The sequence below is a fragment of the Lytechinus variegatus genome, chromosome 1 (genome assembly GCF_018143015.1).
Source record: "Lytechinus variegatus isolate NC3 chromosome 1, Lvar_3.0, whole genome shotgun sequence".
Lineage (NCBI taxonomy): Eukaryota > Metazoa > Echinodermata > Echinoidea > Temnopleuroida > Toxopneustidae > Lytechinus > Lytechinus variegatus.
Genome location: NC_054740.1, coordinates 62145822 through 62217910, shown reverse-complemented (window position 1 = coordinate 62217910; position 72089 = coordinate 62145822). Strand labels below are relative to the sequence as shown.

The 72089-nt window shown below is 36.2% G+C and overlaps 1 protein-coding gene across 3 annotated transcripts; it reads right to left on the bottom strand.

The window, feature by feature from the left end:
- Positions 1-45414: 45414 nt before the first annotated feature.
- Positions 45415-67500, bottom strand: LOC121419076. Of its 3 annotated transcripts, none has more exons than XM_041613374.1 (7): positions 67413-67500; positions 55308-55550; positions 53845-54054; positions 52420-53333; positions 51876-52001; positions 50237-50406; positions 45415-48808 (listed from the first exon to the last, which is right to left on the bottom strand). In XM_041613374.1, the coding sequence occupies exons 2-7, from the start codon at positions 55350-55352 to the stop codon at positions 47415-47417; spliced, it is 2859 nt and encodes a 952-aa protein (XP_041469308.1). In that variant the 5' UTR covers positions 55353-55550; positions 67413-67500; the 3' UTR covers positions 45415-47414. The 3 variants fall into 3 exon arrangements, with proteins under 3 accessions (XP_041469308.1, XP_041469316.1, XP_041469324.1); XM_041613382.1 differs by having other exon boundaries at positions 55320-55550; XM_041613390.1 differs by lacking the exon at positions 55308-55550 and having other exon boundaries at positions 67413-67499.
- Between the last annotated feature and the right edge of the window lie 4589 nt (positions 67501-72089).

Genomic DNA, 72089 nt, shown 5'->3' with positions numbered 1-72089 from the left:
GGTACAGTTACATAAACTGAACTTTGTGAAATCATGAAATGATTGTACAATCACTGAAGATAGCCAACACAGATAGGCACACGTGGGACAGGGCATTATTATTGATGGAATAAAGACCCGGCGGAAGTGACCGAATCCGCGCTTATTTTGCTTATTTCTCAGCAATTACACAATTTCTTCCAGAATCCTTTGGCACATATCTTTTATTCACACAAACAGACACTTGAGTGGTCATTATATTAGATTCTGTAAAAAGTCATTTTGATATCCTTACCAGAACTGGAATTTACCTTTAATACCAAAGGGCACTGGAACTGTTCAATCCGAAACTCCCTCCCTACATGTATATACCTACCAAGTTTTAACACATCCTTTGGTATGACAGCACAGTCAGTAGTGGGAATAAAGCCTTTTTTTGACCCCTTATCGTAGGAACCTACAAAGTAATCACTGCCAATCAGAGCATCAAAGGAACATTTATGATAAATATCTGATTGCCAAGTACACACAGACACTTGTATATAATTACACTACTAGAAATGTTTCATTAATGATTAATGACACTTGATTTTCAATACAATGCACTTATCAAACTAAGAACAATGACTTAATAACACCTTCATATTATCATTAATCTATAAGCTTTTCACACCAATGATAGCATTCTGCAGTATCATCCAAGAGTGAGCACCAACTTCCTTGAGGTACCACAAAATAACTTTTTTCTAAATTAAATAAACATGAAATTGCTTTATCATGCATCAATGAAAAACACACTTAGACAAATTAACAATTTTACAAAAGAAAGCAATAAGACTTATCTCAAATGCTCCTTTTAATAGTCATACAAAGCCTTTGTTTTTACAATCAAATTTATTAACTTTAAAAGATCTGATATCATTAAATTCACTAGTTTTTATGTACAAGCTTAATGCCAGAATCTTACCACCTCTCTTCAGTGACATTTTTGTTTCAAATTCTCAAATCCATTCTCACAATACTCGTCACAGCAAATGCCTACGCCCTCCATATGTTCGAACATCCATTGCTTTTAATTCATTTAAGACTTACTTCCCCAAACTATGGAATGAAATTCCAAATGATATAAAAAATAGTTCTACTTTATCAAGATTTAGATCTTTATGCAGGAAAATGTTATTTTCCGTTTATTGATCGAATGCATATGATCTCACATTAGTGCTGCCCCCCCCCCCCCTTAGCTCATTCCCTTTTTTTTTTTTTTTTGCTGCAGGAGTGTTTCTTTTAATTTTGATCTGGGATTTTTACTCCTTAATTTTGTCATTTGTAATGTATTAATGTATCGCATGGTGACCCCTTTCATAAGCATTGCTTCTCTGGGGTCTCCGAACCATCTATTTATTTGTTTGTTTGTTTTTTCTGATACTTTGTTGATACTGTATATTGTACTGTTTTTATCCTTTTGATGGTTGAATAAATAAATGAATTGAATTGAATTGAAAATTGAAAGTAAAATGCATAAAAAGGGAAACACTCAAAGATATTTTCATAAACCTGCTGCCATATCTCCCAGCTACTTCCTTTCCTTCCTCTATATTCATTGAAATTCACCCACAATCCTCAATTTTTTTTTCAATTCTATTTCACAGAGCAGCATAAAACTCTGATAATTATGGGCCTGCATGACGCCAAAGGATAACATTTCTTCTCGCCTCACATCAAAAGTTCTTTCAATTTGCTTTATACGCTGCAAATATCTCCATTAGCTCAGTGAAACTCAAATTAAAGTTCTGTATGAAAAGCTAAATGTAAGTTTGAGTATAGAAATCTAATTTTAATGGGAGTGGTTGGAATCAATCCTACAGGTTATCACAAACCAGAATGCTTCAATAGGAACAACAAAGTTAGAATAATTTAGGCTTGCTTGAAATTGTATTGATTTAATTTCCAATCTTCCATGCTTTTCCTGATGTAGTAAACACAGGAAACATGTGAGACAGACATCAACACATACATGTATTTCAGTAGTTAACTGATCTTCATTTGTCCATTACATTTTCCATAAAAAAAATAATTTGACATATTATTCCTTTATAGTTTTTGTAATCCTGTGTAAGTTTTGTTTAATTCTGTAAAAACATTTCATTTTCTGTTGTTACCAGTGCCAGAGTTTATTAAAGCATTTTTGCAGTTTTTTTCCTTTAAAAAAAGGCATAAATATTGCAAGTACAGTACTTTGTTTCACATTGGCTCAATGTCTCCTGAATGAGCATGAGTGGAAAGACCACAAAAAGATGGGCTCCAGTTCAATGCATAAAACTGTTAATTTCACTTAAATAAAGCCCAGTTTATTAATCACAAAACTCATTGATTTTTCATCTGATTTTGATAAAATATCATTATGGTATGAAATTATATAATATTATTTTTTCCAGATTTAAGAATAAGGAAACTGTTCATTGAAATCCAATAGGTTCAAGTATGACAATTCCTCATACACAGAGACAAATCACACTTTATTTTACATTACAATGAGGAAAATAAAATCTAATAATTCTTTTTATGAAATATGAAAAAGATTGAATGGATGACATCATCATTTCACTTTGCATTCTGACCGGGATGTGCATCAAGTCTTTAAAGAGAAATGCCAGTAGTTGCAGTAAACACTGATTTCATGAGAAAGTCTGTAAAACCAGGCTTAATTGTCAGAATATCATCGAGGATCTAGATCTGGTACAATTACATATACTGAACTTTGTGAAATCTTGAAATTTACGCTGAAAAACGTTCACACTGAAGATCACCAACACAGATAGGCACACGTGGGACAGTGTATTATTATTGCTGGAATAAAGACCCGACAGAAGTGACCGAACCCTTATAAAAATCGCCAATGGTATTTGAATGGTGCCGAATGGTAGTTGAATGGTGATCTGAATGGTAAATGGTACGCGAATGGTATTTAAGTGGTGTTTCAATGGTAAGTTCTTAATGGTAATTGGTAGTTTATTTAATGGTAAATGGTATACCATATACCCAATGGTGTCTCAGTGGTATGTGTCTAATGGTATGATTAGTATGATGAATGGTATACCACACACCCAATGGTGTCTCAGTGGTATTCAATGGTGTCTCAGTGGTATGTGCTTGTAATGGTATGATTGGTATGATGGATGGTATACCATTTACCCAATGGTGTCTCAGTGGTATTCAATGGTGTCTCAGTGGTATGTGCTTGTAATGGTATGATTGGTATGGTGAATAGTATACCATACACCCAATGGTGTCTCAGTGGTATTCAATGGTGTATCAGTAGTATGTGCCTGTAATGGTATGATGAATGGTATACCATACACCCAATGGTGTCTCAGTGGTATACAGTGGTGTCTCAGTGGTATTCAATAGTGTCTCAGTAGTGTGTGCCTCTAATGGTTTGACTGGTATAATGAATGGTATACCATACGCCCAATGGTGTCTCAGTGGTATACAATGGTGTCTCAGTGGTATTCAATGGTGTCTCAGTAGTATGTGCCTCCATAATGGTACGACTGGTATGATGAATGGTATACCATATACCCAATGGTGTCTCAGTGGTATACAATGGTGTCTCAGTGGTATTCAATGGTGTCTCAGTAGTATGTGCCTGTAATGGTATGATGAATGGTATACCATACACCCAATGGTGTCTCAGTGGTATACAATGGTGTCTCAGTGGTATTCAATGGTGTCTCAGTAGTATGTGCCTGTAATGGTATGATGAATGGTATACCATACACCCAATGGTGTCTCAGTGGTATACAATGGTGTCTCAGTGATATTCAATAGTGTTTCAGTAGTATGTGCCACTATAATGGTATGGTGAATGGTATACCATATACTCAATGGTGTCTCAGTGATATCCATCACCATCCTCTCTTTTCCCCTTTGTTTCCTTTTCGCTTTTTGTTTCTTGGTAGTGAAAATTGAACGGCAGAAATGTAGCTCCTCTATCGTACGGTATACTGTTTGTTTTTATTTTAAACTACGTTCTTCATATTTTTATTTTCAAAGTTTTATTCTATTTAATTTATAATCATTTTGCTTATTTATGGCTGCTTTTTATGAAGAGAACTATATCTGGAGTGTTCCAAAAAGATATTTGCAATTAATCCCAAGATGCAAATTTACAGGTTATATACATTAATTTTATCTAAAACATATCAATTTGGATTTTTTGATGGAAGAAACAATAAATCAGTTGCAAGTTTGCAATGAAAAGTATGACTTTCAATTGATTTTGGAGTGTGAAATTGATTTTCGTTCGATTGCAAGTTTCTTGCAATGCCCCATATTTTGCTCAAAATAAATTCACTGTTGGTTGTCTTGGTCCCCCAACCTCTATCAAATTCCCATCCGCAAACCCTGATATGGTCAGTCTGCAACGTCCAAATTTAGCCCCCTCCGAACCCATTTGTACGCTACTATAGCTGCTTCCAATCATGAATTATTCCTCTCTCTTTTTTTTACAAATGATATTTTCAAAATTCTAATTCTATTTTTAGGCCCTAATTATTCTTTCTCACGGACGGCGTTCATAAAGAGGAGAGCTATTCTATAGGCCGGTCATTACTTGATTGAAATGATTTATCCATATTGTCTTGCTCCCCCACCCCTATCAAAATTCCCTGCCGCCATACAGGGTATAGTACAATGTAACAGAAAAGAAATATACTGAATGAAATCTCAATTTCAATCAAAACAAAAGCAAATTAAAAGGGAAGAGGAATGAGTAAAAAAAATATATATAAAGGGAAAAAACAAGAAAAGAAAAAGGCAAAGAAGAAAAGAAAGAAACAGAAAAGAAAAAAAGACAACGAAAATAAAAAAGAAAGAAGAGAGAGAAAAGGAAAAATATGAAGGGATCGAAAACTTTCTTTCATAGATTCCAAGATCCAAGGAAAACAGTGGCAAAAATTGATCTCACGCCATCATGGTTTCCATCCCAGAACCAATCGAGAGGAAAAAGAAGACACCCCTGATTTGGTTTAATTCACCCCCCCCCCCCCCACCCATATCGGGATGTGTATTTATCTTGGCGAAGAAGTCCCCTCCCCCAGATTTGGTCATAATTTATCCCCCCCCCCATATGCGTTGGCGGCGGGGCTGCTTGGCTGCTTGCCAGGTAGCTCTATTATACATGCTGTTCTCGCACGCACGCGCGCACGTCTAACCGCCAAGTGCAATATTTGAAAAAGAAAACTCGATCTACCGGTACTACCGTTTTGCTGTTGATAAGTCCGTCGATAATTCATCAAAAACTAAAGGATCACGGGTCAGATTCGGACAGCGACTTCAAAGTCATTTGTAGAAGGCTAAACAGTAAGTTCTATAACAATTTTCTTTGATTAATTTATCAAATTGTCTCAAAATGTTCGATGTCGTTGTACTGCCACGACCACTGCACTGCCACCGTCACTGCCCCGTTTGCGCTGGCCGCTGCTCTACGGGCTGGCTGGGACGTGGCTTTGACGATAGGGAGTGCTTATGGTTTATGCTTTGTATTTGCTGAGTTTAGCTCGGCGAGCATTAAATAGTAATTCGCTCATATTGCCTGATGTTTATTGTCAATGTTTTACAAAAACCATCTCTGAATACATTGAATTCATGAATGAATGATTTGTTAATGCTAATGTCAAGACTGTCAAAGTTTTAATTGTGGTAATGTGAAATAGACCGTTACTGCACAACGTTAATTCACTGAAATTGAAAACTTGCCGACAAATATTGCTTTGAAATTAGGCCTATAATTTGTTGTTGTTGTTGATAGATGTTGGTAAATGAGATAAAATGGAGGTGAAACATGGTAAGGGTCCTAAAGTTTAAAAAATGATAAAGGCTACGCAGGCCTATAACTTAGCTACACCGTACACACCACTCATTGCACATACTATTTCAATGGTAAAATGTGCACTTTGTGTGTGGAACTGTGACTGGACGGAGTGACAAACGATTCCTATTCAATTTTTCTACAGAGGAATTATGCAGAGAAAACTGGCGCTAATGCAGTTTTGCACCGGCCGATTACCAGCATACCTCATCACCAAAACTTGTTCCCAAATGTCATGACAGGTCCCTCAGTCACATTTCGATGTTAATATACCCACCGCTTTTCAAAATATTGGGAATGACTGTATTTAGTCTGCGATCTCGACGTCGTTGATCTAATCCGTAGACATCACTTCGCGGATCGCTCGGATTCGCTGTAATATTTATATGGACTGAAGTTAGCAACCAAATCATGCTAACATGTGGCGAACAAACTGCCAGCATGCCGCATGCGAATATTTTGATCGCATAACTTCGGTCCATATCAACATGACGGCGAATCCAAGCGATCCGCAATATTTTGAAAAGTGGTGGGCATATTGTGTATTGATCTCAAAATGTGTGTAGACAATTCTGGTGGGGAGTTTTGCTCGAAGTTGCATGCACAACGAACAATTGTCCATAGACTGTGTACAACGGATAGATCGTCTCCGCATAGCGATTCGAAGACCGCTGATTGGTCAATCACGCAGATCACGTCATGACCACGTGGTCCCAAAAATAATTCCTTTGGACTGCGTGCGGAAGTATCGATAGCGATATCCGGTCACGTTGTGTACGCGGTAAATGGTCTTGGTTTGTGATCGGATCGCTCCGGTATCGATCGAAAAATTATCGAAACTCTGCAATTTCATGCATATTCACGCGACACTCCGAAACCCGGAAGCCAATTGACTTTGTGCACGTTGCGATAGACTCTACAAAAGGGGGACACTTGTGTAAGAAAGCCACATTTTTATCAAACACATCGACTATTGCTCTCAAGGTGGGGGCACAGGTCAAATGTGCCCACTTGGATCTGCTTCTGCGATTGTCAATACCAGAAAAATGGAATTTATGTCATCGATTACCCTCCTTTTGAAAATTGCTGCTCTAGAAATTTGATTTCAGATGACATAGCTATTACTAGAATAAAGCATGCACAGTTATAATACAGCCTTGTGTCTGAACTACGCTGAATACTATCACATTTCCTTATTTTTATCCTGAATTCTGGGCTGGTAATCAGAGATCCATGAAAAATATCTTTGACATTAAAGTTCTAAGATCATTCTTTTTCTATTACTATATTAGTATTCTATTTTTGTTTGTATCTGCACATACATGCAGATTTTACAACACTCAAATTGATTTTATTTCATTTTCAAAGTTTGGACGACGGATACACTGGATGATAAGGTAGATGGTCCAGCCTTATCTGGGAATGACACGACGGGTGTTGAACACAGAAAACGTGCCGTGTACAAGAAACAATTGGAGTTTATGAAAGGTAGGTGTGTAAGAATTTTCTTCAGTAGAAAAAATTGCAAAGCTTCATGAGATAAAACAGATTGTATTCTGCAGTGGCATAAATGAAAAAAACCCTTGTCAGGAATGGTAAAAAATCCTGAGAAAGGACAAATGTCATCCCTATTTAGAGGAGCACACGCCTTTTCTGACACCCCCCCCCCAGAAAAAAAAATCAGTATGTTGGCTGAGGGGGGAAGGGTGGACACTTTGTCCCCAGGTATTCATTTGTTGTGGTATTTGTCATCATTGGGGCAACCTCCCATTATATAATAGGTTATTGTCTACCCATCTATGGTTAAACATAAATTTATCATATTTTACAAAATGTTTTGTTGATATTTGTTAATTGGTATCATTCAATTGAATGGTAGATTATACTGCAAATTCTCGATATATAAAAAATATATGAACTTCTAAAGAAAGCTTACACACACGACAAGCATTCATATTTTGAACCCTTAGCTAATATACTGTCCTTTGCATTGTTTTCATCCAATATTTCTTATTACAGCTTCAAGGAATTAATCCTGCCGGGTACCCATTCACTTCATCTGGGTCTAGTGATGCACAGTGTGGATGAATTTCGGGCTGAAGGAAAACACACCATGGCTAGGACTCAAATTCTGTTTGAAAGGTGAGAGTAAGAACCACTAGACCACGACGTTATTAACCAGCTGATGTCATATCCCCACTTGTTCTTTTGTATTTTATTACAAGAAGTCGCGCTAATTTACATTTTGTCCTCCGAGAACTATAAAAAATGGAGTGAAAATTTATTTCAAAGACATGTCCACCCTAACAAAGAAGTTGATTTGATTAAAAAGAGAAAAATCAAACATAAAAATCGGATGAAAAATAAGAAAGGTATGACATTTTTAAGTTTCGCTCAATTTCACTTAATAGTTACATGCACATCCAAGTCGGTATGCAAATGAGGGAACTGATGACATCACTCATTCACTTTTCTTTGTTTTTTAAATATGAAATATTATAATTTTCTCCTCATTGTCCTATGAAATAAAGTTTTATTTTTATTTTTTTATTGTCAAATCTGTAAAAATTGAAATATTGTACAATTCAAACAATGAAAACCAAAACAAAAAGTGAGGGACATCATCGATTCCCTCATATGCATGTGGGTAAATTGTGTATATAACTATTTTGTGAAAAATAGGCGAAATTTCAAAATGTCATAACTTTCTTATTTTGCATCCGATTTTGATGAAATATTTTGCATGATGCTTGCCTGATTTTCTCTGTTGATTAAAAAAAACCTTTTCTGTGGTGGACTTGACCTTTAATGTGAAGATATGCATTGCTGGAAATAATGATATGATACTTGGGACATATCATACACACATGTATGAAAATATGAAATAATTATTTCATTTTATAAAATAAGCCTAACAAATATTCCTGACGATCATGTGTACATTGGGTTAATTTTTTACCAAAATATTGTTAAATTTCAAATTCAATAACTTTGTTATCAGATTTTAATGAAATTTTCAGCATGATCCTTTTCTGATTCATTCTCTCCCTACCAAAATCTCCCCTTTTCTCATGCTTTCTTTCTATGGTCCCCTTCATTCTCCTTATAACTATGTTATATGTAAAATGTAACCGGTCGTCCAACCAATTTGATTGAAGGGCTAGAGGTACTCGAGACTGAAAGCTATGTGATATAATTCAAAGTGTACATCAGACAAACAAAAAACACTGAAAATTTCATCAAAATTTGTTGAGGATTAACAAAGTTTTGACGAATTAAAGTTGTTATTTTTTGGTAAATCTGTTCTCTGCAAGTCCTCATGAATATACAAGATCACAATTTATATATTTTTTGTATTATATGAATTTAAATTTTGTCCACGCTTGGTTGTAAAAAATTACGATTGACTACTGATTTACTGTGTAAGACAATAATCATATTATTTCTCACACATAGTTGAGTTATTCATTTGATTCAACACAACAAAAATAGACAGAAAAGAAATAAGTGGGTATCTTGTATATATCATTTTCTATATATTTTGCAAAAATGGTCTCTATTTTTCTTCTGTTTTTTAGTGTTCCAAATTGAATAATTTTCTTTCCCTATTTTCATTATATTTTCTTTCTATGTGTGATATATTATTTATTTCTTAATGTATCATTATTGTATTTATGATAAACTTTTGGCGTGTTTCTACAGTAAATCATTAAAAACAGTTTATCTTTTCCGGACTCGAATAACCTTATCATTCTTAAACCAACCTGTTTCTACAGACCTAATAATCTGATTAATTTGCATTTCGCGTCGCAAATACGGCGGAAATCGGAAAATTCAACCTATAACCTCACATTGCATTTTGGTATGTCAAAAATTGCATCTCGTTAGGAAAATTTTCAAAATTCATGGTAGATCTCACTCATTGTAGCAGGTACACATGTTTCGCGATCAGCTGGCGAGATAAAAAACGGCCAGAATATATGTATACTGTGAGATCGCACTTCTTGGTTCAAGCACTTAAGCCAGACACGTATGCTATTTTGCCCCGTGTTTTTACAGAAAAGTTAAACGGATTAACATGGCAATAACCACCTCTCAGAGAGATGGTTATGAGAAACCGTATTTTGCGCGATGCAATTTATCAATAAACCGCATCGCGTCTGTTTCTACAGGAAAGTTATCCGGGATTCTGGATACTTAGGCGGGTAATACCTTTTAACAATTCTATGTAGAAACATGCCATTGATATATCTTTTTAGGTGAAAAGAAAAAAGAGACCAATTTGGGAGTACTATTTTCCCCCCTTTTGGGGATATTTCATTTCTTCTAGGTGTGGTACGCTTTATTCATTTGGCCATGTGAAGGCTATCACACATTTTGAGTTTAATCTTCGAAATTTGGTGTTCATTAGTTTGTTGTCCAAACTCTGTCTTACATGTAAATTTGTTTATAGGAAGATTAACATAATATTTATGTGGAGTGCAATCATTGATCTCTTGTGGAGTCGCACAGTCACATGTATTCATAATATGGTGCTTTTATGCCATACCTGTCAATACTCTTTTGTACTTGAACTTATTAGTAAAAAATGTTTATTAATGTCGTTGAAAGCAATTACACACAACAGATTTAACATCAAGTTTATTGTATTACAAGTATCAGGTTTGTATGCAGAACAGTGGTTTTGCCAAGTACTCAATCCATGTAAAAAGCAATATGAGAGAACAGGTTTATTCTTGGAAATGTTAGTCTTCATTTGTTGTGTTTTTCAATCAAACTCTGTCTTGATGCATGTTTATTTTTAGATAACAAGATTGACAGAGTATAGATATCAACGAGTAGCTAAGTCATATATATTAATAACTTATGTGCTTTAATTATAAAGTCTATACTTGTGAATACTCTGTGCCATTTATGCTGTACTTAAACTTCTTATAGTAAAAACATTTTGACGTTCTTGAAATAAGTAACTGTTTTCATTTTTTTTCTTGTGTATACTTATTCCATTATTAAGCCTACCACTAACCCCAGAGATATGCTGTTCACCAGTGGTCTACCATTCACTGTACTTTATTGGCCTACTATACATTGCACATCGTTGTTCTACTGTCTACCATTCAGTGTAAACCATTGGTCTACCATTGAATTTACACTTGTGGTCTATAGTGTATGACCAATGGTGTTATTTGAATGGTTGACTAATAGTATAGTGTGTATGACAGTGTTGTATGGTAAATGGTAGGTCAATGGTGTACGGTGTATGGTAAGCCAATGGTGTATGGTAAGCCTATGGTGTACGGTGAATAGTAGTTCAATGGTGTATGGTAGGCCAATGGTGTACTGTAAATGGTAGGTCAATGGTATACGGTGTATGGTAGAATGGTGTAAAGTGAATGGTCAATCAATGGTGAACGGTGTGTGGTGTACGACGAATGGTAGTTGAATGGTGTATGGTGAGCGGTGAATGGTACACAAATGGTGTACTTTGAATGGTACGTGAATGGTGTACGGTGAATGGTGTACAGTGAATGGTACGCGAATGGTGTACGACGAATGGTAGTTGAATGGTGTATGGTGAGCACTGAATGGTACACGAATGGTGTACGGCGAATGGTGTACAGTGAATGGTACGCGAATGGTGTACAGTGAATGGTGTACGATGAATGGTACGCGGATGGTGAATGGTACACGAATGGTGAATGGTACACGAATGGTGTATGTTGAATGGTAGGCGAATGGTGTATGGTGAATGGTGTAAGGTAATTGGTAGGCCAATGGTGTCCAGTGAATGGTGGCTGAATGGTAAATGGTAGGCCAGTGAATGGTGGCTGAATGGTGAATGGTGGTCAATGGTAAACCTGTCTATAGTGGCCATATGGTAGATCAATGGTGAATGGTGTTTGATCAATGGTATATGAATGGTAAATGGTGCTCATGAATATGGTAATAGTAACGTCCGAATTATTTAAATTAGTTTGAATGGTATACCATTGAGGCTTGAATGGTATACCATTGGTGTATGGTGGGTGCTGTGCGAATGGTATTCCAATGGTATATCAATGGTGTATGATAAATGGTAGTCAATGGTATACCATTCAATTTTTTTTATAAGGGAATCCGCGCTTATTTTGCTTGTTTCTCAGCAATTACACAATATCTTCCAGAATCTTTTGGCACATATTTTTTATTCATACAGACACTTGGGTGGTCATTATATTGGATTCTGTAAAGTCATTTTGAGATCGTTACCAAACAATGGTTTATCTATAAGTAGTCAGGTCCAGATTTTAAAAAATGTGCTCAGAAAAAGTGCTTTAGGCATTTTGTGTTAATGCTGATTTATCAATTGTTTTAAGGTAATTCAGGGGTGCTGAATCCAAAAATGCTGTTTGCCAAACTTGATTCCGATGTTTTCACCCTCAAATTGGCAAAAAACAAAATGGCGGCATATTTAATGCAGTTTCCCATATTAAACGATCTTTATGGGTGATTATATTTCAGAAATTGGAATATATGCGTTATTTTTTATACCTAGGGTTGCAAACATAATGTGTCCGATTGATTCGTCAGCCATCTTTAATTCCAAGATGGCTGCCATGATTCACAGCTGCTGATTGATTTTAAATAATTTGGCCAAATGTTTGATAATTTGGGGGCTATGATGGCATATTTACATTGTGATATCTTTAACGTGTCCGCCATTTTGCCTTGCCTGCATAGCAGAAGCAAGACACGGACGTTGTTTTTCCGATGGCGGCGATGACCATGGCGGCGGCGAAATCAACATCAAATCTTAACTGAGGTTAAGATTTTGAAATGTCATAACTTTTAGGGTATAGTTGTCTATTTCATGAAACTTAGGCATGTTAGGATTAAACAAAATATATTGAGACAGGTTTTATAGTTACAGAAGGTCGTCAAGTTTACATGGAAATAAAGCATGGCGTCCACAACGGCAGCCGTTGTACCATCAACTCCAAAAATAAAGTAAATCCTCAAAATCGAAATCAAATTCATCAAAAGGCTTTCAAGGCAAATAATGAATCAGGACAGGTTTACAAGATAGGCAGTGATTGTGTCAGAGAATCCAGAGTCAGAGAAAATGACGTCAATAATGGACGTCAGGACGTTGTAACTTTGAAATGGTCCAAATTCATTATATATACACCTGGTAGAAATACATTTGGGGTCTACCGAGAATAAAATAAATCATATGAAAAAATCATGCTTCCAAAGGGAACAAATTATATTGGAAAAATTTCAAGGTTTATCAGTTGTGCAGTTTTGCAAAAAAAAATGATGACCTAAAAATAATAGTTATTTTTAAAAAATCTGGATGCAAAGTGCATACACTATCTACCTAGAAACATTTTTGTGTCTTTCTCACGATTTCAAGGTTCAAATAATATAAGTGAAGACGAATTACATGGATACACCATTGTCCATTTTGTAGAAAATTGAAGAACGCTCCAAAAATTACATTCCAATTGGCCACCATTGATACAAAAGCGACAATACTTCATATCTCATCTAGTGCCACTATTTTGGTGTGTCTGTTTAAGAATCGTGAAAATACGTTTTACAAGAATTTGTGACTTTATCAGATGGTGATGCAACAATAAGTAAATATCCGAAAAACAAATTCTAAAAACTAACGTACACTTTCACCTAAAAAGTTCCATAATTCACTGATAATTTCAAGACATGTCATTTATGTGCTTAGGACTATCCTATGGTTTCAAGATTACGGGACATCAGTCATTTTGGACTTTTACGACTGACCATCCTTTTTGTTTGTCTTCAAACCACAAAGTGTAGATTTTGTTCACCTAATTTTGACTATGTTTAGGTGATGGAAGTCTTTTTAGACTCATTTTGAAAGCGATCTTTAAATAATAGGTAAAATGGGCAGCTTCATACCATTGTAAATAATAAAAAAGTAATATTCAAACCTTGAAACCATAGTGTAGACAACAAAATCATATCTCCCAGATGGATTCTAAATAGATTATGCCAATTTTTAAGTATCAGCAGCCATTTTAGACTCCTTAATTGGAAGCCATCTTGGATTTCTAGACATACGGGACCATTGATTGCCCTTGTAACTTATCCTAATGTATTACTTGACCATTTAAATCAAGGTTTAGACAACATAATCATACACCCCAGGCGGACATTAAACAAACTATGTCAGCTTTTTAGGTAACAATAGCCAGTTTAGACTCCAATTTCGGAAGCCTTTTTGAATTCCTGGACATGCTGGACCTCTGACTGTCCATGTCTTGTCGTAATTTATTACATGACCCTTTAAACCATGGGTTGAACACCAAAATCATATACCCCAGGCTAATATTAAACAAACTATATCATTTTTTTCGGTAAGAAAGGCCTATATAGACTCAATTTTTGGAAGCCATTGTGGATTTTTGGACATAATGGAACCAGTAACTGTCCTTGTAACTTGTCCCAATCTAATACTTGACCCTTTAAACCATGTGTTATACTAAAAAATCATATTCTCCACGCGGTTATCAAACAAACTATGTCGGTTTGTAGTTAATGAGAGACATTTTATTTTCCATTTTTGCACACCATCTTGGATTTTTGGACATAGAGGACCATATCATCTTTGTTACTTGTCCCAACGTATTTCTTGACCCATTAAACAACGGGTTAGACACCAACATCATATCCCCAAATCAGATATTAAACAAACTATTTCGGATTTTAGGGTTTTTAGATAAAAACAGCTATTTCAGACTCCTATTTTGAAAGCCATCTTGGATTTTTGGACATAGTGGAGCGCTGACTGTCCTTGTAATTTGTCCCGGTTTACTTCTTGACCCTTGCATATCACCAATGAATAAAACCCAAATAAAAGACCCTAAAATAGGTAATAGATGAATTGTGAATTTTAAGGATATGGCAACCATTTTTACGCAATCTTTGATTTTCAGGTACCCTGGGGTGCTTATGTTTACTCTTTCCTTTTACCCCCTACACCATTGAATGCATGTATGCACCGAAAAATTTGTCTAGGGTAGAGAAACTGCCGGTTATTTTAATTTTCAGCTGATGGCGGCCATCTTAGACGCCATCTTGAAAATAACCACTTTTCCGGATCCGGATTTTGGTGAATTTTTAGTATGTTATTCCTGAGATCAAATAATACCAAAAATCGTTGACAAACATTTTTGTTCCACGTTTTGGGGGTCAGAATAGAGTAAAAATGGGTTTAGAATGGCGGCCATATTGTTTTTGCCAATTTAAGGATTTTAACATCAAAATCAAGGTTGGCAAACAGCAAATTTGGATTCAGCGCCCTCAAATTATGCTAAAACACTTCTAAAGTCAGCATTAACACGATTTGCCTAAGCCAGTCTACTTTTCTCAAATCTGGACCTGACTAAAGTGAAATTAAGCCAAACTCTAAAATGTCATAACTTCTTATTTTACCTCCAATTTTGATGTTTTCAGCAAAATGCTAGTTTCAACATTTTTATTTGATCTATTTAAAAAATGTTCTCCTTTAATTCAAATAAAGATTTAGTTAGGGTAAACTTCCCTGAACGGTACAAATTATTACAGGGTTATATACTTGAAGAAACCTAGCGACAAAAGAGTTCCAATTTGCACCAGTGTTCAAGGCATCTTTAATTATATCACTGGCCATTCAATAAAGAAAAAATAATTTGCATGCAATTATCAAGTGTATAATTATCCTATAATGAAATAAAATGAATGAAACAGTACTGTATCACCACTGGCAAGATGTTAATACTAATGATACAGGGAATGTCATCATATTTGATGTCTTACTTGGTTCTAAGGATGGTGAAAAGGAGGCGGCTTTGATTCTCAACTGGATCATCCCCAAGGTCCAGATTTGACCGCTTTCCAGACATTGTTTGATTATAATCTGTCTGTACTGACCAAGTCTCATCCTTATGATATGTACATGTATACACTGGGTAGTCTCAATGTGATCAGCAACAGCCTCCTGCCTGACTTCAGATGTCAACTATGAACTGACATAGAGCCATTTCCTCGATTCCAAATGATCCATCGTTTAAATCTTAAATGTGCAATAGCTGATGAAATGTCATGAAATGTAGCAGTAACAGCAGAGCCGTTATATTGTCAATTGTCCAGTAAAAAAGGAGCAATTTCCAACAGATTTTCAATCTCCAGAAACATGACTTGATGGCACAATCTTTCAATCATCTGATTATGAGAAGAAAACAATTCAGAAATTGCACATCTCCTGTAAAGCTACATACTTCTCAGCCGTTGAAGGAAAAAAAATGGGGCAATCTGATAAAACTCTTAAAGGTGTAGGGCTAGCATGTGCTGTTTAACGTACATTCAATAATAACGGAAAGAAAAAGAACCAAACAAACATCATCACAAAGTTTAATTTCAGGAGCCATACACAAATGCATGAAACTACAATAGTTTTTTCTGATGCAACCATAGCAACCAAGCAATACACACTCTGACGATGAGCTCCCTCTTGCCACGAAACAAACCCTTGTCTAATCACCAACTCTTGTTAATCTTTTAATTAGAGTGAACAACCACCAATTGTAGAAATAGATAATAAACATGTAAATATAGGGTTCAATCCAAGTATCACAATTGAGACAACACATATCAGAGATGGGAAGATATCATTTACATTGTAAGCTTTTCCGCAAACACTTGTTGTGTGATACCTTGAGACTTCAAACAAATTTTAACACTTTTTGTTTATCATCTGATATCCTTGACAATGGAAAAATATGTTCATGCACATGACATACATTGTACATGGACATGTTCTTTGCTTATCAATGCTGAAGAATTATCATGGTACTTTAATCCTCATTCAAATGATGCGATTGAATGATGTTTGAAAGCAGAAGCAAGTTCATGCAGTACATGTAATCACAAATTTTGATTTGTCAAGGAGATTGGTGACTTGCATTTCAGTAGTTTGCTGTGAAAACCCTTCACCCTGGGAAAATGGTCTGTACATACATTACAGCCTAAAGTCCCTGGCAGATGGTCCCTAGACTTCTTCTTCTGTCCTGTGGTAATGGCAACCAGTCAAAAAAGTGACTATTTTTGGATGAAAAGCTTCTTTATTTTTAGAGGCATAATGAGCATTTAAACTTGGTTTCCAGAAATCTAACATTAATATGAAGGGAGTATTGTATCTGGTTCATATGCCTAATTATTTATGCATGACTTTCATATTCAGAATTGAGTGATGGTCTACAAAGCAAAAATACTGAAGTGAAGTTTCATTCATGGGTATTAATTGAACACTGCCATATGAAACATAATACAATGGTGTAACTCAAATTAGAGTAAACATCAATCTCATATGAAAGTTTAGTGAGTGTACATGCATGTTCTATAGCATTCAAATATCAAATTAAGAATAGAAGTTTAAATAAGAATCAATGCATCAGTGAGAGTGTAATATGCTGTTTGAAGAAAAAAAAAGAAAGAAAAGGAGTTGTTTTCCCACATTCCCCCCCCCCCACCCCCAAATCCAATAACTGTTCTAGTCAATCAATGTTTATTTTTATTATTTTTTTTCTTTTTTGCTCTGATGCAAAAGTACAAGTCCTTTAATCATGGATCTTCAGCGGTAGGGCCCACATCATGTACATGTACTCACTTAGCAATAAAGATACATTACCCCTCTCAATTACATGTACATGGGAGTTCAGGGTAATCTTGCCCCCAAAATGCTCAAAAACGCCTTGGAATCTTTTGTAAAGACCCAATAAATCCCCACTCAATGTAATTTAAAGCTTATCCAACATTGTATCTTGGCAATATGTGAAAAGTAGCCCCTGAAAAAAATTTGATTATTAATAACCCTTGAGACAATTACAGATAAGAAAATCTTATTTCTTTTGCAATCTAGTAAAAAATAGCATATCAACAATACATCCATCTAGTGCATAATTGTTTGATAATGATAATCTAATCTTCAATTGATATTAATGAGCTAATAATTCTGGGTAATTAACCCAATTAATAGGTCATTCGAATAGCTTATTAATAATTTATCACTTCCTCAAAGTACATATCAGCTTTCAAAATTCTAAAGGTGATGGTACTTGACAACACCAATATATTTACACTTGCAATCAATTGATGTCATCAACACACTAGAGATGCTCGGCGGGTCGCACGGCCGAGCACATGTATCCCCGAACCCATCGCGTCATCCGTCATTGCGATATACACAGCTCACACAGAAATTTGACAAATAACTACAATTGTCATGGCAACAATGACCCTGCTCACATTTTGCCTGTGGGTACCAAATTTGATGACAATAATATGACATAGCAGCATGACTCTGCAGAACCTAAAGTATTGTCCAGTATCACCTGTTGGGGAATACAACTTGAGTAATCTGGATATATTTTGTAAACTTAACCCTAAGACCCCCACCAAATATGATAGGCATCTTCGCTTCACCTTCTAATATTGCTTCTGTGTGCCAACTGCCAACTATGACAAACTGGAAAAAAAGCAGAAGTTACAGGTTTTACCAAATTTTCCACAAAAATATGTTTACCATGGCAACCATGTCTCCACCCACTCCAAAATCATTAGGCGACTTTGCTTTACCATAATGGACCTTCATGAAAAATTAAAGACCCAGACCGGACCCAAAAATGAAATTGACAAATTATATACCAATCGAAAGCTTATAAGCTACTAAATACAGCATTGTGAGCTTTATTCATTTTCACCCTTCCCAGCTGAATATTTTGCTTAAGAATATTCCAATTATCGGGCTTCGAACCCGGCTTAGAAAATAGGCTTTATTGTGCTTTTCAAATGCCTCGAGACCGTGACGTCACGTTGTGTAAGAAGCGTCGCGATTCCATAGGTTTGTACACAGAAAAAGTGGGTTATTTTTTTGCTTTCCAGATTACGCATTTCATTTTCTTCACTTCCATCACAGAGTGATATCACATATATTTTTTCCTACATGCTTAAATTATGAAATCTACAGTTTCGAACTAGTTTTTGCCATATTTTATTTCCTGCTTATTTGGCGTAGATTTCAAACCTATCTGCATTCAGATTATGTATCACAACTTTTCCTGACATAGCAATTTAGGCCCAATAAGAGCCAAACAAAGAAGTCACAAAAAAGGCAGTGAATAGTTGTAGGTTTCCATCAATTTCAACAGTGAATAATTGTGAGTGCCATTTTCATCTGAAAACGAAAAAAAAAATGGATTCATAATATACAAATGGAAGAAAATACCCAATGCTTTTGTACACAAACCTATGGAATCGCAACCCTCCAGACACAACATGACGTCATCCTTTCCAGGCGACTTGGGGTGCTCAATCGAAGCGTACTTTGGAGGAGCAGTTTCTTTAATTTTTATCTAATATTTCTAAAAAATGGAAGGAGATGTATAGAATATTTTTGGTATATTTGTATTGTATGAATCCTTGCCTTTCTTTTAATATACGATTGTTTTTACACCGGTCAGGGTCTTTAAAGATAATAGGAGAAGAAATGCAGCCAATAGAGCACTCACAAGGAAATCTCTGCTATTTCCACAAAAACTCTCATTACCATGGCCACGATGTGTCTGCCCTCACTAAAATCAATAGGCTGCTTTTCCATAATAGACCTTAATGCCACATTTAAAGATGATCGGAGAAGAAATGCAGCTGGTACAGCGCTCACAATGACAACTCTGCTATTTCCACAAAAAATTGTTACCATGGCAACAATGTCTCCACCCACACTAAAATCCATAGGCGGCTTTGTTTTACCAAAATGGACCTCCATGCCACATTTGAAGATGAACGGAGAAGTAATGCAGCTGGTAGTCAGTAGAGCGCTCACAAGGACACCTCTGCTATTTCCACAAAAACTATTGTTACCATGGCAACGATGTCTCTGCCCACACCAAAATCTATAGACCACTTCGCTTTACCATAATGGACCTTCATGCCACATTTAAAGATGATCGGAGAAGAAATGCAGATGGTAGAGCACTCACAAGGACATCTCTGCTATTTCCACAAAAACTTGTTACCATGGCAACAATCTCTCCGCCCACACTAAAATTAATAGGCGGCTTTGCTTTACCATATTGGACCTTCATGCCACATTTGAACATGATCGGAGTACTGCAGCTGGTAGAGCGCTCACAAGGGCATCTCTGCTATTTCCACAAAAACTCTTGTTACCATGGCAATGATGTCTCTGCCCACACCAAAATCAATAGGCAGCTTCGCTATACCATACTCAACCTTCATGCCAAATTTGAAGATGATCAGAGAAGAAATGCAGCTGATAGAGCACTCACAAGGAAATCTCTGCGGCGGCGGTGGACGCGGCGAGGCCAAATCCATAGTATCCCCCTGTTTGGGGGATACAATTAATAAAATTTTATGCATCTACAGGCAGCTATCAAAATCAAATTAAAATTTATCTACAGTTTGTGTATCTCTTAAAAGAAAAATAACATTTGGACCTTGCATAACTTCAGTTTAAAAAAGAAGAAACCACACAAAATTTTTCCAAAAATTACCAGTGTGTTTGAATAATATTGCATGCCAAAACTACAAAATCAAGAGTTCTGGTTGAAAATTATTCTACTTTAATATGCATTATCCCCTGGGGAGCAGCCCTGGACAGATCTTATTTTTTTAAAGACTGGCCATCATCTTGTGTATCAACTGTCTCCCATCAACAGAAGCTAATAAGCACTATTTCTCAAATCAATCTTTTTTTGTTTAATGTTCCCTCTAAATCCTGGAATATTACCCAAATATAATAATGCCTCAATCTGCTGAGTGACAAGTACTTTGAGATCAATATTCATAGACAGACTGCTGTACCTGTTCCCCCACATATCTCTATTGTCACGATGAAACATTATTCCCTTCTCAGGCATATTGGGATTAAGGTAAAAAAATGGATATGGACTATTTGTGAAGTTGTAAACTCAACCTTTGGAGCTTTGCCACTGATGTCTGTCCATAACAAGAGTTTAAGGGCAATTCCACAGGTTGGTGGACATGAGCTTAAAAATTCAAATTCAATATTTTCTTGATTTTTTTAATACTTTAAGTCCTTCATACATGATAGTTTCAGGAACAAGAAATAAAAAGTTTATTTTCATATGTATACTTTGGAAAAAATGGTCAAAAGTTGTGTCTTCCATTTTGTACCAAAATACAATAAAAATAGTGAAAAATGAAATATGCCTTATTACCATTTTGTTATTGCAACAACATACCACTTTATATATTTCTGAAGTTTAGAAGAGTCAAATTACTTAAAATACACAACAGCTTTTCAAGTAAATTTGTAGTACTCATTCAAAACTGAATATTGCAACCTGCTCAGGTGATGTAACATGAGTAACCAAAAAAACTGACTTTGTTTTCTGAGAGAAAAATTCTTCACAGTTAATTGGTGGGATTTGAAATTCTCTTCCTTCAAACAATCTTTGACACAGTGATGACTATCAAAATCATTAAAAAGTACAATTTTTTTATAAAAATGATGAAGAAAAACTGTAACGTGAGTAACCATCATGTAATGTGAGTAACCAGTAAAAATTATTCAGTTAGGTAACATTTTCTGTGGGATGTCAAGTTTTAAGTCTCATGGTGAGTTGTGAAGTTATTTTTGATTAATTAAAAGCAAAATGAGGGTACATCTCTTTGATGTGACTCTTTGTTCATCAAAATACTTGGTCATACAATCACACAAAAAATTGAATATTAGTAGAAGTATTCACAATGCAAGAGTGCATTAGTAAGACTTGGTTTTGATTAACCAAACTTTAAAGAGAGTTCGAACAACACATTGAATGCCCTTTATACCTGTAACCCTATCTAGACCGGGGTATTTTGGGAGTTGATATGGCCGGGGGGGGGGCCTCCCAGGCCCCCCTTGAGATCTCGGCCATTGACCGCACAATCACGCCGAAAATTTGCGTGCAGGTTGTCTTGGACGTAATCTACAATACTATACAGTAATTTATTTCATGCAAATTGGTATTAAGCGATTATGCTAATTTATGCATAATTAGTAAGTGAAATCATACTTTTCCCTCCTACTACCTAATAAAGCTCCAATTGTTCCAATTTTTGGTATAAAATCTCTTTTTGATGTTCCTAGCAATGAATTTTACACACATTATTGAATTTTTAATGACATGTGTGTTGTTAACCATACATGGACAAAATGTAACGTGAGTAACCGTAACGTGAGTAACCACATTATCTGCACCCCAAGTAAAAACCATGTGTTCTTTATTTTTTTAATTATATACAAAGTTTGTCTCCCTAATATACTTCTTTGAAATGGATATAATCAACTTTCATAAAAGCCTTGTATGAGGAGACTTTTCACTTATGTCGACTTTTCATTTTATGCATGTCCAAATCATGTAACGTGAGTAACCGACACATTCCAAAGATTTGCCAGGAGCATAATAAAATTTCCCAAGTTTTGTTTTTATACAAAGGATAGTCAGACTGAGTACTTTGTTGTGATAAGGAGATGTTTAGTTCCTATCAATAATAATGGAGTTACAGCTCCAAGTATGAGTCAAGGTGTCTCCAAATGTAACGTGAGTAACCATGGAATAGCCCTTAAAGCTAAATGAAAGTAGTTGCAGTAAAACACTGATTTTGTGAGAAAGTCTGTAAAACCAAGGTTTAAGTATTACTACATATCATCGTAGATCTAGATCTGGTACAGTTACATAAACCGAACTTTGTGAAATCATAAAATCTAAGCTGAAAAACGATCACACTGAAGATCGCCAACACAGATAGGCACACATGGGACAGTATTATTATTGCTTGAATAAAGACCTGATAGAAGTGCCCAATCCGTGCTTATTTTGCTTATTTCTCAGCAATTACACAATTTCTTCCAGACTCCTTTGGCACATATTTTTAATACAAACAGACAATTGGGTGGTAATTATATTGGATTCTGTAAAAAGTCATTTGGAGATCGTTACCACAACTGGAATTTATCTTAAAGGGGAAGTTCACCCTGAAGAAAACTTTGTTGTAAAAATAGCAGAAAAAAATAGTAAAAAATATTGGTGAAGGTTTTAGGAAAATCCGTTAAAGAGTAAGAAAGTTATTAGAGTTCAAAGTTTTGGATTTGTGACATCATAAACGAGCAGCTGCCCCATGTGTAAGGTAATATAAAATGCATGAATTTCAAATTTTGTATGGTTCCTGATGACTTAATATTGTTTTCTATTCATGATCGGGTGTGAAATGATGTGTCTATTGATATACAAAAGGTACAATGAAAACCATTTTCAATTTTCTGAGAAAATGACATTTCATTGATTTTTTACCATTCGCTATGTAGGAATGCTGCTCGCATGACGTCACAAATCAAATAATTGAAATTCTAATAACTTTTTAATTACTTGATGAATTTTTCTCAAACCTTCGTCAATATTTTTTATCATTTTTTCTGCTATTTTTACAATATTTTTTTGGTCAGGGTGAACTTCCCCTTTAAAGTGTGTTGTGAAAGTCAGTCAAGGTGGCCAGATGTTGCACTCAATTGATCTCTTAATGAGGTCTGTAGTACATGTATGCACTTCAAATTGACACCAAATTGATCTTTGCACCCTCATAATGTGTCAAGTCTCTGCCACCATTTCACATGATTCACGCTCCGCTTGATGACACGTCCAGTCCCATGACAAACACAGTTGTTCTCCAAGATATGATTTCAATATCAAACAAATAGCTCCATGATCAAACTAAAACCCAGTGAGATCATTAGCAAACTCATTCTCTCTGACAAAGGGAGACAAAAAAGTGGCACTTTCAAATTTATATCTTACATAAACTCGTGGCATCCACAACAAAATTAACATCAATTTTCATGAAATTTTCAGCATTATCCTCATTTGATTATTCTCTACTTTTTTATATTCAAATCAACATTTTTCTGGGGAGGACCTGACCTTTAAATTAATGATTTTCAGTTTATAAAAAGTATGATGTAGCTTGCATAAGTTTGCAATGTGGTCATTTTAAAGGACAAGTCCACCCCAACAAGCACAACACTGAAAATTTCATCAATATCAGATGTAAAATAAGAAAGTTATGTAACAGTGGTGCATTTTGGCCCATTCCAAGTTTGAATTGTCCATGGCATACTAACCCCCATTTTTACATCCAGGATCTGAGCAGGGACAGTTCCCTAATCATATCTAGGCTCATCAAATCATAAACTTGGGCATGTTCAGAAGGGCAAGAAACATAAAATCAGTGCACCAACTGGGAAAGAAAATGTGAATGATGGATCGATGGGTAAAATAAGCTGATAAATTAAGATGGAGGTGACTTGTGTGTAGAAGGTCCCTCTCAAAAAAGAAAATGTTGTATTTTGTGCTAGTCTTGTGTGAAAACGCACTTGGTGATCAACAATTCAATCTGGGTCTGTGCCTGCAAACTAGGTATGATCCACAGTCTGAAGCTTGTTCCAGGGTTTCAAGATAAATGCTAAACAAATATTACATGTACTTCAAGTTCAAAGCAAACTACTCCAATGTATTGAGCTTTAGACCTGAATGTAAACATGTTTCAACAGGATTTACTGATTCTGAAGTTCAACTGCATGGGCACTTGTATAAAAAAAATATGTAGTATCAACTTAAGTACTTATTATTCTCATGATGTCCAAAATTATCTTTTGATAGTCTTTCAATGAACTTTCTTATTAGTCTTTCCATGATCTTTCGGCAGTCTCTCAAGATTTTTGTGAAGATCACTGTAAGCAAGACTGACGAGAGATCATTGAAAAATCATTCAAAGATCATGGAAAGTCCAGATGTGGAAAGAATTCTAAAAGATCACTTGTTGCATAAAAGATCTCTGAAAGACCACTGAAAGATCTCTACAGGACTAGTCTAAGACCAGATATACAAGCAATATCCATCAGTCTTTCAGAGTTCTTTCATTGATCTTGGAGACCAAGACCTTGCCAATTTTTGGTCTTTGAAAGGTCCTTCAAAGTCTCCCTAGAGCTGTGGAATGGGGGCCATGTACATGTACATCCAGATATTGGAATTTCACTTTAAATGAGAAAATTACCTTTCATTTATCTGATTTCCCTCAATGCTCAAAATATGCTACATACAAATTAGTTTGAGGTATCTTTTCAAAAAGTTCATCTTTCAATAATTCTCAGTCATTCAACTTATTCAATGGGGGGGGGGTAAGGTGTAGCTTTACCTTTTGCACCAAATACAAGGGGATATCATGGAAAAAATTCCTTATCATGGTGACTTTTAATATGATTTACCATTAACATCAGTTATTTTGCCACTTTAAATGTCTCATTCCTTTCTCTCTCTCTCTCGCTCCATTTCTATCTTTCTTTTTCTTTTAACCTCCCTTCAGTGCCAGTGCCTTTTTGATTATTGCACACAAAACAAAACTTCTGCCTCTCTTGCATCTTTTATGCATAACTTTTTTTATTTTTTCCATCTTCCATTTTTTTCCTCTCCTTGATGGATCACATTTTCCCATTATTTCTCTAAATTCCAAGAGAAGACAAGACTTTAAAAGCATTTTGATTTTGAGGACGGATCACTCCTCTCAAAAATCTTGGGAGACATCTACCCCACACAGCCAAACTCTGACCCAGATGTCATCAGCTATCAAAAACAACAAATTTTGTTTCAATACAACTAGCATGTGTTATACATCATGACCCATGTTACAGGTGAAGTTGTATTCAAGAGATCGCAATTTGTTGAATCAATTGTATCATTTCATACTGCATATCAAATCAAACTACTGTAAATCCACATTAAAATCATCAAGTACAATTACTATGTGCATGTATTGCATTATGAAATTCTTCAAGCTCCTTAAAATTATTTTTACTCACACACTTCATACATACATGTACTGTTGAAAAAAAAAAACCTGTAGCCTGTATCAAACCATTACAATTTACAGACAGAATGAGGAGTCATACATGTATGGAATTGATCTATATCAAGCAATATAATACTCCAGATAAAGAACTTTATTGCAATGATGTACCAGTTAAGTGATTCATAAACTGAACTTGCGATATTAATTATTTTCAAATAAATAGCTATAGGGAACAATGTACAACTATAAAAGTGGTACAACTTAATTCACTGTTAAATGTACATTATATGTAGGCACTATGTTATTGTAAAACCCATTCAAATTGTGAGGGTCATGGTGTTATCAACTAGTAATTCAATAACCTACAAGAAAAAAAAACATTTGTGTACAAAAAAAAATGATTTTGAAATCATTTTCAATTCCAGGACAAGTATTTCTAAAATATTTTCTAAAAATATATTCACAGTACCATGTTGATCCTCTAATGCAACATGTTTTCTAAAATTGATAATTTTGTAGGATATCAACCAAGAGATGGAAACTGAAGATTTTAGCTTAAAGGGATGGTCCGGGCTGAAAATATTCATATCCCAATACATAGAGTAGAATTCACTAAGCAAAATGCCGAAAATCTCATCAAAATCGGATAACAAATAATGAAGCTATTGAAGTTTAAAGTTTAGCAATATTTTGTGAAAACAACCGTCATGAATATTCATTAGGTGGGCTGATGATGTCACATCTCCTCTTTCCATTTTCTTACGTTATTACATATAATCATAATTTTTTTCATTATTTCATGCTTGTGTCAAAAAATGTCTCCCTTATAATGAAATAAGTTGCAGCAGTAAGTATCTAATGCACTAAAATCAGCTGTCAATCCAATTTTTCTAGTTCTTGAAGGAAAAAATTGAATAAACCTAATTTCATATAATAAAATGCAAAAGAACAAGTGGAAATGTGACATCATCAGCCCACCTAATGAATATTCATGACGACTGTTTTCACAAGATATTGCTTAACTTCAAAATTCAATAACTTTGTTATTTGTAATTCAATTTTGATGAAATTTTTGGCATTTTGGTCAGTGAATTCTTCTCTATTTATTAAGCTACACATACTTTCAGCCCGGACCATCCCTTTAAGTCTCAAGTTACTTGTAAAAAAAGGGACAAGGGGGTATCTATCATCTCAATGTTCAATGTTAATTTTTCTTAAAATCATTGTACAAAAAATATATATGGATTATATAGGTCTAGGTCTAAACCTCTTTAGTCTAGGGCAAGCATGGGAATATATTACAAATTATATTGAGGTGTCCAAGGCAAGATCACAAACCTGAAATGAAGGTGAAATGTAATTTCAAATAATCAGTAAAAGATGGAAATGACATGAAATAAATTATTTTGAAATCTTGATAACTTAAAAACCAACCAAAAGCAAAGCAAAAATGAGGTAGATCTGAAATCGTTAAACCTAACAATAGCCTACTTACTCTTTGCCCCCAAACAGATGGTGATGATGGTAGCTGCTCATAATGTATCCTTTCTCCTTAATCCATGATCACCTCCAAGTTGGCAATTAATTATTTGCAAGGTATCCTGATCATGGCATTGTTACTATGTTAGCTTGAAAAGTTGTATTTAATCACGATGCAAATTGTTCTGTCACTAAATTTGTAAGTTAATCTGGCTGACTAAATCATGTGTCACAGTTTTCACATCTGTTGCTGCCTGAAAGAAAAAGCCAAAGGATACCAAAGCCGAAGAGAGATGCATGAAGCTGTAGAGTGTAGTCTAGCAAAAGTAACTTATTTCTGAGTAGTGTTATAGTCCAATTGTGACTCTACCATCGACAGTGACACTGGCAAAACCAAGGCAAAACAAAGCCCAACCTCACTGTCCTTTTAGCTTCATCAATTAGGAGGTACGAATAAAAAAATTATAAGTTCAGAATACAAAATCAAACACGGAAAACAACACAACAGGAACAGGAGAATTAGTCTGTGTCAGTAATAACTCAAGTGGAACAAATCTGAATGAAAATTATATGAACGGTTGGATAGCACGCGAGTCAGACAGCTCAGAGCAACGCTTCCTTGACAACGAGGCCCCCCGGTCTCTTCCCGTGGTGGCTGAGTCTGTCGTCGAATGGTTGTCAGCCGCTGAACTCGGCATCCATTCATGTCATTAAAACCAAACTGCTGAACATCTTAATGCACTTACATTACGAGTTCGTCGTCGTCGTCACGGTCCAAAACTCCTAAAATAATTAATGTCGTAAACTCTTGACATTTCAGATATTTGGCGACAATCTAAATACAACGAACAAAAGGGGGACACACATCATTTGGCGATTCCAATTGATTATCGATAACGGATGCGCGAAGCTGATGATGTGATACGTTGATATCGCCGTGTTTCTCTCTTTTTAGAAATTTAGCTGAGAACCCAGCCCAGGCCGCGCCCAAGCTTTTAAAATACATGTTTTGAGCTAAATGCACTTTATTTTCTCATAGTGACAGGGATCATATGATTGAATGATAGCAAGATGCTGGTGGAGTGATAATGGGGACTAACTTTCCTTGCCAAATTTCAATGAGGTTTTTTTATTTTCTCAGTAGAAAACAGACAAATACTCAGCAATCGACTAGCAGATCATATACTGTACACAAAAGTTAAAATAAAAAAAAACATTGTACATGTCATGGGCCCACCAGACTCCAAGACTCCAGTAAGCGTAGGATCGAAGAAAATAAAAGCTGAGGTCTTAAAACTGACCCTGTCGAGGAACATTGCACCTAACTTTCGAACTGGTTGCTTCTTATTTATTTGGGGAATGAAGTATTAAAGAACGTGTGAGAAGTAGGAATATAAATGGCGTATCAAAATTTGAGGGACAGGAGATGGGGTAAAATTTACCAATCGTTGTGAGTGAGTGAAAAGTTGGAAATAGTATTTGAATAATGGATAATGAATTGTATCACATTTCATATTTCACAATTCATTTTCGCTTTCTGGCAGTGCATGGAACTCAAAGGAGGCACCCCGCCCCCCCCCCCCCGCCCCCTTCATCACCACTCTGCAAGTGACAAAGCAAACATTTTAGATGAAGTCACTGGTGAAATGAGCCACAAATTTACGGGCAAATTTAAAAGAAGTGAGACATGGGGTAAGGGGCAAAATTTATAAAAAGTGGCTACGAATTATATAGCAAAACCCAGAAGCGGATCTAGAGGGGGGGGGTTGCAACCCCCCCCAAAAAAAAACTGTGGTGTTTTAGATGCAAGAAAACGCCATTTTCACACATAGATTTTCAAAAATATTCCCTACTGTGGGAGGGGGGACACACCCTCCTCCCTCGCTCGCTCCGCTCGCTTGGACTCGGTCGCTACGCTCCCTCGCATACCACCCCAACCCCCCCCTTTATAAAAAGCTGGATCCGCCCCTGGCAAAACCTATACTCTTTCCATTTCTATCCCTCTTTCCATTTTCTTGACTGAGAAACTTGACAGTTTTACTCGATGATGATCATTTATATTTTCCTCTATATTTTGAATTATACATAATTTTGCAGTCTCATTTTGGCGGGCCACAGTTTCAGAACGCGGGCCCTAGATACCAAAGGGTGCACGTAATTTAAGTCACAACCATAGAGTTAAATAACTCTATGGTCACAACTGATATATCAGTATGACAATATAACACCATGGACCTATATTACGAAAAAATACCGCTAGTAAAATGACTAATTATATAACACCACGGCCAAAATGCTGTGTGCAACGACCTTTGACACATTCTTACGGGCCTAAGGTAACAACTTTTATCGATGTTTCAAAATTAATGATGATTTCATTTTCACTTTTTTTTGTTCAATGTCAGTAAAATCAAGCAAGAAGAGCCTTTTGGCGTTTTTTAATATATTCTGTTGATAAGTTAATCAATAATTGTTCAAATCAGGCCTAAATTGACTATTGTGCTATCTTGTTTATCAAAAACTATGCTTTCTGACCACTTTGCATGAAGCTATATCTTCGGTTCGACATTAAACTTGAGTATAAAAAAGGGATTTTGTGGCCCGACAGCTCAAAAGTTCCTCCACTGAGAAAAGGAAAAGAAAAAGAAAGAAAGAGTAAAATAATTAAAGTCTCACAAACTAAAGTTTTGATGTTTTTTTTTTCATTTTCAAATACAAGGGACAAATCTTTTAATCAAATATTAATTTCCCTCTTTTTTATTATTTTTTTTGTATATTTTGCACCCCCAAATTGCCTCTCGGGAACGCTTCCGCCCCCCCCCCCCTGACAGTGTCATCATTATACGCCATGCCTCATGCATGCCCGTCAAAATGATTCGGATGACTGTACGCCTTTGATGCCATACAATAAACCTGCATTAGCCGAATTTCTCAGGACCTAAGACATACTTTTATATAAAGTTTGTCATTTCACCATTCATCTTTTAATGATGATTCAATTTTTGTTCTCCTGTTTTAACACTATATACCTTGAAAAAAAATACAAAATCATGCGCAGGCCTATAATTATTAGTAATAATACAATAGTGAATTCGTCTTGAGATGGGGGAAATCTCCTATTATATCATGATCAAATCAACGGAGATGAACCTTCTCTTCATTAAATGATTATATATCAGGGAAGATTTATTTCTGTAGTTTTCATTTATATTGTTTAAGATATCCTTAAGCCCTTTTTGCATCCATTGCTCATGAGATGAAACGCATTTATCTAATCGGCCTATGTTCTTTTGATGTGAGTCTTTTTTAATCCTTTTAAATTCGAAGCCGCCTTGTATTGACCTTCAAGAGTATTTACAAATCTATACTCGTCTATTTTTTTGAATCCTAAACATCAAAATAGTCAATAAAATCAAACAACAAAACCCAACGTGTTGACCTCGATCGGCTATATAGGCCTAGCTCAAGAATGGGATGTACCGTAACATGGGTTTTTGATGCTTACTGGGGTATGAATGTATCGGGTAAACAGAAAACAAAAGAAGTTACAGATACAAGAAAAGATGAGAGAGGAAAGAAAGGTGGCGATGATCGATGAAATGTTCCTCAAAAGCGTGATGCTATACTGGACATCAAATCAATAATGACAAGCCGATGCTTAGAAACGTTGAAGAAAGGGGTATTTTGGTGGCTTCATTGTTATATGCAAATTTAATGTGCATTATTTATTATTCTATTCAGTTCGTACGGGGTGCACACTGAGAACAAAAAAAGTACAAACTTACACCCTTCACAATATGGTTACTTTTGGCATGTTTGGGTGCAACTGTGCACCCTTTAGGCAGCTCTCTTGAAAGTGCGTCCAAGAAAAAAAAAAGGAAACTGGGATTCCCATATCATTTTTCTTCAAAGGCAAATCAATCTTAAAATGTCATTGATATCATCGTACAATTCAATTAATCCTCTTTATTTTGATACCGAATATGTGACTAATATTCACGCACTATATATAATGAGCAAGACGAGTTTGAAATTTCAATGTTCAAATGTTAAGGTCGTGCAGAAAAATTGGACAATATTGTTTCGTGATACGACTACCATGCTTTTTCGACGATTTCGACGAAGGGAGGGAAAAAGGGTGACACTTTCCACCCTTACAAAAAAAAATTGCTGTTATGCCTGCTCCTTTTATAGAGCGATATACCCCTTTCATGCATCCCTTCATTATAGTGTCCCGATCATCCTTCTCTATCTTTTTAACATCTCTCCTCTTCTCTCTTAAATCGGATTTTGCCCCAAATATCACTTTTCCGATATACACAGTAAGATAAAATTATACAACGCTGTTTACTATATGAGCCTTACAGTAATTGTTTAAACAGTTTAAACAGGTGTTTAAATCTTAAGCAACAAAGTTTAATTTTCAATATTTAACCGTCAATAAACGGTTAAACAAATAAGGTTCATATTATATAGTAAACAGCGTTGTATAAATTCTTAAACAGCGTTTTTATTGTGTATACCCCCTCAGTCATTGCCACCCCACCTCAGTCATTGCCCCTCCCACGCACCTCAGTCGTTGCAAACTGCCTTCGAGATATGAAGCGACTGTCTGCGGGAGGCCGCAATATACATTTTAACACGTAGACAAGCACTCCGGTTGCTAAGCAACATGTCGCCAACTTCTTACTTTTTTCTTAGCATATTATTTTTAAGTATTATGATTGAAATGCATGAATATCCTGCGAATCGGGGTTCAATTATTGTTTTTAGCTTGCAGCAAGAATATCCAGCAGTTGTGAAAAAAATAGATTTTGCCTGTCAAATTAAAAAAAAAAAGGCGGAAAATGAATGACTGATTATTTGAACTAATTTAAAAATGTTTTACGCAAAGTGGAAAGAGATGAATGGTAGATTTTCGAAAATAAAAAGATATCTATAAATCATGATGTTTAAAATGTTACCGTCCGAGGTCTTATGATTTATCGACTGAAATGATGTTAGATATGAGAGGAAGGAAAAAAAATAGTAAATAATATCGCCAAACATAAATTATCATTCTGCTCTAAATAAATGTGGCAAGTTACAAACAACTATTAAAAAGATGATAAACCACTTAAAAAAATAAATAAACGAAGCATATTTCTGCATGCAAATCAGCAACCAGATAATGGTTAAGTGGTATAGAGCACAGTCTCACAAACGGAAAACATCGTGTCTTCGATCCCCGGCCGAACATTGTTATTCTGATATGCATTGTGATCCTCTGGAACATGACTTGTGGAAGAACTTTATGAAGTCGATTAGCATTATAACAGTCACATTAATGCCCTATATGCATGACATAATTTTTTTTTACCTTAAAATGTTTGTTATTAGTCTTTGTGCAGTCATTGATTAAGGATTACATAATATTCATTGCATCAGTGGCGGATCCAGGGGAGGGGAGGGCACTTCCGGCCCGTGTGCCCCCCCCCCCCCTTTAGAGTCATTTTTTTAATTTATACTTTTTAATATAAATATGTCGTTCATACACAATTTTGCCCCCCGCCTTGAGAGTCACAGCAAATATTTTTATTGGGAATATGTCGTTCATACACAAGTGAGGACCCTTTTTCGCTTGTCAAATTTTCCTTGGAAAATATCCCCCCCCCCCCTTGGAAAATCCTGGATCCACCACTGATATGCTCTCAAATGAACTTTTATTCTCATAATCATCATTCAATATTTCAACCACTTTCTTCAAAAGTAATTACTGCAAAATGTTCCTTTTGTGTTTTGTTGTAAGGCAATACTAGAAATCAATTTTTGACGAGGAGGAGAGAAGCTATTTGTGGCAGAAGGAAGGGTACGTGATAGACTATAAATCATTAATGTGGAACATTCAAAACAAGTCGACATAAACTGTGATATATCGTCTCATGAAAACATGATTTGAAAATAGAAATATTTGACCCAGTCGGTTATAGATACAGTGGGAGAGTGATTCCTTTGGATATGGGGGGGGTGCCCCATTTTCGAGACAGGGGTTTAAGCATGTACTTTCCAGACAACCACCAATATACAATCAGACGAACATCATTTTCACCATTCACATTTCGGGTATTTTTGAAGGGGCACACTTCGTAACCAAATTATATATATTTTTTTAACTTATATATCTGTGTTTCTGTCACCATAAATGGTTATTCAATATCTTACCTCAACTAGTTAACAATCTACTATAACAATAAATGTCTTAGCAAATGTATAACAAAACCAGTGTGAATATCATCTCACGGTGAAATTGATAAAATGAAAACAGACAAATACGGCACCTAATTTTCGCAGCGGGCTTCTGATTCTGTTCATACATCACTGCATGCAGCAAACGATCGAGCAACATTTTTCATCGTAATGAGGCTTGCTTTATATCTCATGGGGTAGCACCCCCCAAAAAAAACCCACATAGTCTTTTACAATGAGGGATGGGGGAGGGGGCTCTCAATATTTGTTAAAAATACTTTTTTGCAAAAGTCCCCATAAAAAAGATAGATACATAGATAAATAGATAGCAAAGAGTTAAATATATAGGTCTATATAACTCTATGATAGATATATAGATATTAGATAGATAGAGATAGATAGATAGATAAAGAAAGAAAGAGAGAGTGTGTGTGTGTGAGGTGAAAGAGAGAAAGAGAGAGAGAGGGGGGAGGGGGCATAAAAAAGAAAGGAAGGATAGAGAGATAGACAGTAACCGCCCCCCGAAAAATGTCGGTTGGAAAATAAATGAGCATGCAGAGAGATGCGATGGGGCAGGAGATCAATGTACACTGTAAACAATATTGAAGAAGTTGTAAACACTGCAACCGAAAAATAAAACGTTTCTGGCTGGTCGTTATAACAACTGTTGGATTTCAAAGCACACAGATTCTAATTTGATTGGATTTTAACCCTTGCATACGTACAAAATTATTAGTGACAGATCTTATTATTATCGTTTGTTCTGTGTATTGTATTGTGATATCTTTACACAGACGTGAGAAAATGGCAAAAATCGGAAACTAATAATTGTTTTTGAAAGTTGCAGTAAGGAGGGACAAAATAAACACGTGGTTTTTATCATGGTTTATAGTGGTGACGGTTTTTTTTGTCAAAAAGTGAAACGTTAATAGTATACAGTCCTTCGCGTTGGTCTGATTTGTCTTTTTTCTGACTCATATTGGATTTAAACTTGGGAGGGGGATAGAAACAGGTCGGGAAGGGGGATTTGCTGGCAAACTCTTCCATTTTTGTGTTACTTTATTCTATCCTTCTTACAGTAGGCAATATCATAATAAGTTATTTTCAGAAATGGATCAGCATTATGATTAGCGGATAATTGCCATCGTCAAAAAAGTAGTTTACTTGAAGAGACGATGTGAATAGTGTCGTTATTTTATTTTAAAATGAATATTTTGTTTAAAAAAAAACATGTGAAATCCTCAAGTATTTATTCAGATAATGTGTATGATATATATCTCCCTTGTAACAGAATAAGTTACAGCAATGAATGTCATTCCATTTATTTCATGCATTCTTGGTGGACAAAATTTAATTTCTCATAAGTTCATTGCACATTCGTAAAAACAGGACTGTTTCACCGAACAAAGCTTTAAAATATGATAACTTTGTTATATTGCTTGTGAGATATTGTTGGATTTTTTTAGTGTTTTGTTTGTCTGATCTGAATTATCTATTTAAATCATGGTATTTTCAACCATGAGTACCACTTTAATTTAGTTACGGACTGAAACTTGGGTTTGATATATAAACAGATCAGGGAAGTTGGAGTTTATAATGTCTTGATCAAACAATAATGGACTAAAAATTTTATTGCCTTTCTCCGTTATTGTGAAACATTTAAGGACCTCAATACATCTGTCATGAAGCATTGCTAGAAGATTCCTGCCCCTAATTTCATATAAAGCTTTCCATCTTTCATCGTGGGATCATTCGATATCACTGCGAAGTTTTCAATTCCAGAAGAGAGGAATGACTGTGAACGAAAATAGAACACAGCTTATGATATACCCAACGTGACTTTGGTGTGCCTAACTCGAGTTTAGTTTAACGTTTAACTATGGATAGCCAATAGTGACAGAAATCTATGACAGTATGTAGGTTCAATATTTATCAGCTCTTTTCTCAATCGAATAATTCATTATTGTCTGAGAAAAATAACTAAAAATCAGGGGAAATGACAACGTAATAATCGCGATGTTAACCAAGTTTTGATAGGCCTACCACGGCCTATAGACTTCAGAATACTGGCATTTTTAACTGTATATACCACTTTTATGGGTTATACATGTACACTTCGTAATTCCGAAGGTTCGTAATTCCGAAACACGTAAATTGCCTATACCTCGATGTTCGTTAAACCGAAAACGTAAAAGGGTTCGTTAATCCGAACATTTGTGGCGTTATTCCAAAGGTTCGTTATTCCGAAGGTTCGATAATCCGAAAACGAAGTAAGGTTCGATGTTCCGAAGATTCGTTAGTCCGAAAACGAAATAAGGTTCGTTGTTCCGAAGGTTCGTTAGTCCGAAAACGAAATAAGGTTCGTTAATCATTACGTTCTCGGACTGACGAACCTTCGGAATTACGAACCTCATTTCGTTTTTGGACTTACGAACCTTCGAAATAATGAAGATTCGGAATCACGAATGTATGCGATACCGGTTATATAAAATATGGGAAATGTGAAAAATAGGAAAGAAATTTCACGGTTAATGACTCTCAAGTATTTGTTTTACCATAATGAATCGATGCGTTACTTTATGCACCACATAGGTTTTCAGTTATACACTGGGAGTAGTGCGTGATTTCCTCCCTTTTGTTTGATGATCATACTTGTACAGTTGTTCTTTTTTTTAGGATGGCAAAAGTAAAAACTATTGCCCTGCTGAAATCATGCCTATCGGTACATAAGATACATGTAGTATAAGATATTATTTTCGTTGACGTGCAAACTCATGAGGATTTTTTTTTTAAATACATTCCTGTGAAGTATTTACATGTCTTCTAACCCGATCTTCCAGATTTGCCTCTGGAAACCGAAGACAAATGCAAGACAAGACAGACGCTGAGCTGCAGACAATTCTCATGGGCACGAGCGGTGAGCGTCCTGTTACCATGGAAACGCCGGCTCTCGTCAGCTCGCAGCAGCAAGGAGGCATCGCTCAGATTCTATAAAAGAAGCAGTTAACATGCGTATTTTGGGGAAAAGAGATGAGACGATTTATTTTACCTTCTGTATTTTTGCTTATGCAAGAGATTATTTTGTCATTGCCATATCACAAGATGATGATGATATAATACCCAAGGGCAGAAGTCAGCGACAAATCTTGGATCATCGGCGAGAGTTCACGTTTTAATGAGGGAAAAGTGAAGAGAAAGAACGGATGATAGGTATTTACTAGACGGTATGGAGCCCGGTATGGAGAGAACTTGAAAGTGAAGGACAAGAAGATAGAAAGGATGGAAGGAGAAAACAGAATGCAAGAAGGATGAGGGAGACAGTGTGGATGAGGAGAAGAAAAAAAGAAGAGGAAGAAAAAGAAAAAAAAGAAGAAAAAGAAAGAAAAAGAAGAAGTATTAAGGGCGTAGAGAGTGAAGATGGAGACGGTAGCTTGTAGTTATTAGTAGCTTGCAGTTATCAGTTGATAGAATAACATTTCGATAAATAGGTCGGGTGCCTTTTTATTATACTCCCTGCATTTATGATGTCGGTTGGCAAGGAAACATTTCTCTGGCTCCTGCATGGGCGCTACACTGGAGGGGGGGGGGGGTGCTCTGGTTCGTCCCTGAAATATTACAACAAAAGGTTAGACGATTAATGTTGTAATTTTGTCTAATTTCTCTGTCATTCGCATCAAATTTTCTTGAGTACAATTAATGGCTGATCATTGTTAGTCCTCCAACGATATTTTCATGGGGATCTTTTTTTCGTATCATTTGCTTCAAATTCCACTGCTCTTCAAATTGTCATTTGGCCAGTTCCGGATCCAGGGGAGGGATGGGCGCACTGGATAACACATCAATGCAATGCCATTCTTTTTCTTTTTTTTTTTTTTGGGGGGGATGCTCCGGATTTCTTGCCAACGAGAACTTTTGTAGTAAATTGTTATGAAAAAAGGGAAAAGCTTTCGCCGCGCCTTGAACTCCTGCATAAAACTTTTGCCATTAAAAGAATAATTTCCAATGGCATAATTTTGTTTCCCAGAGTTTTTCTTAGGGCAAAGTTTTATGCAACGGGTCCATGGAGCGCTACCAAGTATCATTGTAAAATAAACTGGCCCCGTGGCGCAAAGCTTAAGAATAGTAATAATTTATGAAAGAACTGGAAAGAACATAATTATGTGCGTGTAACATTGATCCTGATCTAGTTTAATTCAGCAAGGAATTCATCCGCAGTGTGCTGCACTCGACTCATGAGTGCATGAGTACCGGCAGAAAGTAATTCCTCAAAAAGTTGCATCTGAATCGGTAGCCTATAGCTTAGCCGGGTAATAATAAAAATAGCAGGGCCTGGTGGAAGAAAAGTTTTCGGAACTGAAGTGGCTACCCTGGGTAAATATACCGTTATTACTATTGATTGGTCACATCATTTTGTGATTGATCGCTAATCTTTGTATTACGCAGCACTGGAAATATAATTTAAAAAAATCCTATCAAAGTGACCCAGGAATCGGGGCTGTGATTCAACCCCTAACTAAAAAAAAGTACAATACTTAAAAAGTTTCATAGTGATTTTTTTGTATGGTCAGCCCCCCCCCCCTCCTTAAAAACCATTCGGTAGTCCCTAGCTGTCACAGCAGTGATGTGCACCATTTATAGACTACCCTCCGCCATAGAATTGGCTTACCTCCAATTCGTCAACGTTAGAAATTTCAAGTCTCTACCCGATTTAAATGCTGTTTGTCTTCGTGACATTATCCCATGTACTCATTAGCAGTGCAATCTATCGCTCCCGATTTCGCCACTGATATCTTCCAAAGGTGTCGGATTCACACGTTACATTCAATTTGCTCAGACTGATGATGTGTAATTTCGCAAGTCTTGTGCGAAGAGCAAACAGTATCAATGACATCTTTGTCTCCAAATAAATTTGCGTCGCACAAGACAGAATATTGAGAGGACCCCCCCCCGAACTATCAATATTAACTCTTTATTTCCGCAACATTAGCTGTGTTTGACTATAGGCCTTCTTTAAAGTTTCTGGAAATTCAGGGGGGGGGGGGGTTGCATACAAAGCTATTGAAGTTATTGGAATGCTTGTAAGAAAAAAAAAGAATATGGCCCAGTCACATTTCCCCTGCGGAGACCGTACGGCGAGTCAAAAACAGCCGTTTTAACCCTTTTTTTAAAACCAGCTACATAGGTGGCTCGGTCACATTTCCTTTACGGCGGCCGTACGGCGAGTCGAAAACAGCCTAATTTATCAAATTTAATTCAAGCCACCTATATGTAGCTGGTACAAAAACAATGTTAAAACTGTTGTTTTCGACTCGCCGTAGAGCAAATGTGACCGAGGTGACTGAAGCAGAAAACCACAGCTATACAGAGAGCAGAAAATGCAGAGATCTACACCAATGAGGGCGCTGTACTAGAAACAGTTCAATGCAAGAAAGGTAAAAAAAGATTGAATATGAAAAGGCAAAAAGAAAGGATAAGTTGACTTTACACCATACAAAATGGGAAATTTTTTCCCAATTGCCGTTTTGAGTCACATTGTACACTCATGTGTTTATTTTTTTCTCTCTCTCTCTCTCTCTTTTTTCTCTTTTTTTGTCTCGCCCACCAGAGGTGAAGGGGAGACTTAGGGATCCAGTGGCGGCACCAAGGGGGGGGCATGGGGGCATTTGCCCCCCCACTCAGAAGCTTTGCCCCCCCAGTTGCCCCCCCAGAAATTTTGAGGACTTAAAAGAAAATTATACAGTAATTTGTAAATAAGTAGATGCTGTCGTACTACATATTCAAGCTCAGCTGTGAAGTGCTCTAAAATACCATTTTCTGCTCTTCAAAACTTGAAAATTTTCTCACTTAGTCGCTGTTGGCTTCCTCGCACACTATTAGTTTGTAATAAGTTTATATCGCTTGTTATATCTTGCATTAAGGCAGACCGTGATTTCAATGTGTGATACACAAGCTAATGTAAGTGTTAAACTACAGTACATGGCGTGTATTCTGTCGTCAGCAATGTTTATTCTTTGGGGGGGGGGGGGGCGTGGAGGACAAATACTCAAAGTCTGCCCCCTTCCTTGAAATAAATATGCATCTACTCATGTAAAATTTGGATTAAACTCATCGATTTGCTTCATTAACAAATAAGAATGCTTGAACTCTTCGTTCATAATTTGTCACCGTCATGGTTTTTAGTGAAAAAGTAAATAGGCTATGTAAAGATGTGCAATCTGCGATGGGTGTTCTGTCCCCTCCCTCTTAAGCTGATAGCTACTTCAGTGAATCACTTACACTAGCAAAGGAAAATGGACTTAAATGTAGCAATAAACGCAGACAAACCAGTGCACCATCAACAATGGATGACTTTGTAGTTCTGTCTAAGCTCGGAAAGCGTGACAAAGTGTCTGATGCAGCTAGCATGAAAATAGCAATACTTCATCCTACAGTGGATGTGTTTTTAGGTGAATTAAGTAGAAGATTTAGCAACGAAAATCTGCAGATCTTTCGTTCACTTGCAGCTCTGGATCCTAAGTCTCATAAGTTTCTGGACTTCGAAACTGTCAAGCCTCTTGCAGTGCACTATAAACTCAATCTTGAGGACATCAAAACTGAAATGAGACTTGTCAAGAGAATGATTGAAAGGTCTGACACCAAACTAGAAACTTTGATTGATGTCGCGGAACACCTGAAGCCACTTACTATGTCCTTTGAAGAACTGTACAAGTTAGTGAAAATAGCTGCAATCATCCCAGTAAGTACAGCTTCTTGTGAAAGAACCTTCAGTTAACTCAAGCTCATCAAAAATCATCTTAGAGCCAACATGACTAACAGCAGGCTCAAAAGCCTCGCGGTAATAAGTGTCCACCGAGAAAGAGCTCTTGCTATCGACCTGGAAGAGGTGGTTGACAGGTTCATCATGAGATACCCAACGACCAGGATAACGCTCAAGTAGGAATGTAAGTATAAGCCTACAGATGTCAGTAACTTTACATGTGCTTGGAAAATACGTAGACAAGTTATGTTTTGCAATTAGTTGGTTAGCATTTTTCCCTTTTTTTTACATTATTACCTTGCATACATTGACAATGCTGTTTGTTTTGCTGCATGCATTTTTTCTGATGTGATACAAAAATGTAAAAGTAGAATAGGTCTACGCCTTAAGATTACATATATGTAAATGTTCAGTTCATGATCTAGTTTTGATCAATAACTTTGCTCCATTAAGCATTACCTGATTTTACAAAAATTTCTGTTTATATCAAGTGTAACAAAAAAATGTTTATTGGGGCCACTAAAACTCGCGCTTCGCGCTCGATTTTTCCACACATGCAAAAAAAAATTTTGACTGCCCTTGCCCCCCCAATATTTTCTTTTGCCCCCCCACTTTGAAAATCCTGGTGCCGCCACTGTAGGGATCCCAATGTCCTCCGTCGTACGTTACAAACTTGTAATGACACATAACTCCATAACCGTAAGTCGCTTTTCAACCAAACTTGGATGGTAGATGGATTTGGGGGACCTGCATGTTATGCTGCAGTCTGAGGTCACATAGTAAGGTCAAAGGTCATTTTCAGGTCAACGTTATAGTTTACATGCAAGACTCTTATGACACCTAACTTCACAACTGTAAGTCGCTTTTCAACCAAACTTGGATGGTAGATGGACCTGGGGACCTGCATGTTATGCTGCAGTCTGAGGTCACATGGTAAGGTCAAAGGTCATTTTCAGGTCAATGTTAAAGTTTACATGCAAGACTCTTATGACATGTACATGGGTAAGTCGCCTTTCAACCAAACTTGGACGGTAGATGGACCTGGGGACCTGCATGTTATGCTGCAGTCTGAGGTCACATGGTAAGGTCAAAGGTCATTTTCAGGTCAACGTTAAAGTTTACATGCAAGACTCTCTTATGACACCTAACTCTGCAACTATAAGTCGTTTTCAACCAAACTTGGATGGTAGATGGACTCGGGGGACCTGCATGTTATGCTGCATTCAGGGGCGCATGGAGGGTCAGGGGTCATTTTTAGGTCAACGTTAAAGTTTACATGCAGGACTCTCTTATGACTCCTGACTCCGCAACCGTAAGCCACTTTTCAGCCAGACTTGGATGTTAGATTGGCTTTGGGGGACGTGCATGCTATGTTTTGCAGTCAGAGGTCACATGGTAAGGTCAAAGGTCATTTTCAGGTCAACATTAGAGTTTACGTGCTAGGCTCTTATGACAAGTGTTATACCAACCCAGTCATTTCACAATGAAGCTTCGATAGAATTCTCTTGCCCGCCCTCGCAAAGCACGATATTTCCGGTTATTTTCATAAGTGGGCGAGACACAAAATTGCTTTTGCCTTGTTTTCTTTAAACTCTTTCTCCCACTGATCCTTACCCATCAATTTAAAAAGATAAAGAAAATGGGTTTTAGTTTGGCTGCTTCCCCTTCACTGTTTTCTGTTGTGTTTTGTTGTTTTGTTTTTGTGTGTTTGGTTGTTGTTTTTTTGTGTGTGTTGATGTTTTTGTGTGCTTAATATATAATTTCTTTATTCAGATTGTTGTACATTTTTTAAGTATAAACGTAGAGACCTATTCTTTTTTGTATTTTATTATGAAATACAGTGATAGAATTTTTTTTTTCCTTTTCTTATCATGGGACAACTTATTTACATCTTTATTAAGCAAAGTATTATATATATATATCAATTTTATTATTTGCTCAGAATTTAAAAGTCTTTATGTTTGTTTGTTGTTTTTTTTTAGTATACAATACCACATTATTATACAGAAAATACATGTGAAAATAATGGATTTCTTTGCATTATGGGTTGTGATAATCTTTGTTTAAAAATGATCATCATAATGTATATTTAATTTCTTATATTGCGACATGTATTTCACTTTACTTTGTATATTTTATTTATTACTTTTGTATGCATAAATGTGATGTTATCTGAATAAAGGCTAAAAAGCATTAAAAAAATAAAAAGAAATAACATTTGACATAGAAACATTTTCGTGTTAATGTCTTGAAGAAATTGTAGTTGCATTGTTTTGAGATAATTTCGATATGAATTTTATATGCTCTTATTTGTTTTGTTTACTACATGCGGTACTTTGTTTGTAAATCTCTTGTTTTGTGACTTTTGAAATTGTGAAATCATATCAACATTGAAATTGTGAAATCATATTAACATTTGACATAAAAACATTTTGTGTTAATGTCTTGAAGAAATTGTAGTTGTATTGTTTTGAGATAATTTTGATATGAATTTTATATGCTCTTATTTGTTTTGTTTTCTATATGCGATACTTTGTTTGTGAATCTCTTGTTTTGTGACTTTTGAAATCGTAAAATCATATTAAGAGGAAGAAATAAAATATCATTTAAAAAAAGAAAAAAAAAGAAATAAGATTTCGAAATAATTGTATGCTGAAGTATTTTAAAATCGATGTAATTCTATTCGGTTGAATAATCAAATGATTGTGTGATTCAACACAAGATTACAAATGACCCATCATATATGGAAATTTTTAATATGATTTGGAATTGAGGTGTTGAAAGAATTTTCACAAGCTAACATCCGAAGAAAGTTTCCACGTGGATTTATATGGAGCTATGTAGAGGAGAGAATACATATGTAAATGGTTGGTAAATAGTGTCTGAAATCTGGTCCATCAACCCTCATGAATATCTGTAATGAATAGTATACAATTTTCTAGTAAAATTCTTAGTTCAAGGAAAAATGGCGAGTTGCCATTTGTACAAAAGCAAATATAATACAGCCAAACAAAAGGGAAACTTGGTAATACATCTCTTGTCAGTTAGAACAGATTGATGCCATTTTTAAAATTCATGTATTCAGACATTTACAGACGAAGCATACGGGTTTCTATTGTGTGTGTGTTTTTTATATATATATGCGAGTGTATGTTGGGTACATGTGTAGTGGGAGTAAGAGGATGTAAAAGTGGTGTAATTTTTTTTGTGAATTAAATAAGAGTAATGTAAAGCACTACACAATCCAAATCACGTTTTCATCCTCTTCTTTCTTCCTCTCCCCTTCCACTTTTCTTTTCTTTCCTTTTTTTTTGGGGGGGGTATTACTTGAAAAATCATGTTGCCCTCTGCCCCTACCCCTGCAGGATAGGTACCCTTGGGTCTAATAATACTTCATCTACACTCAGTCCTTCTACCAATCATTTTGTCCAATTGCCATTTATCAAAGCCATTTACCATTTTGTCTAAATCTAAATTCCAGTTAGTTTAACAACCCTTATACATGTATGTCTATAAGGTTAAATGAACTGTTAATGAACCAAAGTTCAATTGAAACAGTAAAAAGAAAAAAAGAAAGTGGACGAATTGGAAATTACACCAACTGAGAATTAGAAAAGAGTGGGTATAAGACCAACCGTATGCACACAAAAAGGTGATTAGACAAAAATGATAATAGCCCAAAAAAAGTTAGAGGGATGGTCCGGGCTGAATATATATCTTAATACATAAGAGTAGAATTCACTGAGCAAAATTTCATTTAAAAAATTCATTAGAATAGGATAATAATAAAGTTAATGAAGTTTAAAGTTTAGAAACATGTTGTGAAAACAGTCGTCATGAATATTCATTAGGTGGGCTGATAATGTCACATCCCCACTTTGTTTTCTTATGTTATTACATAAAATAATTTTTTCATTATTTCATACTTGTATGAATGATGTCTTCATTGAAATAAATTGCAGCAATAAATATCTAATGCACTAAATCAGTTGTCAATCCAATTTTTCTAGTTCTTGGAGGAAAAAATATGAATAAACCTAATTCAATATAAATAAATTAAATAAAATAAAAAAGAACAAGTGGGGATGTGACATCATCAGCCCACCAATGAATATTTATGACAACTGTCTTCACAAAATATTGCTAAACTTTAAAATTCAATAACTTTGTTATTTGTTATCTGATTTAGATCAAATTTTGGGCATTTTGCTTAGTGAATTCTACTCTATTTATTAAGCCAGAAATACTTTCAGCCTGGACAATCCCTTTAAGCCCATGTGGTGTTAGAGTAGACTAAGTGATAAGGAGATCAAGAGCTTGATGACCAAGTGAATTGAAATAAATGATGTATTTATCATTATTTTCAACAATAAGTCTAAATGTATCTCAGAGCTGGAATCCCGTTTAGCATCTTTCACCACTTTCTCCACTGCCTTGTGAAGGCTGAAATGGGATTACAAAAGATACTCGGGGGGGGGGGGGGGTCCTTGCTGAAAGATACCACTGATGCTTTTGTTACAGTGCCTATTAATGAATTTCTTTCACCTAATTATATATTTCTAATATCTGCATGCTAATTAAGTACCAATGTTTATCTTACATTCACAAATTACACAACATTCATGACAAAAATTGCGCAAGATTCCGTTTTCAAAATTTACTTTTCAAATTCATAATTTTACAGAAACCAAACTGTTGAGGTCACATTGATTATTGAACATACCAAGTAGTTAGATTTTCATACAAAAAATAGCAAAATAAGAAGATACAAATACATACTATTTATACATATAAAGCGATCACAACATAAACTTTTACATCCTGAGAGCACTTCTGTTCATCTCCAAGATTGTAGAACTCCACTATAAGACTACATTTAAAGGACAAGTGCCATAATTATCCACCATCATAGTGCTCAAAGTGATCTAGTTAGTTTCTACAACAGCTGCACATATAAAATTGAGGTGACTTGCTTGGGTATCATTTGTAACTCATTCAACTGGGATATACATACTGTATAGGCTTGGGATTTGGATGTACATGGAACCGACATTGAAGGTTGATTTGGGTCATTCCTACAATAACCCAGATAATAATTACAATTTGCACATTTGCAGATGAAGGTCCTTGGGCATAAACTGGAATATTGCTTTTTAAATTGTTGAGATGAAAATGATTATTCATATATTATTTAAATATGCTTGTGTTCAACCATATTTGGAATTTGGTAATGGGTCAAATGAAAGCCAATTAGTTTTAGTGGACAATTTAAGTTATTGACATATCTTGGTCATGCAGTGGATCCTTTAAGAGATAGATATCGCAGATTTGTTAAAAATGAATGATTTATTGATAACTGTGTATATGTCTTACGAAAAAAAAAGAAAATTTGTGAAAACTTTCTCTAGTGGCTAGTTACAAAATGGCTTATTAATTGACACCCGAAAACATTGATCAACTCACTGTTACACAAAGCTCATTGATTAATTGTGTGAATCAATTAGCAATTACACAGATTGATTGTATGAAGATCAATTGCTATACTTTGTGTGACAGAGCACAGATGTAAATAAAAATTGTACAATCAAAGAGAATGAGGCAACTGTCACTATTGAGTTCCTACATGGTTTCAAAAGTCTAGATCATGCTGAAAAACTGAATTTAAACTAATATCCATCTAGTCTACAAAAATGTGTACAAATCCCTGCCCAAATTAGTAGAACATCATCCCTTATTTAAATGACTTTCATTTCTTTATCAGATGTTTCCGGCGAAGTAATTGGTTTGATAAACAAGTGGAATGCCTCTAGCAGTCTCACCTGCATTACGCGAGTTGATACAGCAGCAGTGCAGACTTTGAAAACAGCTATTGAATAATTATTCACAAAAGAAAAGATAATCAAATACTATGTCCAGTCACCCAAAATGGCCTTTGACCATAATCATGTGATCTAAAACGTGTGCAAAACAATCATTCATACTTGATTATCCTATGTCTATGTTTCATGAACTAGAACCATAAACATTCTAAGTTATGACACCAATTCAACAAATACCTCTAACATGGCCAAAGTTCATGGACCTTAAAAGACCTTTCATCTTGGTCATGTGACCTGACACACACAGGATGTTCAGGAAACATGGTTGCTCTTATGTCCAAGTTTCATGAACTATGTCCATAACTCCATATCATTTTTAAGTTATGATGACATCTCAAAAACTTAACCTTGGTTAAGATTTCAATGTTGACAACACCGCCGCCATTGGATCAGCGGTGCATATAGTCTCGCTCTGCTATGCAGGTGAGACAAAAATCTTCACAATAAAATTTCCAGTAAGTCGTATAAATTCACAAGCATACACAGATTCAGAAAACTTAACACAGACAATGCCTCATTCCTAATTATTCTTTTAATTATATCCAATTAAAATAATTTCATGATTTATGTAGATTTGAAATTCATACATTTACAAAGTATGGGGGGGTAGCCATTATACTCCAATCTTTAATAAGATCTTGATCGTGACAGAAATCTGCACAATGATAGAAAATGACATAAACTATGGGACTGCATAGCTAAATTTCACTAAATCAATGTTTTATTTTATGAATTATTTTGTGGTAAGCCAATAAACAAAGAACTTGAATTGCTATTCAAAAAAATCTAAATGCTTTTCTTTTCTTTTTTCTAAATTTGTGTGAATTATGGTGTTTTTGATTTTTTGTCTTCCAATGTTCTTTTGATAAAAATTGTTGGTGAAATTTTTATGATCATAAACATGAAATCATTTAGTTTTTAATCAGTGAAAGTACAAATAATGATCAGTTATGAATTTTGCCTAAAACAGATTTTGCATTGGATTTGGACATTAAAGACCATTTTTTAACATTATTTGGTCTTACATAATGATGCGTAATTTCATGAGATTAAATAAAATAAATAAACAATGGTCGCCAAACCTATGGCATACAATATTGAGATGGGGACATATTTTTTTAACAGCATTTCATATTGAAATTGGCAACATAACTACAATCTGGTCACCTTGTCTTGAATTACTTATTTTCTATTACATTGACAAATTATGGATAAACCAAATCTAATGATCAGAAAAACCCAAGAGCAATAAAAGTATGGACAGATCCTAAATTAAGTATCCACTCAAAGCATGTCAACATCATCTAAGCAGATCTCGAAGGAAACAATCATCATCTTCACTGGTGACCTGAGGGGCAACAGCCTGTGTGACATCACAAGATACAACATCCAGAGCCTGGCATAGAGCATTCATTGGATTGTTCGGGCTCCCTGTTTCAGGATTGTCCGAGGGTCCCCCTGGAAGGTTCTCATTTTGAAGGCTTACATCAGAGCATGCACTAGGACTTGAAACAGAAGACGATGGAGTTAGCAGGATGCTAGATTGAAAGTCATCCTCTTGGATCTGACTGACATTACCTTCATGACCTTCAGTGTTGCAATTGCTATGGACATCATCAGCAGCTGGTTCTTTCTGCTTCAAATAGCCTGAAAACTTGCTGGCAGACCGTTCTTTAAAGGCACTGAATGAGTTGAATTTCTGTCGAGGGATCCTCAACTTTTGAACCCTTTTAAGAACAGAGGGAAGCACGGATCCTTTTTCTGTCACGAGCTGGGTTGTACTACCTGGCTTCTTGTCTGGCTTTCCTTCCAAGTCTTCACTTTTGATATCTTTCTTTGGTATCGAAGAGTTGATGTTCAAGGAGTGCAAGGTTTGAAGCACAGAGAAATTGTTGGTAACTGGAGTGTAAATCGCCCGTGGTTTGCTTGATTCTTTGACGGAATCTTGACGTTGCCGAGTGATCGATTTTGTGAAATTCCCAAGAAGTCCAGTGAGCACACCAGGAACTTTCTCAGGTGGCTTCTTCTGGTACTTTGCTTTGCTCTGGAGATAGCTGGCAACACTCCTTCGATTGCTCGTGTGTCCATGATCATCAGATTTTGGAGATGCAGCTGCTCTCTCCCACTTCTCATTATTAAGTTGATCTCTGAGTGACAAAGTCTGTTGTTTTGACACTTGACCTCCAGGTCTGCCAGTTTTCAATGCAGCAGAAGAAATACTGTCCTTTGACTCCTGTGAAGAACTGGCTTGGGGCAACTGAAACTCGGGAGATTGGGGCGGAGTACCGATGGATAGAATGCTAGAAGGTGGCAGTGGTTCGCTACGTTTATGAACCAAGTAGGAATAGTCTGACTTCCTCCTCGCCACTTGTTCTACAGAAGAAGTACTGTTAGACATAGCAAGCAGAGATGCACTTTGTCCAATGGCCGCAGGGCAGCTTCTTTTCCTCAGGGGTGCGTTGCAAGAAGTGCTCTCTGTATCATGGGTATTCTCAAACATGTGATCATCGTCCATCTCTAGAGCTGCCTCCTGTATGCTAATCATCTGCTGCTGCAGGTCAACACAGGAATAGCATTCACTGTTCTGTCGCTCCCAACCAACCAGATGGATTTCAGATGGAGGGATTGACAGTTCAGGGGACTCCCACAGGCACACTGGTGAGGAGAGGCCATCACACTTGATCCATAGCTCTCCTGTTAATACAGAAATGGGGATAAATGTTAGATGTGTTTGAACATATAAGCAATTCATTAAATCATAAGCAGTCAGTAACATGAAAGTTACTATATTACTGAAAAGTGACAAACTGATAAGTTTATGTAAACCCTTAGCTAACCATGTAAAAAGCAAATGACTCTTTTTTTAATGTTTCATAATACATATTTGAATTGGGCTAAGTCAAAGCGGGCGATCCACTAGTGACCAATCCATGCTGCCCCTCACTGGTGAAAATTCTTCCAGACCAGTGGACCGCTGAAATAAAGACGTACATAGAAAATTCAGCGTCACCAAAGACAATGGTCTGTACTCTGAACTCAAGTTTAATATGCCTGGTCTACGGTTGTGGTTTAACTATGGAAAGCCAATTGTGAAACAGATCTCTAACAATACAGGTTTGATTTATCAGCTCATCTGTTACTCAGATCATTCATATCTGTCTAGGAATAATAACTTAATCAGCTTTCTTTGCCATTTTTGCATACTGAAAGAGTACAGTGAACATAAGAAAAATTAAATGTTTACAAAACTTGGACGGCTTTGGCTTCTCATAATTTTAGTACAGAGTTAGACCATGGCCTAAGTTAAACCAGACTTCAGAATGCACAGACCTATGAGAATAAGCGACCACTCACACGTACTTCTATTTTTCTAAATCAAAACTTTCACACGATACTATATAGCAAGCGTATAATCATCCAAGTAGAGCGACGGACATTTCTGATCACGATTTCTCAATTTCTTGCCAGAATTCATTGGCCCCCAAAGTTATAATCTTGGTGCGTGGGTGCTGCCAATTGATCATATTTGCGACTTCTAGTTTCTTTGCTGCAATTCTGCAGTGAATGAGTCGCAAACACACACAAAAAAACATAAAATATTATAACATGGAACCAAAAGCTTAGCTCCAACCCAATCTTATAATAACAATCCGTTTCTTGTAAATTGTGAATGTTATAATATGGTAGATCGGTTGTTTGGAATGATATTTCTTTTCTATGATTCATGCCACCCCCCCCCCCCCCAGTAATCAATGTTATGTTTGTTAGAGAATGAAGAATGCATTAAACGAATGATATGAATGCAGATTAGAAGAAAATAATAAATCAAATCAAATCTTGAGGATCAGGGTAAAATTGTAAACAAATTTGGCAGCCTGCGTCAAATAAGATAATAATAAGACCAATAAATTCAAGCACAAATATTGAGAAATCCTGCATGCAAATCATTTGTCCTTGGTGCAATTTATTTTTTTAAAGACAGACCAAATCTGAATCCTCCCTTCTGCGATAAGTATTCTCATGTCCGACTTTTAAACCCAAGAGATATCAATGAAATTTTCATGAGGGAACTTGAGAGTGCAGAAAGATGGTTCCAAACATTATATCAGAACTTGTACTTACTGGAGGGGTCTCGTATCCAGATGACAAAGTGGTTCGGATGACGGATGTACTGAATGATGCAGCTCAAGTGGTACTGTTGTCCATTATGTCGGAAGTTGGGTTGAAGCCAAGGTAACTCTGTTGAATTGCTAAGTCCATTGCTGAAATGGATCAGCGGGCAGGTTGGCAGGCTGTTGTTAATCAAAGGAAATGATATACATATAGTAGTTATAAAGCAGTAGAGATATTTAGACTTGTACAAGCTCGCTCTAAAGGTCAAGTCCACCCCAGAAAAATGTTGATTTGAATAAATAGAGAAAAATCAAACGAGCATAATGCTGAAAATTTCATAAAAATCTGAGGTAAATTAAGAAAGTTATGACATTTTAAAGTTTCGCTTATTTTTCTCAAAACAGTGATATGCACAACTCAGTGACACCCAAATGAGACAGTCAATGATGGCTCTCACTAATTTTTTTTGGTTTTTTATTGTTTCAATTATGCAATATTTCATTTTTTTATAGATTTGACAAGACCAACTTGACTGAACCATGCTAATTCCACATATCCAGGGAAGAATTAATCGTTGTTTCAATTGACAATGAGCAGAAAATGAATATTTCCTATTTCATATAATAAAATACAAAAGAAATAGTGAGGATGATGTCATCAGTCTCATTTGCATATCAAACAGGATGTACACATAACTGTTTTGTGAAATTAAGCAAAACTTTGAAATATAACTTTCTTATTTTATATCCGATTTTGATGAAATTTTCAATGTTATGCTCGTTGGATTTCTATTTTTTTTATTCAAATCAAATTTTTGATGGGGTGGACTTGTCCTTTTATAAGATTATTCATGTAAACTGCATGCCATACATGGATATGATAAATGATCATGTACACGTATTTCATTACTGCAATACATTTGTCATCTTTGCATATCATGCGCTATATAGATTTCAAATATTATTATTATTATTAAGTACAGGGGCCCGTTTCATAGAGCTGTCCATAAGTTACGAATGACTTTACGCACGACTGTCACTGGTGACCATTTTTTGTGCTAGATGATATCCCTATGTAACCGATTTAGCACTTAGAACAGGTTCCAGTCGTGCGTAACTTTACAAACAGTTTTATGAAACACCAACCAGGTAACAGATCAAAAACTAAAATAAGAAAAAAAAAATTCAGTTGCACAGGTCTATTGAGTTAATGACAGATAATTCCATAAAAAAGTCATTTCTAATATTTGCAAGTAGGTATCCCCAAGATCATAGCAGGCTGCCTACTGATACCTATTAAAGCAATGCCTTTCTTTAATATCTTTTTTTTTATTCATAACACAAAGGACCTTGGATCAAAAACATCAATTCAATTTTCTTTCACATTTCAACTGATTTTTTTTCTTCACATCACGAGTTGGTAACCCTCTAGTGCAGACATGGTGTCCATGTAAGATAGATCTTTGTGATTTATATTACTGACGAGTATATTAAACAAATATGGAATTTGGATGACAGAGAAAATCATCACACCCTTGCTGCTTTTCATACCAGCCGGTTTATTGACCAAGGCCTTCAAGAAGGGTAGGTAGGAATGATAATGTCCACTGTCGTCTTCAAGAACAGTCATATATTTATATAATACGTACCTATGGTAGATGAGGCGACTTGACTGATTTGGAGCTTTGCACTGCGGGCATGGGTGATACATGGTGAGATTCTGCATACTGAAGTCTTTGGCAGTTGAGGTGACAGAGGCAATGACATTCCGATGTCTGTAAAAAATAAAAGAACAAGAGAGATTAAGGTAAAAAAATCTTTTAGTTTTGTATAAAAAAAACTTTTTGTTTTGTATAAAAATTTTTTTTCTTTATTGATAAAAATGCAATTCATCAACAGCTTCTATCCACTCTTCAGAGCCCTCATTATTACCCTGGCTTTACCCAAGCTACCATTCCAGTGTACACACATTTCAAGAACTAAATCGTAGTGCCAGCCATCCATTTTAATACAAAATGGATTGAGTGGTTTATTGCTGGAAGAAATTATAAATATTACGAGTTGGATTTCAACCCACAACCCTCTGAATGACTGTACACCACACCATAACAGCTAATATTACAGTGTTTATAATTTTGCAAATCAAACTATTATACATGAAAAAAGAGTAACAACAAAGCATCAACTACTTACACTGTAACATTTGTGAATCCGCAAGAGAAGCAGTAGAATTCCTTCCTGTAACGCAAAGTGAAGTGCTCTTCTGTGACACCATCAAGTCTCAGGAGTGTTGGAAGGGCAGATATGGGACTTTCCTCTTTGTTTTCTATGCATCCAAGTTTGGGCTTCAGTATCTCAAAGAGTTTGTTCCGGAGGGTTCTAAGTAACCTAAGAGAAGTTGCAAGTTTGCCAGTACTGGTATCCCGGAGGCGAGAAGTTTGTTTGAATGCAATGCCATCGGGAGACAGAGTTGCTCTGTCTGAAAGAAGAGGATCTAAAAGTTTATCAGTCGAATATTGGGCACACATGTTACCGTTTGGTAGTTTCCCTTCAATGAAATAAAGAAAATTGTCTGAGAGCTCTGAACGAACCAGTTTATCATTCTCTCCTGCCCTATGGAGATCACTCTCGAGGTATGCTGATAAAAGTTCTACATCAGAGGTATCTGTGGGTTGCTCAACAGATGTTGAGTTATTGCTGTTAGGTTGTTCACACAAATTCTGCTCAGCTGCTTCAATTACAGTCCTAGCCATATCCTGGGCCGAATCAAAACCATCACATAGCGTCCTCAATGGGGATGTTGCGCCAAGTGCTTGATGACATTGCCGAAGACTTCTGAACTGTACCAGCAGGAGCATGCATACATCCAGCCAACACATGCTATTTTCATTTTGCCATTGTACAATACCTCTGTGAGCGAGTGGAGAGACTGTTGCAGACAAAGGAGCTTGCGGCTGTGACAGGTTGTGTTTGTTTGGAGGATTAGGAGCATCAAATTTTTGCAGACTTGTGGCTCGTCTCTTACGCTTCCTGCACTGGATGATGTCTGCAGCTCTTCGTTCCACAACTAGATGAGAGCCAGGTGCCAGTGTTGGTAATGATGTACACTAAAAAGAATAACATTGACAAGCAGTTTGTAAGTGAAAAAATAATGTTGCCTTCACTCTAGCAGATCCCAACAGAAGCTTTGTGGGCAGTATTATTATATTTTCTATCTAACAACACCTGATATTAGGACAAGGTTCACTGCAAATCAAAACAGGCATTATCTGATGATTTGAGAAAATTAAACACAAAGTTTCTGTTATCTACCGTATCATATAATCCCTATATTTTCATCTACTATCTTACAATTTGAAAGGAGTAGGGGGGACTTGCCACCTTCTTTCACACCACAGTAATTGCCAGAGTAAACCTATGATGGTTGAATGACTGTAAAGTTTCTAGACTGGGGATACCTTGATTATCATTTTAGTTGTCTTCTTTGGTCCACTCCATTCTAGAAATTCTGCTAAAAAAAACTGTCTATGACCAACATCACTTCCAGGTAAAAACATTCAGAAGAAATAAACTTAAAAATGGCATGAACATTCAATATTTGAGGATGAATCTTCTCACCTGCTCATCGTTGCACACAAGAACAGCCAGCTCGTCACTGATCTGCATGTAACTAACAGCATTCCACTCATCTCGCTTCATGCACTCCTTGCACCAATCAATGTCCTCTCTTTCTATCTCCTTCTCCAGCTCGGCGATGGGGCCATTGATGGATGCAGGTGCCATGGTGACCTTTTTCTTACGCCCCCTTCTTCGGCGACATTTGCCCACCTAATGAAGTGAAAAGAAAAGAACATGCAAAGTCAAAACCTGCTTCAGGAATTGTGTCACTTAGTCATCATTTAATGAACCTAAATCTTAAAATTAACACAGAATTATTTGGGTTTATTAAAGAGGAATAATTGAACTTTACAATCCAACATAACCCATCATTTTCCTAGTATACAATGCATAAGTGTAATCCATGATAAAAGGATATGTAAATGTTGTTTGGGGCTGCATTATAAAATATGGATTAAGCAAATTGTGTTGTACAAACTATATACATGTACATGTATAAAGCTATTAAAAGCTACACCTATCTTGGTCACAGCTCAGATTTTGTTCCAACCACAGCATGGATCTACATGTACGTCTACTCACTAAACAGTACATTTCAGAAAACATGAAGGTTCTACTTCAGACAAAGATTTCTGCCTAAAATTGTTTGGATTTCTTACTTTAATAGTTTTAATCTGCCATGTGTAACCAGTCCACTAAAGTATATGGTCTCAAATCAAAGAGGGGATTCCACTAATTCCATTAGAGTCAAAATTAGAAACTGAACTATAATTCATTAATAAAATCCCATGGATTCGTATGAGCGTCAAGTCATATAAGTTTTTTTTTGTTATCACAAATTTGCACATATCATCAACCTTGGAGGCAGTCACAGAATTGAAATTCCAATATTTTTGTGAAATGTACAAACAATTGTACAAAAATGTACAAAAATGTTTCTGCAGAGTGCGCTTTGACCATGTTGACGGATATGCTACACAGGACGACACAGGTATATACTGTAACTGTTTTTTTTGGCTGTCTGCAGGTGAAGTGTACTTCTTTGCTGACACAGCAGAATGACTTTGTAAATGTAATAGGGTAATAGCAACAATAGTTTTGCCTTGCATTTGCATTCAAGCACTGACAATATATTCATAGTGGGACTACCTTCAGCAGTGAAATGCAGTGGCTGGATTTATATTATCAGTTAGTACTGCTACTGGAACATGCATATGTCCACATAACCAGCACGGTACAAGTACATGTTAAGAAATGTACACTTGCATAATTATTCTTTACATATCAAGATCAAACACACCTTGTTTTATTGAAGCTACTTTTGGCTTTGAGACACAATATTCAGTCACAAAGCTAAGCTGCTTTTTCGTATCGCCCATTTACATGTATCTAGCATTGTAAAAATATGAAAATGACCTTTTCATGTATTCATTATCATAATGTACCATCTTCAATGTATTGACCTTTGACCTTACCGCCTTTGGCAGGCTAGGCTTGATATCAGCCATGCAGACAGACGTACAGACGGACCAACAGACGGACTTAATGCTGCCCTTGCAGTTGGTAACGTGAGACCAAGTTAATGGTCATCAAACACACGGGACCAAAAGAGGTGGGACCATACCACACCTCTTAGTGTGGTTAAGGCGACAGCTTCTTCTTCCTGAGCTCTTTGCTCCACAGGCAAAAAAATACAGCCAGAGGAGCTATGATAAAAGAGAAAGTGTCAAACATGTTTTAAACAAAAATCAACGACATACAGTACTCTATAGGCCTGAACAACCATCACAGTATATAAATAATAAATGAATTACGTGATATCAGCACAAATACCGGTACACCACTGAATACTTGCACAGCCACAACTAAAAAATATAAAAGTAGGGCTAAAGTCACAGTTATAATTGTAGTGAAAAATCAAATATTGATGATTTGATACTATAAATCACTGGTTGAAAATGAATCACTAAACTAACAAAAATACAGTCAATATTCTAAAAAAATAAAAAAGCTAGGAAGCACCATTTCAACACATTACCAGCATTGGCAATATTGAAATGCAATTGCATCTCATGGCTAAAACTGAGATCACATGATGAAACTTTAGCAAAATATAATTTAATCTTTAATGTTAAGTTAGATTAAAGAAATCATTGGCACTCGCATTGCAGCACCTTGCGGATGAATTTTACTTTTTTTCTAGTTCAACTGAGATAGGCTAATAGGCCGATAATATAATATACAATTCATGATATTTATCGACTGATGCAAGTATTTTTACGATTCATGGTACTTATCGGCCGATGCAAGTATTTTTTAAAATCTAGGTTGGCACTGCTCTATTTAACCCTCTATAGACGCATTGCGTTGCTAGGATGCAATCACAAAGAAAACAAGATGGTGACAATAACATGTAAGTAAATCGCTCTTCTACTTTCATTATTTTTCTTTGCATTTTGGCCAAATGTTGCCAACCAGCATTTTTGCCCATTTACATAAGTGTTAACATCACATTCTAAACATAACTAGCAGTTTAGCGCATTATTATATTACTATAGACGCATTGCGTCGCTAGGATGCAATCACAAAGAAAACAAGATGGTGACAATAACATGTAAGTAAATCGCTCTTCTACTTTCATTATTTTCTTTGCATTTTGGCCAAATGTTGCCAACCAGCATTTTTGCCCATTTACATAAGTGTTAACATCACATTCTAAACATAACTAGCAGTTTGGCGCATTATTATAGTTGCCCAATTCGTTGGTGCGTGTGAGCCAATGGTATCCTGACCCAGGCTTCATGGAGAGTAAGCCTACGTATAGTAGATGACTTTTACTCTCGGGTCATTCCATGCCAATTCACCCAATGAACGTGCAATTTTTCACCCGACCCTCTCAGAATTCATCAGAATCAGAATTGGTAAACATAACATTCCCCATGGCCCAAGCACACACACACACAAATTAAATCGGTCTGTCGGTTCTCGCGCTACGGCCCGCTCTTTTCTCCTTGTTTTGACAGAAATGGGCGCGACCTTCAACTTCCAATGGCCATTGCGTCGTAACGTGTCGACCAATTTTCACGAAACTGGTACCATTCAAAAGGAAATTCAGAGAGGAATCCAAAACATGCATCAAATAACGTATTGGAGCACCTTTACTTTGACCTTGAGTTTGACCCGGACAAATAATTGTTTAACTTGATTTTCCTGTATGTTAATTATTAGTATGATTTTGACAAAATATGTTAAAACCAATGATATTTTATTTTTTCACCTTTTAAAACTCTTCAGAAGAAACAAATTATCTGATCTGAAATTTCACTCTAGTCCCACATACTGATATTCATGTTAGTAAAGTGTTAAAGGTAAATGCTAGTTTTGGTAACGATATCAAAATGAGTTCGTACAGAATCCAATGAAATGACCACCAAAGTGTCTGTTTGTATAAATAAATCGCATGTGCCAAAGGATTCTGGAAGAAATTGTGTAATTGCTGAGAAATCAGCAAATAAGCACAGGATTCGGGTAGAGCGTCGGGCCCGACGCTCTAAGCAATAATTATACATTGTCCCACGTGCGCTTATCTGTGTTGGGGATCTTCGGTGTGAACATTTTTCAGCGTAGATTTCAAGATTCACAAAGTTCAGTTAATGTAACTGTACCAGATCTAGATCCTCGATGATATACTGACAATTAAGCCTTGTTTTACAGACTTTCTCATGAAATCAGTGTTACTGCAACTACTGGAATTTCTCTTTAACCAGTCCCATGATACATGATTTCTTCCAATCTGAAGTTCCAGTATGCAAACAGATGAAAAGAAATTAAGCTTTTCAGTTAACAAATGAAACATTCAACATTTATAAATAAATGCTCATGAATACATTTTGATGTTGGGCAATATATACTCATTATTAGAAAACTGCAGGGAACTACAATAGGGTCATTCCATCTGGATTCACCCAGTGGTTGCACCCGACCGTCTCAGAATTCGTTGTAAATTGGTAAACATAAAATTCAACATGGCCCAAGCACAAAACAGAAAAATTATTCAAATCGGTCCGTCGGTTCTCGCGCTACAGCCCGCCCTTTTCTCCTTGTTTTGACAAAAATGGGCATGACCTTCAACTTTCAATGGCCATTGCCTTATAACGTGTTGACCAATTTTCACTAAAGTGGTACTATTTAATAGGAAATTCAGAGAGGAATCCAAAACATGCATCAAATAATGTATTGGAGCGATTTATAAGGTCGTGACCCTTGACCTATTCTTTGACCTTGAATTTGACCCCCGGACAAATAATTTTTTGACTTGATTTTCGTGTATGTTAATTATTTGTATGATATTGACAAAATATGTTAAAACCAATGATGATATTTTATTTCTTCACCTTTAAAAACTCTTCCAAAGATACCATGAAATTTCACTCTAGTCCCACATACTGATATTCATGTTAGTAAAGTGTTCAAAAGTTACATGATTTCTTCTAATCTTAAGTCACAGTATGCAAACACATTAAAAGAAATTAAGCTCATCAGTTCACAAATGAAACATTAAACATTTATGCTCATGAGTAGGTATCTGTTTAGGCATTTTGATGTTCAGCAATATATATCAAATATGTATATATTCTTCTTAGTAAAGTGTTTACCCGGTACTTTTATCATCAAATTGTTGAGTATATGCTTATTTAAGGATCCCTAATATACATATATGATATATATTGCTGAACATAAAAATGCCTAAACAGATACCTATTCATGAGCATAAATGTTTAATGTTTCATTTGTGAACTGATGAGCTTAATTTCTTATCATGTGTTTGCATACTGTGACTTCAAGATTGGAAGAAATCATGTAACTGGTGAACACTTTACTAACATGAATATCAGTATGTGGGACTAGAGTGAAATTTCATGATATCTTTGGAAGAGTTTTTAAAGGTGAAGAAATAAAATATCATCATTGGTTTTAACATATTTTGTCAATATCATACAAATAATTAACATAACGAAAATCAAGTCAAAAAATTATTTGTTCGGGGGTCAAATTCAAGGTCAAAGAATAGGTCAAGGGTCACGACCTTACTTATCGCTCCAATACATTATTTGATACATGTTTTGGATTCCTCTCTGAATTTCCTATTAAATGGTACCAGTTTCGTGAAAATTGGTCAACACGTTACGACACAATGGCCATTGAAAGTTGAAGGTCACACCCATTTTTGTCAAAACAAGGAGAAAAGGGCGGGCTGTAGCGCGAGAACCGATGGACCGATTTGACTAATTTTTTTTGTTTTGTTTTTGGGCCATGGTGAATTTTATGTATACCAATTTACAACGAATTCCGAGAGGGTCGGGTGCAAAATTGCACTTTCATTGGGTGAATTGGCATGGAATGACCCAATATCCTGCTTTCTACAGGGATTCGATTTTAAGGCGCGCGCGAGCGATCGGCCTTAATCCATTTTTGGTAGCGCGATTAATAGCGCGCCTCGCGATCGTTGACCTGCGCGGAAATGCCTAAAGTCGCCCTCGAAATAACCCAAAATCATGCTTATTGCCGAGTGAATAACAACTCAATATGCTCGAGCTCCGCTTACCATTTAAATGTCATCCAAAATCCAACACTCAAAGTCATGAATAATCCTTAAAAATAGCGAGTAGTGCAGTTTCAAATTCAGACGTTGCGTTATTTTTTCTGTACCACGTATTTCCATATACATGGTACCAAGTACGGAAAAAAAATCAATGCAACGGTCGGGAAACAGTTGCATGTATAGGGGTCCATTATGACTACCATCATGTGCAATTTCGAATGCACATGTTTCCCCTACAGATATCACGATTCTGTGATTAAATAATTCGAATTACACAGGAAATAAATCCCTGAGACTTGTAAGCTAGCATTAGTGAGTTCGGCTTTGCTTTTCAAAATGGCTTATTAACTTCCAAAATAAGTTACCTTATTTATTAATTATAACTAAAAAATCATTTGTTTTCTTTTTCTAGGGGATGAGGTATTATATCAGACAATAAATCATCAAACAAAGCTCCATCTATTTTACAAGGCTGGCGGCAGGCTCACGCATTGGCACTTTTACTAGCTAGCCAGTTAGAGCTCTGTCTCTGCCAGAGCTCTGGGGGACGAATCACTCAGTAAAGGCCTCAATGATGGTGATTTTCTGTTTCAGACAGAGTTTAAATTTCATGAATATTATTCAAAACTGTCAATAAAGTTTGATGATTTCTTCATTGTCATGTATATTTAAGTTCTTAATGAATACATTCTCACCGAATTTAGACTCCCAAATAGAGAAATGAAATTTTCATGGAGATCTGCGTTTTCAAAGAACTTCAGGAAAAGTTTGGGGATGTGGGCCTTTATTACATGTACATGGCTGAGTACAGGGTATTGTACTGGAATAGATGGAGTAGAAATTAGTTATTGAATTCATTTATATCCAAGTCCAACTCACAGTCACACACACACGCACTCACCCACACACACACACACACCCACATCCAAGATTCTAAGCATGAAAAATAACTTTAAAAATCATACAATATTGAACAAAAAGTAATTATTCATTAATAAGTGAACAGGTATATCCAAGTCCAACTCACAGTCACACACACACGCACTCACCCACACACACACACCCACATCCAAGATTCTAAGCATGAAAAATAACTTTAAAAATCATACAATATTGAACAAAAAGTAATAATTTATTAATAAGTGAACAGGTATATCCAAGTCCAACTCACAGTCCCACACACACGCACTCACCCACACACACCCACATCCAAGATTATAAACATGAAAAATAACTTTAAAAATCATACAATATTGAACAAAAAGTAATAATTCATTAATAAGTGAATAGGTATATCCAAGTCCAACTCACAGTCCCACACACACGCACTCACCCACACACACCCACATCCAAGATTATAAGCATGAAAAATAACTTAAAAGTCATACAATATTGAACAAAAAGTAATAATTCATTAATAAGTGAACAGGTATTCCTCAAAATACAAAAAAGTAGCATTTAAAAAGAGCCCCCGAAATTTGCCCAAAAAAATTTAAAATGGAGCCCCTGAAAAAAAAATTGTTAGTGACTTAACTTTAAGCCAAAGTCAAAACCTAACTCAAACAGGTTTTGATAATACACAATCTAATTACAATTTTTTTAAACAATTACAAATACTTCCTTTGGTTGTTAATTGTAACTTTATAGTACATACATTTCCTCCATCTATTTTGTTAATTGGACAAAAAGCTCCCCTTGTATGTTGAAGAAGAGCTTTTTGCAGTGCTCCTCTACCGCTCTCCTTAAAAGATCTAGGAGAGCTATTTATTGCTCCCCTCATAATTATAAAACTGAGTCCCTGTTTCTAGTAAGCTGAACTCCCCCAAAGTGGATACATCCTTCAGATCCCTGAAGTATCATACATTCTTGATGATTTTAGAGATGGATGTCTTTGAATAATCGATTGGAGAGATAATATTAATTGTTTCACACTATCCAGCAGGTACATTTATCCATCTTTACACTGCACCCCTAAGAAAAACGCAGTGTCTGACTTTTTTCTCCAATTTCTATTTCTTTCCAGAAAAGTAGTCAGTAAGCCACTTTTTTTCACATGACACATCCATTTTTCGTAACTGCTTTCTGAAAAGAAACTTTTAAGTAATCGGCAAAATACAGTATCTACATTTTTCACAAGATAAGATATTAAGCATTACTATTTTATTTCTCAAGTATTCCTTTATCATCAAATTATAGAATGCGTATTTCAGGCCTAAACCCCCATACAAATTTTGTCATGTTTTGAGATATTGGTAAAAGTAAACTCCTCAAAAAAAGTTTGGAAATCTGATTTTGACCTATAATTCCTCAACGGTTTTAGTAAATATCAATGTGTAATTCATATCAATGAATAGATCATGTAATTTTCTTTAAAATGATAGCCTATATGATTTGATTATCATTCAGATGGAGGTGCAGTGCCTTGAAATGTGGGGCAAGGTCAAAATTCCAAAGTTGCAAAATGACACAATATTGACAGTCACTGTTCTTTTTTCAGTAATTTCTTTTGTTTTCATGCACCTTAACATCAACATTAAAGGAAACCAAAACCCAAGAAGAGAAGTAATCTTATTGGAAAGAGTAAAATGAGAGGAACAATTAAAAAAAAGTTTCATCAAAATCGGTTATGAAATAAGCAAGTTATGGGAGTTTGAAAACTCTTGTTGTACTTTCTATGGGCATCCTCAAATTGGCAAACGTGCTTCAAAATGGCTGATTTTGTGGACAACTCTCCATTTGTTTTATACACAAATTTTCAGATTTTCCTCATTATCTTTCAAATTGCATCTTGCCTCCTGAGCACAACATGTCATGGGAAAATATAATCCGCACCATATATGTCAAGGTCAGGAGGAGATAATGTGAAATATGTAAAATAAAGGGGAAAATCTGAAAATATGTGTACAAAACAAATGGAGAGTTGTCCACAAAATCAGCCATTTTGAAGCACGTTTGCCAATTTGAGGATCCACATAGTAAGTACAACAAGACTTTTTAATCGTCCATAACTTGCTTATTTTATAATCGATTTCGATGAAACTTTTTAAAAATTGTTCCTCTCATTTTACTTTTTCCAATAATATTGCTTCTCTTCTTGGGTTTTGGTTTCCTTTAACATGAAATCAAACACACCTCTGCACAAGCAAAAACAAAACAAACATGCATGCATACTTGCCAACTTTAGAAAAAAAAAGAGGAATCCATTTTTCACGCAGAGTAACGAGCGTGTGACATTTTGCGCGGGAAGGGTGTGGGGGTACCCCCCTGCCATGGTTAGAAATTTTTGGAATTTTAGAACATGAAATGGGGGCTTTCCTTCACTTTTGAAGTGCCTTTTACCTGTCCACAAAGAAGAAAAATTTCTTAATTTTGTCCCAGTGTAATGAAACAGGAAAATCAACAGGATTCATTTCATGAAATTGTACCAAATTTTTTTACTTCAAAACATGTATTTCCATTACAATAATAACTGGATATTTCTCAGAATACTCCTTGTATTTCTAAATAATTTTGGCTTTATTTCACGAAAACAGACTAACAGTCTAAATGCATATGTAACTTACACATGAACTTAGAAGTTAAATTATGCAATTGCAAATGCACCGGTACGGTACTCACTAACCCAGGGAGCTCCAACCCGCAAAGCGGGCGGGCCGCGACTGGGCAAGGTACTGCCACTGCCCACTGCGCTCATGCACTGTCTGTATAACGATCGGAATCACAGTCACAACTCACATTCACAATCCAAACGACGCATTGGCAAAGGTATCCAGTTTCCACACACTAAATTTGTAATTTTGGCTTTAAAATTCCACGGAAAACTATATCCTTTGGCCATTAATCCGAATCGTTGAGCTGGATCTTACGTTTGCACACGTATGCACTTGCAGCGCGGTAACCCACGGAGCTCCAGCCTGGCGCCCATTGTTAACCCAGCATGGGCCGAAGCTCCCTGGGTTAGCAGCGAGGTATACCATACTCGCGCTCGCGACGTCGCAGCATGCATTGTATTTGCACATGTTGTCGCGCTAGCTGTGTTTGCTCGCGCTTCTGTAATGTGCGCGCCACGTGAGATAGGCAAAATGGGTTTGAGTAAACTTTTACATTGCACTCTATAAACATATGGTCTTGGATGTGAGATAGGCAAAGTGATAAACTACACGTACAAGAGTGTGTTCAGTTAGTGGAAAAATAATGCTATTTGGGATATCGCGATATCCAGGTGTCCGCAAGCTTCAGATTGGTCTAACCTTCGCTCCAGCCACCTTTTCAATATTATCAATGTAAAAATTAATGAAAATCAGAATTATGGGGTTGATATTCGTAATGCGGAATTGGCAATAAAAAATCGGGATGATTCCGCCAAAATCGGAATGGTTGGCAAGTATGTGCATGGGTATTTCAAACAACGACACAAACCATGTTATCTCACAGAACCATCACTACAGAAGCAGGGGCTTGGTTTGAATGGATTTTCATCTCTATTGACACAGACAAAAGAACCATGTTCTGTATTGACCCTTTATAATTATTTCTGCTCGTTTTGCAGCTTTCCAATTCAGACCTCATCCAACACTTTTGAATCCTGCTCTTTTCATGATGGCATGATCATAACAAGCATGGTATCATGTAAACCAAAAGCTTCGGTCTCTGTTCTGTTGGTTGTTCAGCTGAACTCTGTTGGCTTCACTCACTAAATACAGAGACCGAAGTTCTAGCGCGATCTGTACAGGGGACTCAATGGCCATATGTTTATGTACTTAAGATCGGATAAAACGAAAACGGGGAAGCGAATTTGCGCGACAGCCAATGTAAGTCACTGTTTTTGTTCCTTTCAACTTCATTTTCTCTGTTTTTTTGCAATTAATGCCAAGAGGGAATATAAATTTGCATTTTGGTTGCGTTAATTTTCAAAATTTTTATTCATTAAAGACAAAAATTGAAGAGCCGCGACGGGGGGATTTTGCATTGCAAGTCCCCTAATGGTGGCTGCACGATAGCGAGCCGTCTGTGTACGAGGAGAAATAAAAAAATGTTAAAAAACTCCTCAAAACAGACGGCTGCCAGCTGTCTAGGTATCATCTTAAAGAGAATTAAATAATCCTTTGAATGATATCAAATATGCATTGTGTAAAATTGGGAGTTGGGAGAAAGAAATGGTCAAAACTCAGATTTCCAAACCCTTTATGCTCGTTTTGCAGCTTTCCAATTCAGACCTTATCCAACACATTTGAATCCTGCTCTTTTCGTGATGACATGATCATAACTAGCATGGTATCATTTTAAAGATATATTATCTTTCGAATGATGTAAAATATGCATTGTTTACAATTGAGAGTAGGAAGAAATTAATGGCCAAACACAGATTTCCAAACTTTTTTTGAGAGGTTTAGATTTTAAACAAATTCTCATCTCAGTTTCCATGGATAATTGGATAAATGCAGCCAGTAGGCCTACCCACAGATGAAGAACATGTTAATTAAACTCATTTTTACAAGGGCACCTTCTGAGTATCTAAGAAAGGCTCGACATTAGCGGTGGCCCGGGGACACCATCTCGGGTAACCATTATTGAAAAAAAGCGCAATTTTTCTCCCTATTTTGCATGCATTTATCAACTTTCTACAGTTCAAATTGCAAGCCAATTACTAGTCATGCGCCCTTTTTGTTAATCTACACACAAAGATTGCATAGTCATGACAGTATGTAGGCAATAGCCTACACTACAGTACATATTATTCGGCCGCGCTGCCGTCTGCATGAGCTTTGCATTGCATGCATAAAACCACTGCAGCTAGCTGTGCACTAAGTCTAAGCACTGTCTTCAGTATATGACAGCTTATTAACAAGTCAATGATCATCATCATGATAGACCTTATCGCAATTAGATTCACGCAAAGGATCATGGGATCGCAAAGGGGGCAATAGCGCCGCTATTGTCCGGATGCGACCATGCGACCGCAAGCAGCCGACAATAAAGTGTACGATTTCCATAGTGAATCAAAATACGATCGACGCCCGCAGCCAACATTTTGCTAACTTCTAGTAAACGCCTCGTCATATTTGTTCCAGAGTCTAACACCACTTTTCTTCTTAATCATGGGTGGAAGAGATAGATGTGCTATCTATAGCTGCAAGAATTACCACAGACTTTATGAAAACAAGTGGAATCTTGTTTCGTTTTCGCGCACTGTCTGTGCGTATTTTGAGCTGTGCAGTTGTGACTGTGCAAAGCGTGCTTGTATGCACGGACAGCGGGCACTCTCGGCCCAATAGTGGACGTCGGCGATCGAGGCAGTGGAGGAAACTGGTCCCGGAATTCCACGCAATAATAAAATGACGATCAATAAAACAAACTCTGCAGTAGATTACTTTATTCTAGTTATTTATTTTTGTAAATCATTCGATAGTCAAGAATACATGTTTCATAAATAATTATCTCAATCGCGATTTTATTCAGAGTAGGCCTATAAATTGAGTTGTGTACGTTTTCTTTTTCTCTCCACAGATAGGCTACATAATAATATTGCATATAATTCAGGATCATGATCGGACATTCTGAAGTTTTATTAGAGCCATGCTTAGACAAGATAATGAATTAAATAGAACAAAAATGAGAATAGATGAAAGTATGTTAAGAGAAAAATAAGTTTTAAAAAAGAAAAAAAATGAGGAAGGTGATCTGTGCAGAGAAGTGACTGAATGCGATGCCATATTAATTGAAGATGTAAATGTTGAAATAAGATTTTTTAATCAAAACAATTGAATATATATCATTTAAATGAATCAAATATCCATCACTACAGTGGGAGGGATATAGCCTTATAGGGTCTACACGGGGTCATAAAATGTTTTAAATTCAGTGATTTATTCAATCTTTATCCTTTAATTATGCCATAGGCCTATTATCTTATATGTCCTTTTTTATATATAAATAAATAAATATACATACATACACACACACACACACACATATATATATATATATAATATATATACACACACGCACACCAGCTGGTTAATACCGGTAATATATTTCTCACCACCCCCCCCCTAACAGAGCTTATAATATGATCAAACTCAAAAGCCGGGTTGCAAAAAAGGACTATATATTTCCCCAAAATAACAAAAACTAGATAAATTTATGTGAAGATAAAATATATATATGGTCTACATTATGATTTTCACAAATATTCTTTCGAGGTTTAATGGAAAAAAGTGCTATCTAATATGGATAGCCGACGTGCTCTTTTCTAAAGTTGCGAATCGGCATTGACCAGCAATCACCGTCTCACTTTTTCCACAAAAACTTCCCAAGTTTCGCCCCAGAAAACTTCGAAAATACGGTGAGTATTGAGTTCATACTTTCACTGGGCAATCATGATACAAAGATTGTTCTATTAACCCACATTCAAGTATCTAAAAATAATTTAAATACGAAGAAATCAGACTTTAAAAAAAGCCTGGATTTTGAGTGACACTACACAAAACATACGGCGTTGTATGGCTTCCCGAGAGCCGATTCCGCGTTTGCCCCCTTTCGCATCCCGTGATCCTCTGCGATGACAGACGCCCTCACGCGACAAACGCTATTTGCGATAAGGTCTATCATTGCGTACTCAAGAAGACTAGTTCATACTCCAATCGTATGTTATAGATGTAAGTATTGTCTAGCTAAAAACAAAAGAAAGGAGGAAAAGGGAAAAGAAGGTCTCGACTGGCGATTTTATTCATAATAAATATTCAAAGTTTTCAAACCCTGACCGGGAATACCATTTATAAAATTTCCTATTCATTTGGCAGTGAAGCCCACTGCCACTGTCCTGGCACCGCGCTGCGTCGCGTGATCGTGACAAAATGTAATAAAAAAACCTAGACACAAACGTTAATAAACCAGAAATATTGATCGTAATAACCCAAGCATTGTCCTAGTTCGTAAAACATGTATCGAAATTGTAAGAAAATACCTTCGAATTGCAGATGCAAAGCAGAAAAGGCTGCAGTCAGTGACAGGTCGCAGTTGATGTGCAGAAATCGATCGACGACCGAAAAACGTGGATATGGTAGCGCGCGCTGGCAATTACGCGCGCACCTACTCCGCGGTGCCTATATGTATACAACCAACCAAGGAGCTTCCCTTCAAAACTTGCTGGCTTATTTTGAAATTTCAGTGCATGCAGATGCAGATATAAATGTAAGAGAAACAGAAAGGTTAGGAATTTGTCAGACTCAAAACCAAACTTTTTTTTCAAAATAGAGACAGTTTGTAGTTTGTCAATTTTCTTAGCATAGCCTTGACAGCTTCAGCCAAAATGGGTTTGAGTAAACTTTTACATTGCACTCTATAAACATATGGTCTTGGATATATGTTTCATGGGCGGCTTTACAGAAAGAACAAACTAGGGGAGTCTTTTCTCTTAATTTTCTACAAAAATCATTTAAACATATATTGCTCTGTCAAGTAACTTAAAATAAAAAGAACGAATGCTAGAACATACATCTATATGAGCGGTACTTCAGGGCTAAAACTTATTTTACTATAGTAGTAGATCTATTTTTTTTGTTCCACTCATATAACATCCCGGTATAATCTCTTATGAAAGTAAAATACAATGGCTTGTTGTCATGGATTTTTTGCTGTCCACGATCCCCATGCCACTCCCGCCGTATACCCCGCCCTGCAAGCACACGTAGTGCAGTCTGCAACTGTGTATTAAATTTTGTCTGAAGGAGAGCAACAATTAAAGGTCAAGTCCACCTCAGAAAAATGTTGATTTGAATCAATAGAGAAAAATCAGACAAGCACAATGCTGAAGATTTCATCAAAATCGGATGTAAAATAAGAAAGTTATGACATATCAAAGTTTCGCTTATTTTTAACAAAATAGTCATATGAACGAGCCAGTTACATCCATGAGAGAGTCGATGATGTCACTCACTCACTATTTCTTTTGTTTTTTATTGTTTGAATTATACAATATTTCAATTTTTATGAATTTGACGATTAGGACCTCCTTGCCTGAAGCACAAAATGTTAAAATAATGGAATTCCACGTGTTCAGGGAGGAAAGAAACTTCATTTCACATGACAATGATGAGAAAATAAAAATATTTCATATTTCAAACAATAAAAAACAAAAGAAATAGTGAGTGAATGACATCATCGACTCTCTCATTTGGATGTAGCTAGCTCGTTCATATTATAACTGTTTTTGTGAGATGAAGCGAAACTTTGAAATGTCATGACTTTCTTATTTTACATCCGATTTTGATGAAATTTTCAGTGTTATGTCTGTTGAATTTTTCTCTTTTTATTCAAATCCATAGGCGGCGGAAGCGGGGGGGGGGGGACGTGTCCCCCCCTAAATTTTAGGTATTTTTTTCTTTTTTTTTTTGCTTGTCAAAAATCTGTGGTTAGCAACTCATAAAAAAAAAGAAAAATTGGGGGGCGCTTGTCCAATTTTTTAACTGTGTCCATCCCAAAATTTCAGGTGGACACCCCCTAAATTTTTTGTCTTCCGCCGCCAATGTTCAAATCAAGTTTTTGTTGGGGTGGACTTGTCCTTTAAGGACATCCCTACTTTAATCGATGAACAGGCTCATGTCCTACAACATCATTATTCGTTGGAGTACAGTCAAGTCAAGTAAGTATATTAAAAAATAATCAAAATACATACCAAATATACAGCCTTCAGTGAGCCATAGAGCTTGGAAATGGAATTTGATATAATTATTCTCAAATTTTTCACAAGCTTAGTCAGGGACACTAAAAGTGATTTCAATGTTTTTCTCTTTTGTCTCGTTTAACATAATTCTGGAAGAAAAATGATAACTGTACTTTGATGTAAAAAAATACTTACACTTTTGATTTATTTGACAAATACAATCTATATTATTATACTACAATTCCAGGGGCGAATCCAGCCTTGGCAATGGGGGGGGGGGGGGCACGAGTGGATACCATGCGCGACCAAAAAACATGTAAAAAGGATGTCTTTTTCAAGATAGGGCACGTTACGTACGTAACGTGATAAGGGTGTCAAAAACGCAAAAATAATGAAAAAAGGGTATCTATTTCGCTAGGAAAATTACGTGTTTAGGGTCAAATTTGAGGGGGATGATAAAACAAAATTAAAATATTTATATAGGATGTCCTTTTTGCCCCAATACTACGTGTTTAGAGTCCGATTTGCCCGAGGTGTAGAAGGTGGGGTCGTACTAAACCAAAATATATAAAAGGTAAAACCGACGACCGCATAGGACCCGTGACATAACAATAAAACATTCCTACTTGTTTAGGGGTTCATTTCAGGCCCGGATTTCAGGGAATATTTGCCAAGAGCATCGTTTTGTTTCCAATACTTGTTAAGGGTAGGGTTTCACACGTCAATACTATAATTTGTTAAGGGTGCATTTTCAGAATATGGAAATTACGTGTTTAGGGTGCTTTTCGAGACCCCATGGTCGCGCATGATGCATGGTATCCACTCGTCAATGGGAGTGCCCCCCTGGGGCCGGGGGTGGACTCTTTTTTCAGCCATATTTGCCCACTCTGTGCCCTATCAAATGATTATTTCAGTTTGCACGCCTTTTGGATACTGTCACTCTGAAGCCATGTGAGAAGTTTCATTAAAAAATGTTGGCAGAAGTTACAAAAACCGTCCATGCAACAAATATTTATTTCACTTTTGTTAGAGTTTTCCTCCCTCATAGACATTGTGTATACTATTATGTTTTAAGGATAAGTAACCCCTTTTTCAATTTTGAGGAACTTTTTATTTTCAAAATTGTATTTAGCAATTTCATTTGGCAGTAATTATCAGCAACCTAGTATGGGCAGAATTCTGTGCAAAATGAAATCGATTTGTTTATTCATGGATGAATGGGCATGCACGCATCAAAATTGCATTTTCAATGTCGCAGACTCATTTTAGGGGGTTATAAAGTCATTAAAGTGAATAATGGGAGCAAATTCAGTTTCAAATGTGTCTTAATAATGTTGTTTTTTTTTAATCATCCATCTTAGTTTCGCCACACATTATATCGGTTTCGTTTTTTTTCTGGGAATTAAGCACGTGCATTTCAATATCACTAACCTGCGCCGTATCATCTCAGAGATACCATTATACCATATAATAAGATAATGTAAAAAAAAAGTCATTGACCTTGAATTTTATGGGTGAATAAAGCATTATAGGTAATTAATCTTATTTTATATGATCTTAATTCTTGTAAGAATCTGTGCATTTTGACACCATGATCACTAACCTGTAATATTTTATCTGGGCCTGGGAGATACCATTATACAGTATGTTTAAAAAGGTCATTGACCTTTCACCTTGGAAAAAAAACCTACTTTCCCCATCCCTAATTATGGTATCATTTTGCACTGCCTCATTTTGCAGACGATTCCCGTCTAGTCTGCAGGCACAGACCCTGACTGAAACTTTGATCAACAAGTGGGCCTCCAACCCTCCGATGCAAAGACTAGCACGGAGAGGGCCTTCAGTACACAATGCATGTATAGGCTGCACATTTAGAGCTTCTCGAGTGAAGGGTTTGCCGTTTGCGCAACGGACTATTATAGGTCCCGCCCTTCTGTTCTTGAGGAGGCCTAGTGTTCCCATCAGCACGCTGCTGCCCCCTCTCTAAAGAAAAAAGTTTAAGCACAAGCAATTATGCATACGCCCGTGCATACGAAATAACTAAAACAATTACTAAGGTTCGATCTTTTATTTGACTAGCAATTGCTTACAATATATTATGTCCATTTTGCTTAAGAAAAAAAAAATCGTCTGACCGTGCATTTAGTCTGGGGACGAGGAAGGGGACAGGGCCCTGGGAACGATTTTGGGGGTACTGATGTAAATTTGACAAGCAAAAAAAAAAAAAAAAAAGATTCACTCCTAGATGAAGGTTCTTTTCGTCCCTAGTAATTTGACGATATGACAAATAAAATGGATTTCTGTACAAAATGTGGGTCATTTTCGTTACATTTCCTCATTTTGCCACTCCTTCCACACTGCAAAAACTCTGGTGTTGATTTAACACTAGCCCGGAATCTATAGGCCCTATCACACCAGAGAAGAGTTAAGCTCCAGTTTAGTTTTGGTCTAACACCAGATACGGGTTTAAACGACACCAATTAGTAATACAGCATCGGTTTGATTCCAAACTGGTGTTGTTTCAATACTTCTAGGACACAAATAAATTCCGGGCTGGCCATTATTTGCAGTGCAGAATTCCTGGGGGTGCTGACTATATGGCCAATAATACACGCAGCAGCCCTGATTCCCAGGGCAATTAATGGGGGTGGTAGTTTGTATATTTTGGACAGTGGACATATACCACTGAGAGGACCCTTCTTTTCACACTTAATTTCCCCTTCCGTTCCTATAAGCCCCTCTTTTTTCAGGAGTCAGTTCTCATGCATATCCTATGTTCATATTTGCAGAGGTTTAAAGCTCCTCATTTCATAAGCAACTTCTGTATGGTTATGTGGTTTCGTCAGTTCAGTTCAGTTTTGTTTATTTTCATTTCAACTCAAGTCAATTTAACAGTAAATGAAATCATTACAAAGATATAAATGAATAAACAAGTGCATACAGTATGACAATATGACAAAGATAAATGAATATTTGCAA

Bases quoted from the DNA above. Each gene is read 5' to 3' on its own strand.
- LOC121419076 (XM_041613374.1), bottom strand. From the start codon at position 55,352: ATGGCTGATATCAAGCCTAGCCTGCCAAAGGCGGTAAGGTCAAAG. The intron at 54,055-55,307 runs GTCAATACATTG...TCACTTCATTAG, and splicing joins CAAAGGCGGTAAGGTCAAAG to GTGGGCAAATGTCGCCGAAG. The intron at 53,334-53,844 runs GTGAGAAGATTC...TATTCTTTTTAG, and splicing joins TTGTGTGCAACGATGAGCAG to TGTACATCATTACCAACACT.